The sequence below is a fragment of the Pelobates fuscus genome, chromosome 5 (assembly GCF_036172605.1).
Source record: "Pelobates fuscus isolate aPelFus1 chromosome 5, aPelFus1.pri, whole genome shotgun sequence".
Lineage (NCBI taxonomy): Eukaryota > Metazoa > Chordata > Amphibia > Anura > Pelobatidae > Pelobates > Pelobates fuscus.
In genome coordinates, this window is record NC_086321.1 from 235,993,750 (window position 1) to 236,065,838 (window position 72,089).

The following is a 72,089-nucleotide window of genomic DNA, read 5'->3' on the forward strand; positions in this document are numbered from 1 at the left end:
TCCTGTGCTTGGGCAACCTTGTAAACCGAGAACTGAGTTATCGACCCCATTTAGAGCAACTGTAGAAAGGTCTTCACACTAAAAGGAAACAGAAATCCATGAGAGTATAGGTTCTCTTACCAGAGAAAAACAAGTTTATTAAAACACATAGTGAACAGCAATCTTTGGCATAGTTCATATTAAATATTAGTGAAAGAATTACAAATTCTTGAACATAATACTATAGTGTAAACCTATGGCAGATGGTGTGTAGATTTACGTTGGAACGGATAAACACTTTTGACTTATCTAATAACTTACCTTAAAGGGGAAATATTTGCCTCCTGTCTTTAATGAAATTTAGATTATTTGTTCACTAGAGCTAGAATAATCCCTAATTTTATGGCAAGACAGAAGGCTTCATATTTTTTTCTTAAATTCTTTATTTATGTTGTGCAGGTAGGTACAGTTTAGCATCAAACGCCACAACAGTGTGCATATATGGTGATGGGATTGATCACTGCATGATGTGCGTGTAGGGTCGGCTCCGCTGTAAGTGAGCTGTGCTCGGCGGCAAAGTAAATGGTTGCTGGCGGGGGTGCTAGCTGTGCGGCCTCCCATTCCTCCATAACTTCTGCCATAATCAGTCTGGCTAGGACTCCGTCGCTGTTCGCCGTCGGCATGGCTCGTGTGTTAGGCAGGTATGAAATCACCGGTTGGGCTGCGGTATGGGTTGGGTAGGCAACGGTCCTGGGCTCTTGGCTATACACCTCGCTGGTTGCTGATTTTTTTTGGCTGCTTTATTCACCTGCTCCAGCGCACATGGCTACCGCCATTTTGTGTGCTGCGTCCGGGCACTCGGGTGGGATGGTAGTGTCTCTGGGCTTTGGATGCAGAGCCTCTGGGTGAGGACCGGGATCACCCCCGGGGCCGTATCCCCCTGGGTCCAGGCCCCCGGCCATGTACCGTTAGGCAGAATAGTGGGGCAGCGGTCGTCCGCCCCTCTCACCACCGGAGTAGGCCCCAACCGGGTCGTCAAAGGCTTCCCCCCCAGGGGACTGAAACTCGAGGAGCCAGCCTCGCCCTGGATCTGGTGTCCCCACAACACTGAGGCCCTTCGCTGTCGGTCAGTATTTAGGTCGATTTTCTTAGTTTCCATGCTTATTAGTTTGTATACAGCAGGAGCTAGTCAAGCTTGCGACAGCTCAGCTCGGCGGTCCGGCCCCACCCCCATTGCTCTGTTATTTTGTACAGGCCCTAGATTTGCTTTTCATTCGTATACCATGGTATGTGTGATGTACATTAAAATTCTTGCCTGTATATAAAGTATACTGGTTGTGCGAACCATTATTTTTGCGAAATAATACTTTCATTAAAATCTCATTGTTTAAGGTCAGGGTTTGCCATTTTTTTCATTATCACATGCTCAGACTCACATGTCTTCATCTTGCGTTCAGGCCCTCATGTCATCTTTTTGTGCGGATACTCTCGCCTTTGGGAATGCTGGGGGGGTGTCTATTCCTCCCTGGTGGTCCAGAGGCTGCTGGGCGAGCGGCACTAGCTGGCGGGCGGCTGGCGAGGGAGCACTTCCTCTGAGCCGTCTGCTCAGCTCCCTCGCGCGCCTCAGAGTCAGAAGGCTTCATATTTGCGGTTTTAATGCTCCTATATGATAGAAGATACAGCATGTGGCATAGGTTTAAAATAGAAAGTACTTCATGTCGATTCCCTGGACAAATCCACAGATGACAGGATGTCTGAGAGGGAATTGCCTGCACGAAAGGCTGAGGATGCGGCTGCTCCTCTGACTGAATGTGCTCCAAAGGAGGGATCAATCCCCTCTTGGACAAGTATCCATCTGATCTGTGTGAGAGTGGAGACCAGCTTGTGAGGTCTGACGTAAGAAACCAGAAGGGGTCCCGTAGTGGAACGCAGTGTGGCCGATGGAATCTGTATAGCGGCAAACACAACGCGCCACGCAGAGTGACGATCTGTTTGGAAATTAAGGGTAGAAGACTGAGGAGAAATTAGTCTTCGTACGTCTGGTGATATTAAATTTAACTCCCACAGGCGTGAAAACTACAGCAAGGTAGTCAAATGCTTGAATATCGGAAACCCTACGGAAGGATACCAAATATAGCAGGAATGCTTGGCAGAAAGTTGGCGTAACGTCAAAGCCTTGTTAGAAGGCCAAGATTCCAAAAAGGAAAAAACCTGGGTGACATCCCAGAAGTTGGAATATCTTGGATGGGGGGGTCCGGCCAAGCAAATCACCTGTAAAAGTCTACAAACGGAAGTTCGTTTCCCTATTGATGCAGAAATAGCGGATTGAAAGACATTAATTGACCTATAGGATTTGCCTTGATCAAAAAGGAAAGATAAAAATGTTATAATGGGAGGTGCTGAAAAGGGATCGGTATCCCTTTCCAAGCACCAGTTGACCCATGTCCGCCATGCAGAGATAAATGCATTTAGTGCCTGGGACCCAGGAGTCCCATAGGAGAGCCTGAGCGTTTTTTGAAAGTTCTGAGATATGCCAAGATCCACTGAAATGGTCCAAACTACAAGCTGGAGCCGTTCCTGAGGAGCGAACGAGTGACAGTCCCCTGCGGTGTTCCTGAGGATGAAGCAATATAATTGGGTAATTTACTGATAGTTCTAGAACCAAATCTGGGCCCTCCACAAAGGGGTGACAAGGACTATCATTAGTTCACTGCATGATTGTGGATCTGGGAGCCAGCTGAAAAAGGCCTCCATCTGGTGGTTCAACAAAGACGTGAAAAGGTCCAGCGTGAGGGGTCCACGAAGACAGTGAATTTGATTAAACAAAAGGGGATCTAACTGCCAGTCGCTGATGTCCCTCCAATGGCGAGAGAACCAATCTGTGACTAGATTGTCCGTGCCCAGAAGATATTCCGCTCGGATGGATAGATTTCTCTAGACAGAATTGGTAGAGGTCCTTCATAAGGTCGGACAGTAATTTGGATCGGGAACCTCCCAACCGATTCACATAACGCATTGCAGAGGTCCATGCGTAGTACCAGGCAACAATTAGAGTTAAGCGGACACCTGGATGTTCGGGTCCGGCAGGTTTGGCCGAACTTTGAAAAAAGTCCGGCTTCGGGCTCGAACTTGACGTCAATGGGGACCCGACCTTTTGGGCACAAAAATGCCTAAAAAAAAAAAAAAACTCCTGGAAAGAGCTGCAAAAGCAAGTAAAATGGGGTAAGAGTATGACAAGTGCCCTGCAAACAAACGTGGATAGGGAAATCACTTACGATAACATAAAAATTTAAAATACAGCAGAGCCATAAAAAAGCACTAGATGGAATCTTTGATTTTAGCTTTGGAAGAAGATAAATCAAAATCTAAAGCATGGCTGTCAGGAGGATCAACAGAATTATACATTTGAGAGAGGGTTGGAGTGCAGGGTATTCTCTTTCATTGTTCAAACTGAGCTCAACTCCTGATGCATGGAGAAAAGGCCTTCACAAGCCTCTGCTATTGTGTACATAGTTTATACTAAGTGACTGTGGCAGTGTAGGTGGAAGCGGCGGTGGAGGAGGTAGCTGTAACGGATCGACGGGCACCCCGACTGGGTACCTTGTTGAAGGATGCTCCTAGCGCTTCCTGAGGGCTCCAAGCACTCTACCAGACAACCACCGAACCGGAGAAGCATACGAATGCTCTCAAACATATGAATGCTGTTAACTGCTGAACAGGAAAAGCATACAATCAGCTTACACTCCTGGCAATCAGCATACAATCCAATTCCCCCAATAACGAGACAACACTTTGTTTTGAGGGTCAAGCAGAACTGACTGTACTGGCACATACATTCCCAATCCACAAACTTAGTACTGCCCACAGGGTTTTACAGAGCAACCAATAACACACGTTTATTACAGAAAACACTACCAGCAATTCCACACAAAACCCTCCCCTTTGCCTGTGATCTAATTATGGTACACAATGGGTTAACATAATTATCACAGACAGTAAAAATACAGTTTTTATATATGTACTATAACTTTAAAAATATACATCCAATCTTCATAAATTACATATTATTAATCAGCATACTAGAAATATAAACACACTCAAAAATCATGCAAATCCTTCCATTAGTTCAAAAGTTAGCTGGAAGTCCTTTATGACCGACCGCAAGCACATTTTCCTGCCCAAAACAGTTCCATAGATTTGGGCTGTGCAGTCGGTCAATTTCACACTGAAAAAATGACTAAGTCCCATTTGAATCCTCGAACGGGGCAGTTTGTGCATTTAGCTTAGTATAGCAGTGAGTTCAAACTGCCGAACGGGGCTTAGTCTCTGCAGCTGAAAGTTCAGTGTAGGAGAAGGTAAGGGTCAGCGGTGTTCGTTGAAATGTGTAGCCGATTTCAGTTCCATGGATTTGGCTACACATACCGCTGACAAAGATGGCCGCCGCCACGTGTTCGTTTGTCGAATGGCGGCCACTTCGACTACTTCGGCACTTCGTCTGCATCCGTAGTGCCAATTTAAGGCTGCAGAACTGCTCCAATCCAATTTAAAGGGGCAGCAAGAGTCTTATAAAATCCAATCTGCTAAAATAGTCTTTAACAGGCAATATCTTCCAAGGGCCCTAGTCTTAAAGGGGCATTGTTCCCAAAAGTCACAGTATGTCCCCAGATGGTTCTTAAAGGACCATCAGCAGCATAATAAAATACAATATGCCCAAATACTGTATTTAAAGGGTCAAATCTCCCAGGGGCCATAGTCAGCAGGCAGGCAAACGGCTTCTCCAATGCCCAGTGGCAAGGTTGGTTTTGCCACAGTAGCCAACACTGTTTTTTATTGATCTATTTTTTATTTTAATTGTGGTAGCCCCCAAAATATTAGGACATAAAAAAAAAAAAAAACATTTGCGGCATGCGGTGCCTTTCTTGCAGTCCTGATGCATAGAGAAATGCTCAACTCCTGATGCATGGAGAAAAGGCCTTCACAATCCGCTGCTATTGTGTACATAGTTTATACTACGTGACCCATAGGTTGAGAAGGCTGTGACCGTGGTGGTGTAGGTGAAGCAGCGGTGGAGGAGGTAATAGCCACCACTGATGGAGATAGATATAGATATATATCTATATATTTTTTATTTATTTATTTATTTTTTAATTGGAGTAGCCCCCAAAATATTGGGACATATAAAAAAAAACAACAAAAAAAACAGACAACTCTGTTCTGCAGAGTAGCTGTTGACATTATACTTGCGCAGGCACTTTGTTGACTCTCGAGAACCTCGGGTCAATCGCACATCCCCGTGATGGCGACTTTGCATTCAGATGTCATCCATAGCAACTTTCTATGCCAGTTTCTGTGCCTACCATGGTGATCAAGGGTAATGGGGAATCAGGGTTCCATTCCGTACAGGGACCCTGATAAACGGCTACCACATGCAAGGAAGGCAGCAGGCGCGCAAATGACCCACTCCCGACGCTGGAAGGTAGAGACGACAAATAATACAGGACTCTTTAGAGGCCCTGTAATTGTAATGAGTCCACTTGAAATTCTTTAACTCTGATCAATTGGAGGGAAGTCTGGTGCAGAGCCCGTGCATGCTGCAGCTGAAACTCCCCTATCGCCTGCTGCTGCTCGCACAGTCTCATGAGGTGTTGAGCAAGAAGGCCGAAGTTACGCTGCAGCGCAGACAAGCGAGCAGCAGCAGGGTGAGAACACCAAAAGCGCGCACAGATGGCCCGCACTTTCTGCAGCAGCTCTGATATATCTGGGTATACACCGTGGCATCACAAGGACCACCCAGAACTGTCTCAACTCCCATCAAGCCAAGTTCTCGGAGGAGATCACCCAGCTCGTCATGCTAGAGCACTTTTTCAATGTGCTCCCCAACGACAAGGCAACAACGCATTCGTATGTCAATCCATATCAACTTTCGATGCCATTGACAGCTCCTACCATGGTGACCACGGGTAATGGGGAATCAGGGTTCCATTCCGTACAGGGACCCTGAGAAACGGCTACCACATGCAAGGAAGGCAGTAGGTGCGCAAATGACCCACTCCCGATGCAGAAAGGTGGTGAAGACAAATAACAATACAGGACTCTTTAGAGGCCATGTAATTGTAATGAGTCCACTTGAAATCCTTTAACTCTGATGATGGCTTCTGGTATCCAGTACTCTTTACTGAAGCTGCATCAGGGTCCTGGTATGTGGCCGCACAAACACTGGTGCTCAACGCCAGGGGGCGTGCCGTTACCCTGCACCAGACCTTGCTTATCCATTCCACACTGACTCCTAACTTCAACATCAGGCATAATGAGTACCAGTCATCCCACCGCAGCCCAGACAGTGTCTGGATCCTGGTCACCGGACTGCCCAACTGACTGAAACTATGAATGGATCGTTAAATCTGTTACGAACTTGAACTTTGCAGTTTGGGTTCGCTCAACCCCATTATGGATCCTTTGATCGCTACATGTATTACTTGGATAACTGGTAATTCTCGAGCGAATAAATGCCGACGAGTACTAGGGGACGGCTGTTCCGCTTTTGCACCCTGCTCCTTCTTATGCTGTGCTGGTGCCTCTGTGCGACAAGCGCCTCTTCCTCCAAACTGCACATGTCACTCGCATGACCTTGATTCCATGTGGGGTCTAGGGCCTCATCCTCCACCCACTCCTCCTCAACCCTGCCCTCCTTGCCGGTATGCACACTGCAGAAAGCCACAGCAGTTGGCACCTGTGTTTTTCCAGCATATAAAGTCTGCAAAGGACATATGGAAACTGTTTTAGAAATGTATCCAGGCAACAGTTTTCCCTATAAACTGACCTCTCAGTTTGACTTGTGAGGGTATTGCCCCAGAATTACAATATTGTTTACGTACCTCTTAGCTATTGATCACTGGTTTAAATATAGCAGCTTGTTATCTGGTAGTTTCTAGTGTAGAAAATATCAATCTGTTCTCTATCACTTAGATCTGTGTAACAAGTGTTGTAGGTGTGAAACAATATTACAAGTGACCGATGTAGTAAATTCAAATCAAAGTTACGCTTCGATTTGACTCTCAGATATGAAGAGCAGGCCCCAAAATGTATTATTTAGCAGATTAGCACCCAGAAAGTAGTAAATTGTAAAACTGCAATATTTGACGCTTCTATTTGTCTCTCAGATATGAAGTGTGTACTAGTTTGCAAAATTCTTTCCTAAGCTGTCCCTCACAGCAGCAGTATCCTCTCCCTACACTAATAAGACCTCGTGTGTGTGTGTGTGTATATATATATATATATATATATATATGGTAAGGCCGTTTGGCCTGTATTTGTGGGAGGGGCTTAACTTAATTCACTCCCATATATATGGGACACCCCTTACCTGACTCATTTTGCTTGAGGTCAGCATCAGAATGATTTCCGCTTCCGGGTCATCCAGACGCCATTTTACCTGATTACTCCATAAGGTTTTCTAAGCTGAGCTGTATCAGGAATCCAGCCACAGGCTTTTCTGGCCTACCACCTTCTTTCATCAATCCATCGCCCATGATGATGTCCAAGTGATTCACAAACCGTAAGTCGACCTACCCGTTATGCCATGCATCAGTCCCACGTCACCATGCATGGGTCAGGTCCTCACTTAATGGCTGCATTTTGTCCAAGTCTGTTCTAAAACCATTGCATGTTCATGCATATCATTCACAGGCTTCTTAGACATTATTGCATTTCATGTACAAACCAACGAACCACGGCATTTCCGCCTACATGCTGACCCCTACCGGTCAATCGGTATACTACAGGCTTCTCAGACTTTATTTCACTTCATAAGCAAACAAACTAACTACAGCATTTTCACTTTTATACTGACTCCTATCTGTCAAACGGTAGGATTAACCCCTTAAGGACACATGACATGTGTGACATGTCATGATTCCCTTTTATTCCAGAAGTTTGGTCCTTAAGGGGTTAAAGGGTATTTTTACCATACAATCAGCATTTCTGACCCCTACTGGTCAACAGCAAAACTGTCTTCACATGTCATACAATTTACCAGCCAATATAAATTACACATAAGATTTTTTAAACATAACCATAAACCATAAATTAAACTCCAGCACAGGCTCAACTTTAGGTTTAATTTACAATAATTTACACTTCACATCAAGACCAACAGTGGTTCTATCAACACTGCCACCTACAGGTATGTCAAGTACATTGACAATTTTCATGGGGTTTTACAAACACCAAAACACTGACACCTATAGGTCAATAGACAAACAACATTTCACATACCAATCAGTATCCAACTACACTGCCACCTACAGGGCACTCGGCAGATCTCCAGTGCACTTGCATTTTGCAACACCATGTTCACTGACCCCTACCATTCAATAAGACATACAACAATTCACATAGCAAGTACTATATCAAACATCTGGTATAAATACATATATTACACATTAGCAGACGCATCTGTATATACGCAACTGGTAATATAGTTCACATACATTTTTCACAGCACGCTGCTCACACAACAGACTTTCCCCTAGCAAGGGGACATGCAACATACAAGGTGGGGACAGACCACTTTTTCACTTGTACATATGGCACTTAATGGGTTAAGATTGATACATATTTAACCACTATGGCTATGATGTTTAGTATTTACACATCACAGCACTTTACTTTTCACATATACTGTACGTATTAACATAAGCTAGGTCTATGCCTTATTTCCTTATGCCATACGGTTTTATCCATTCAGGTTACAGTTAATATTAAAAACCTATATGGATTGTCAGGTTCAATACCATACTACCAGGTACATACACCTGCTCACGTAGTTATCCATCTTTTACCTTCCCTGGAATAGTAATAGCGTACTGGCAATTAGGATTATAGGGCCCATAGGTATTACCCCCTTTTTTTCCTCTGCATTATGCTTCGGTTAGTGGTCCCGAGAGGCCAACACCCCGCCTCACACTTGGAGGTATACACCCCTCGGGCCACTCGTGAGCTAGCCGCCTCGCATTATATCATAGAGAGGGCCTCACCTGTCACTCCCCTTCCTATTTTCTGGTTACTGTCACCGAGAGGCCAACATCCTGCCACAACGTTCGGTGGCCACACAAAATCCCCTTGCGCCAAGCATAGATAGAGCCTCAAGCCACTTGGCAACTAGCAGGGCCTCACCAGTCACCAAAAAAACACCAAGCCTAATCGTTTCACCTTATGGCTTAGCTAGCAAGCCAGTACAAGACCCCTTGGGTACAAATAATAATTGCAATCTTTGTTAATTAAGTATTTCTCAAAAAGATGGTGAAGAAGCACCTCTTCCTAGCACCCCGGCTAGAATTGATGCACCTTCAAGCAGAGGAGATGTTGCTAGTCCAGCAGCAATCAGATCCTGGACGATCCCACACATTACCACCGACCTAAGGAGGTGACAAATCCCCTACCTTGCCACAGCAAGGAAAGCAGAGTTATTCAAACTCCTCCATACATCAACGGACAACACGGAGGCAGGGAAAGGCCAAGCTACACCAACTCAGGTGACACCCAGGCCATGCTAGCCTCACTCATAAACTCATGAGCCAAAAAATTTTTAGGACAGACTGTCAATCTCGAGTTGGTCACCACAGCCCTCACAAGGCTGGGCCTCGCGCTACTGTACAACTAGTACCAACCGAAACTCTGTTACCTGGTACAATCAATTCTTATGACACAAGACGTTAACCCTGCACATATGATCCCAGCACATTGGGGAAGCAAGGCATATATATGTATGATGAGGTATCTGTGATGGTCAGATCCAGGGATTCCAGGTAAATCGGGAACTGACCATCCCTTGGTTGGGTTGGCATTTGGAATATGTAGAGATGTTTATTTGTGCAGGTACCCATACAGAAGGGATTTTGTCCCAAACAAACAGATGAGCACTCTCAGGCTCCAGGTACCAGCACCTCTGAACTACCAGAGACAATTGGTAAAGTAGTTGCATGGCATATAGACTGTTGCATATATGTTCAAATGGTTCAGGGCACATGACAAACCATGTGTACGAATACAACTTACAAAAACGTACTCACCATCTGTACACACCAATGCATTTTAAACACTACTGACTCATCACCCTTCCAGACTTGTAGTAGATTTACTAAAGCTCTGGAGCTTCAAAGGGCTCCCATAAATACACCTTCATAAATACACCTTCAAGGAATATAGCATGCCCTCACTTACAGTCAGCACAACAGAACCATTGTCTGTAAACACACTCATAGCCAAGATTTGCAGAGGGGTCTTCCAATCTCCACCATTTACAGCATGGCACCAAACACAAACACATTGGTATTGTCACAAGGAAATCTTCCCTTAAAGGACCACTCTAGGCACCCAGACCACTTCAGCTTAATGAGGTGGTCTGGGTGCCAGGTCCCTCTAGGATTATCCCTTTTTTTTATAAACATAGCAGTTTCAGAGAAACTGCTATGTTTATACTGAGGGTTAATCCAGCCTCCAAAACCTCTAGTGGCTGTCTCATTGACAGCCGCTAGAGGCGCTTGCGTGCTTCTCACTGTGAAAATCACAGTGAGAGCACGCAAGCGTCCATAGGAAAGCATTGTAAATGCTTTCCTATGCGACCGGCTGAATGCGAGCGCGGCTCCTGCCGCGCATGCGCATTCAGCCGATGACGTCGCAAGGAAGAAGGAGAGGAGGAGTAGAGCTTCCGCCCGGCGCTGGAGAAAGAGGCAAGTTTAACCCCTTCCTCCCCCCAGAGCCCGGCGGGAGTGGGTCCCTGAGGGTGGGGGCACCCTCAGGGCACTCTAGTGCCAGGAAAACGAGTATGTTTTCCTGGCACTAGAGTGGTCCTTTAAACAAAGATTAACCATATACTTATTGGCTCCACACACCTCCGCTACCCCAAGTCTCAACTCCCTTATTCCCTCCGAGGAGTTTCCTTACTATACAACATTGATCTACCTTTACAGCTATCACTCAAGCATGGGTTGAAGCTTGGTTAAGTAAGACCAATATTATCAACGCAGTAAACGGCTACCATCTACCCTACACACTGGCACTTACATGGCATAAAATGGGCAATCCCCGCTCAACTTTCGGGCTACAGATTAGCCTACTATCGATATTCGCAGATACTCTGTGCTGGTTATGATAACATATCCAGGGGCCTTACAGTCATACACTATCTAGAAGACTTCTTGTTGATCAAAGATAACATATTTTTCACTAGAAGCCTCACGGCAGCTTAGTCTGGTTGACCACTTGGGCGTCCCAGTACCCCATAAGAAACAGAAGGCCCAGACACTATCATCACATTACTGGGCATACGACTTGAGTCGGCATCCATACACGCAAGTTACCACAAGACAAATAGGGAACATTCTCAACTACAAGTGCTTAGTACTTACTAAGTGCTTAGTACTTACAACTGCAAGGTTCTACAATCCCTACCAGGTTCCTTAATTTTGCTATGCCAATCATACCACAAGACAACGCTTTCACATCCAGAGTACTTTCCCCTTTTTTCCACACTTCCAACATGACGAATCAAGGATGTCCCTAGACACCCCAGCAACAGCAAACCTGCACATGGGGGGGGGGGATTTCTTAACCACTTGGCATGGTAAAAGCATGTTCCTTCTTGGATTGTGTGACACTTCTCCAACCAGATGGTCAGACGCGGCGTCTACCACGGGTTTGGCAGCGATCTACCGGGAACGATTGCTTTGGAGCTGTTGGACATGGCATCCAGGTTTGGAAAATTTTTCCACCACCTCAGCCCCTTTGGGGGATCTACCCCATTGTAGCAGCTGCTGTGGCATGGGGTAAATCATGGTCAGGGTCATCAATCCGTTGTTACTCAGACAACTAAGCACATGTCATATCATCAACAAATGCCACTACTCATCTGACTGAATAATCTAAATTTTATTAACGACAGGAGGCGAAAATTTTCCCCTCTTTGTTTTTCATTATCATTTCTACCCGCCCTAAGGCAAGTTACTATATATTTTTTCTAGTCGATCTGTTTTAGACACATTCACACATTATCTGTCATAGATTTACACTACAACACTCTAACCAGGAGTTTGATATACTTAACATAATTTTACATGAAATGTATTGAAATTGTTTTTCCTAGTATGCATGCAACTAGTATGAGAACCTATACTCATGGTTTTTCTCTACTTCCCTTTAGTGTGAAGAACCCCAACGCTTGTGATACATGGATTCCTCAATCCCGTTGAAAGTTTACATGGTTGACTACATCAGGACCTCGGATTAGTCCACAGTTTATAGTTATGGTTTACATGGTTGATACTCCGATATAGTCGGCTACAGCAAGAAAGAGGATTTGGGAGGAGCTTGATGACATCATATAATACTGTTAAACACTCTGATTGGTTGAATTGTTTTACAGTATTTTTAACTATTTCTTTGCTGCTGGGAGGTTCAGTTAAGAAAGATAAGCCAATATTCACCTCCTGTCGTTTAGTCAGTCACTAGGGCTAGAATAAGCCCTAATTGGTATGACACAATAGGGTTGAAAGCAACAGCAAATGTTAGTATAACGTAGAGTAACATTCATTCGTGGGAGGCTAGTGACAATAGAATCGAATGACAGTACCATGTGTTAGAGGCCCTGTAGGGCTTGTTAAGACACTTGTAAATATAATCTCAAAAAAATAAATAAATGCATATTTTCATTTGGGGTATATCTACTAAGCAGTTGTGTTTTTTTGTTTTTGTGGCAAACCTGGTTCGTGGCATGTCTTGATTAAAGTGCGGCTATAACATATTTAGCGGAGGGCCTTGTAGCCATAGGACGTAATTATGACTGACAATTTTAAAGTACGAGTGACCATGCCTGTGAGGAGAAAGGGTAAACAATGTAAGTATTGACAGACAGTGAAATAGGATAGATTATTAACAGGCAGTGCCATACATGATGAACAAATGTATAGGCCCAAGTTTGGGACTGACATGAATTTAGACAGTCAGTAACAACACTTAGCCACATAATTAACATTGTAGGCCAAATGCGTGCATGAATAACAAGAGGGCAACCATAAAAATATACATATAGGTACAGGGGCCTGGTAAAAAACAAAAGCTGCAAATATGAAGAATGACTATGACATAGCATTTATTATACAAAATAACATAGGGTAACTAAATTGTATATTATAAAATACGAATACAATGAGCAGAATGCATGACCCAAATTGAGGTATCACTGTGATGTGTGATAGTGATGTACCGAACTGTTCGCTGGCGAATAGTTCCTGGCGAACATAGCGTGTTCGCGTTCGCCGCCGCGGGCGAACACATGGGCGGTTCAATTCGCCCCCTATTCATCATCATTAAGCAAACTTTGACCCTGTGCCTCATGGTCAGCAGACACATTCCAGCAAATCAGCAGCAGACCCTCCCTTCCACACCCTCCCACCTCCCTCCCAGCATCCATTTTAGATTCATTCTGAAGCTGCATGCTTAGTGAGAGGAGGGAAAGTGTAGCTGCTGCTGATTAGATAGGGAAATTGATAGCTAGGCTAGGGTATTCAGTGTCCACTACAATCCTGCAGAACTCACCTGATCTCTGCTGTAAGAACAGCACCCCAAAAAGCCCTTTTTAGGGCTAGAACATCAGTCTGCTTTTTTTTTTGTGTGTGTAATGTAATTGCAGTTGCCTGCCTGCCAGTTTCTGTGTCAGGCTCACAGTGCATACTGTGCCCATTTGCCCAGTGCCACCACTCACTCACTGCTGGTGTCACAATAGCTTAAGCTTGCATTTAAAACCAAAACATTTTTTTTCACTGTAATAGATTGAAGAAGAGCAGTTAGTTGTCTACCAGGTTCTGTGTCAGGCTCAGTGGATACTGTGCCCATTTGCCCAGTGCCACCACTCATATCTGGTGTCTCTGTAGCGTGCTTTTACAAAGAAAAAAAGTTTTCCAGTGTAAGCTAATAGCAGTCAGTGTCCTTAACCCCTTAACCCCTTAAGGACACACGACATGTGTGACATGTCATGATTCCCTTTTATTCCAGAAGTTTGGTCCTTAAGGGGTTAAGGACACATGACATGTGTGACATGTCATGATTCCCTTTTATTCCAGAAGTTTGGTCCTTAAGGGGTTAAAGCAGGTGGGTCAGGCCTTCCTTCAGCGTGTGCCCTGCAGAGCCCTGCCAGCGTACTTTGACAGTTGCCACTCATTTCTGGTGTCTCTGTAGCGTGCTTTTACAAAGAAAAACAGTTTTCCAGTGTAAGATAATTGCAGTCAGTGTCCTTAAAGCATGAGTGTCAGGCCTTCAGCGTGTGCCCTGCAGAACCCTGCCAGTGCACATTGCCACTCATATCTGGTGTCACAATTTTGTGCATTTAAAACCAAAAAACTTTCTTCACTGTAATAGATTGAATAGCAGTTAGTTGTCTTCAAGCGCGTGTGTCAGGCCTACAGGGTGTACTCTGGAGACCTCTGCCATTGCACATTGCCACTCATATCTGGTCTCACAGTAGCTTTCACGCATAGTACCACTAATGCCCAAAAAAATTACAGGCAGAGGCAGGCCACCCCGCAGGGGCCATCGTGGTCGTGGTGCTGTGATTCCCTTTGGCCCTTTGGCCAGAATAATGCCCAGTTTTCAGAGGCCACGTACCCTGAACTTGAAATGTTCTGAGGACATAGTTGACAGGCTAACACAGGACACCCAGTCTTCTACAGCCTCCGCTCGGAACGTTGACGCACCATCCTCCTCCAGCTTAGCTTCAGGCACCTCTCAAGATACCACTCACCCGCCTGTCGCCACCACCAAAACTAGCACCACAGCCGCTTTACTTGGTATGTCAGAGGAGTTATTCACACATCCGTTTGAAGAAATGAGTGATGCGCAACCATTATTGCCAGAGGATGTAGATAACAGGGATATGTCTCAGGCAGGCAGCATTACACACATGGACGTACGGTGTGATGATGATGATGTTGTACCCGCTGCTGCTTCCTTTGCTAAGTTGTCAGATACAAGTGAAGCGGTTGATGATGACGATGCGTCCATGGATGTCACGTGGGTGCCCGCTCGGCAAGAAGAAGAACAGGGCGAACGTTCCGATGGGGAGACAGAGAGGAGGAGGAGGAGAAGAGTTGGAAGCAGGGGGAGGTCGTAGCAAGGAGCTAGTGGCACAGTCAGAGAGCATGCATCGGCACCCAGGGTCAGCCCGACAGTACGCCAATAAACGCATGCTCTGTCCACCACCAGAATGCCGTCATTGCAGAGCTCAGCAGTGTGGAATTTTTTTGTGTGTGTCTGCCTCTGACAACAGAGATGCCATTTGCAACCTGTGCCAAAAGAAACTGAGTCGTGGGAAGTCCAACACCCACCTAGGTACAACTGCTTTGCGAAGGCACATGATCGCACATCACAAACGCCTATGGGATCAACATTTGAGTACAAGCATCACGCAAACTCTAAGCCGCCATCCTGGTCCAGCATCTTCAGCCATGTCAACCACTGCTGTCCTCCTTGCCCCCTCTCAACCATCCGCCACTCCGTGTCCCACCTTGAGCAGTTCCCGCTCATCTGCCCACAGTCATGCGTCTGTCAAGGACATGTTTGAGCGTAAGAAGCCAATGTCACCAAGTCACCCCCTTGCCCAGCGTCTGCCAGCTGGCTTGTCCGAACCATTAGCCCGCCAGCTTTTACCATACAAGCTGGTGGAGTCTGAGGCGTTCAAAAAAAATGTAGCTATTGGGACACCGCAGTAGAAGGTACCCGGCCGAAATTTCTTTTCACAAAAGACAATCCCCAACCTGTACTCGATTGTGCAAAAGGAAGTAATGGCATGCCTGGCACACAGTGTTGGGGCAAGGGTCCATCTGACCACTGATACCTGGTCTGCAAAAGCATGGTCAGGGCAGGTATATCACCTACATTGCGCATTGGGTAAACCTGCTGACTGCTGCCAAGCATGGAATGCATGGCTCTGCAGAGGAGTTGGTGACACCGCCACGACTTGCAGGCAGTCCTGCTGCCACCTCCTCTACTCCTCCTACTCCATCCTCTTCCATAACCTCCTCGGCTGAGTCCTCTTCTGCTGCTGCATCTTGTTCCACATCAACGGCACCCCCCCAGCTCCCCAGGTACTATTCCACATCCCGGATATGGCAGTGTCACGCCGTCTTGGGTTTGACTTGCTTGAAAGCAGAGAGTCACACCGGACAAGCACTCCTGTCCGCCCTGAATGCACTGGTGGAAAAGTGGCTGACTCCGCAGCAACTGGATATTGGCAAAGTGGTTTGTGACAACTGAAAAAAATTTTTAGCGCCATTGAAGTTGGGCAAGTTGACACATGTGCCGTGCATGGCACATGTGTGTAATCTGATCGTACAACGCTTGGTGCATAAGTACACAGGCTTACAGGACGTCCTAAAGCAGGCCAGGAAGGTGTGTGGCCATTTCAGGCGTTCCTACATGGCCATGGCTCACTTTGCCGATATCCAGCGGCGAAACAACATGCCAGTGAGGCGCTTGATTTGCGACAGCCCGACACGTTGGAATTCAACACTCCTAATGTTCGACCGCCTGCTCCAACAACAAAAAGCTGTTAATGAATATTTGTATGACCGGGGTGCTAGGACAGCCTCTGGGGAGCTGGGAATTTTTTTGCCACGTTACTGGACGCTCATGCACAATGCCTGTAGGCTCGTGCGTCCTTTTGAGGAGGTGACAAACCTAGTCAGTCGCACCGAAGGCACCATCAGCGACATCATACCATTTGTTTTCTTCCTTGAGCGTGCCCTGCAAAGAGTGCTGGATCAGGCCGTAGATGAGCGTGAAGAGGAAGAGGAAGAGTTGTGGTCACCATCACCACCAGAAACAGCCTTATCAGCATCGCTTGCTGGACCTGCGGCAACACTGGAAGAGGATTGTGAGGAAGAGGAGTCAGAGGAGGAATGTGGCTTTGAGGAGGAGGAGGAAGACCAACCACAACAGGCATCCCAGGGTGCTCGTTGTCACCTATCTGGTACCCGTGGTGTTGTACGTGGCTGGGGGGAAGAACATATCTTTATTGACATCAGTGAGGAGGAGGAACGGGAAATGAGTAGCTCGGCATCCAACCTTGTGCAAATGGGGTCTTTCATGCTGTCGTGCCTGTTGAGGGACCCTCGTATAAAAAGGCTGAAGGAGAACGACCTGTGCTGGGTGTCCACGCTACTAGACCCCCGGTCTCTATTCTGCTCTGTGTCAGTGTGTATCATGGTCTCTGAGGACGGCTAACAGTCTCTATTCTGCTCTGTGTCAGTGTGTATCAGGGGCTTTGAGGACGGGGAACAGTCTCTATTCTGCTCTGTGTCAGTGTGTATCAGGGGCTTTGAGGAGAGGTGTCAATCCATACCTGCCAAATGACCCTATGTAGGGGGAACAGTCTCTATTCTGCTCTGTGTCAGTGTGTATCAGGGGCTTTGAGGACGGGGAACAGTCTCTATTCTGCTCTGTGTCAGTGTGTATAAGGGGCTTTGAGGACGGGGAACAGTCTCTATTCTGCTCTGTGTCAGTGTGTATCATAGTCTCTGAGGACGGGGAACAGTCTCTATTCTGCTCTGTGTCAGTGTGTATCATGGTCTCTGAGGACAGGGAACAGTCTCTATTCTGCTCTGTGTCAGTGTGTATCATGGTCTCTGAGGACGGGGAACAGTCTCTATTCTGCTCTGTGTCAGTGTGTATCAGGGGCTTTGAGGACAGGTGTCAATCCATACCTGCCAAGTGACCCTATGTAGGGGGAACAGTCTCTATTCTGCTCTGTGTCAGTGTGTATCAGGGGCTTTGAGGACGGGGAACAGTCTCCATTCTGCTCTGTGTCAGTGTGTATCATGGTCTGAGGATGGGGAACAGTCTCTATTCTGCTCTGTGTCAGTGTGCATCAGGGGCTTTGAGGACAGGTGTCAATCCATACCTGCCAAGTGACCCTATGTAGGGGGAACTGTCTCTATTCTGCTCTGTGTCAGTGTGTATCAGGGTCTCTGAGGACAGTTGTCAATCCATATGTCAAGGTGTCAATCCATATCCATTGCGATTTAGGAATGTTAGGTGATTTCTGCCCTTTATGGATTAAAACCAGACTCTGCATCAACTGTGTAATTTTCCATGGGAGTTTTGCCATGGATCCCCCTCCGGCATGCCACAGTCAAGGTGTTAGTCCCCTTCAAACAACTTTTCCATCACTTTTGTGGCCAGAAACAGTCCCTGTGGGTTTTAAAATTCGCCTGCCCATTGAAGTCAATGGTGGTTCGCCTGGTTCGCCGGTTCGCGAACGTTTGTGGAAGTTCCCGTTCGCCGTTCACGAACCGAAAATGTTGTGCTCGCGACATCACTAATGTGTGATTGAAATAAGCCGTATTTGCGTTAGTAGTGAAATCCGCCATATCCGAATGAGGAACAAATATGGACTGGAATGCTAATGCCACCTTCGTTAGTGAAAGGCCAAATATGGGCTGAACACATGTGGAATGTCAATGATAGCATTGCCCAACGCGGACCAAAATAAACAAACTTACAGTTTTGCTGAAAAACACGTGAACAGCAACAGGAATAGCCGCAGTTGGGCCGGATGTGGTAGTGTCCCATGAGCTTCGAGGGAGGGCTGTTTTTTTTTTTACTAGAGTGAGGTAAAATGAATACTTCAATTGGCCTCACTAGGCCAAGGCCAGCTTGTTTGGAGTTCAGGTAGTTTGAGTTGATGACCTTTGAACCAGAAGTAGATGGTTCTGTAGTGAACAAGGAAGTCTCGGCCTGGAGGAAGGGGAGGCCTGTGAATTTATAGGATGGATAAACCCCTCCCACAACTGCAAGCTCTGCCTTGCCATATATCATACTTGTGTGACTGCACACTCAAACTCTGCACTATCGACCGAGCTACCTCACACTTTCATATTACTATGGTAGCCCAACATTATTGCAATGCCTGCCGCAATAAGCAGTGCGTAATGAAGAGGATAGATAGATAGAGAGATAGATGTCATGGTGCATGGACTGTTTCTTTAAGTCTTTCATTTGAGGCACTCAATTCATTAATGCTGTGCTTCACCTAACCTTGGTTATTTTTTTTATATCCAGGAGATGGCAAATATCTCAAGATTGAACTAAGATGAAGCAAACCACTTGGAAAGCATGTCACTCAAGCTTTTCTCAAAACTTGAATAATGAAATAAAAAAATAGATGAAAATTAAAGACAAATTACAACTTAAAGCTATGTCAATTTTTTTCCCCTCAAACCACATTATAATTAATACTGAACTAAAAGACATTGTATCACACTTGATTATCCTAGCTAATTTGAAAAATGAAACATAAGCTATTTTCATACCAAAACATTCTGTACAGCCTGTTTATTTTATCTGTGAAATAAATATATTATTTGTTTGAATCATTCTATATCAAGGTAAACAGTGCCTGTTTTCTGTTTAGTCTTACTCATCAACTACAATCATTTCCACTTATACAATTACTAGTTTAATTTATAACATTCATGCAAACTGGAAAATTCACATTAGTACAAAGTTTGATTTGAATTTGCACAACATTTTAGTTGTAATTTGATTTATTTTAATTGACCTAGAATTTATATAGAGGATTTAATCAGTCATCCTTCTCTTTAGCAATGTAGCTAAGGTCTGCAGGGTCCCTTCAGGCTATAATGCCTAAGCAGCGCAGAACACATTTTAGACTGCATCATCAGAACTGCATGTTCACTAAGAGAAAATGCACTCCTCTCCTGTCCTATTTCTGTCAAGCACAATAGAGCAAATGGGATGGTACTTTGTTGACCTATTTGTCTTCCCTTGTGATTACTTTCTGCTTCTCAGCCATTCTAGAAATATAAAGCCATTGTTACAATTCCTGCAAAAGAATATAATTTCGATCCATACAGTTATTTGAAGCTTTACATTTTGTGAAGGATAAACTAAATTGAATGCATTACGTCCAATATTCATCAACGACATGAATCTTTCTCCAGTGTATAGTACCCTGTCATTTAATTCTGTCACTACCCTGACTTTTAATAAGGAAAAACATGATTTTTTTAGACAGGCAGTGGATGGGTGATGTTTAATAATAGTGTATATGTTTTGTGTTTGTGTTGTACACATAATGAAAATATGTGAATCAATACAATGCATAAATGATAGCGTCACGGCTTACCTTAGTGGGAGTCCGGTATGCAGAGATATGCTCACCCTTGCAATTAAACACAGGCCAAGGTGGTCAGGTAAGAACTCACATGGCCTGTGAGTCTGTGCACAGGGGCTGTGCAGGATGATGCTCCAAGCCACAGTACAGATATGGACATAAACAGGAGCCAAAGGTCAGTGGTTGCCAGAAATCAGGATAAACGAGTAGAGAGCCGAGGTCAGAGCATGCCAGAAGTCAGGATACAAGAAATAACAATCTAAGGTCAGGAATTAACAGGAGAACACGAAACAGCAATACAAGAACCAGAGTCGATGAACTGACACTGCCCTTAGGGAGAGGTAGTGTCTTATACCTGGCTAATTGGTGATAAGCCACAGTTGTGCTGAGAATGTTGGAGCAGCCACAGAATAACGTCCAGCCGCCAGTGCTGGATACAAGGCAAGAATATACTTCAGGGAATTCATAGAGCTGTATAGTGGTTCAGAGACAAAACAGCAGGTCCAGGATTGCAAAGTACCAAGATTCAAATCCCTCATTAGGCCCTTCTGGGGTGACCTCATCTGGTTGTTGTTGTGAAAAAAAAAAAAAAAAAACTTTTAATCTCAATGAACAAATTCATAGTTTTAGTAGAAAATACTGCAAAACCAATTCTACATAAAACCAATACATATTGAATAAAGGGACATTTTCTAATGTCACCACTAAAATGGTAATTTCTAATATTACCATTAATGCAATTGATGTGATATGTAATGTCATCTGTTTGGCATTAAACATAGCATCTGGGTCGGACCTTAACTCCGTAACATTAGTACTTACATGGCATCCTCAACAGTGTTGGCTTTAATGAAGTTAGGGCAACATGGAATGTCCTTAAGATTTGTTATGGGCAATGTTGAATCCCTGCTCACGCCAGGGTGAGCCAGGTATCAATAGATACCTTAATTGTACTGTCAGTTGGAACCATAAATTGGTGACTGGAAATTAAGAGCACTAAATACTGCATTTTAAATGTCTTTAAATCAACACAACTGAGTAATCACTCTCAGCCATGCGGATTCTCAGGCTTTCAGCACTCAGAGGAAGTCTGAAAAAACCCCTGCTGGTTGTGACCAGTGCTGCACTTTGCCTTCTGCCCAGCATGGATAACAGTGTGATCAGTAGACAGAGCATGCTGGCTGCAATGTTTTGATGGTTAAATCCCCTTAGTCATTTGGGGCCATTTTTAGTCGAACCAGACTGACAGATAAGCTTTATGTCTTTCTCAAATTAAGAGCTACATACAGCTCTTTAAATCTATTTAAATTCTCAGAGGCTGGGTGATCACACTCACATGTGGCGATTTTGAGCCTGTCCCATGTGTAGGGGCCCCAGACTGACACATGAACTGTATGTAGTGCTTAAAGTGAGCTCTGTATAGAGTCCACTGAATGTATTTAAATTCTCAAGGCTGACAACACACAGCTGTGGTAATTCTGTGCCTGCCCCCAATTTTGGAAAACACTGACAGGGTCTCTATGAATGTCACACTTGAATCAATTACACAATAGCAACCTCCTATATCACATCCAAAGTTGTTTCAAGTGTCACTGGCCAACACTAGCTATATTGCAGCAATACCTTAAACCTAGTCTCACACCAGGCTCAATACCACAATGGCAAACTCCCATCTCCCACTTAAAGTTTTATGTTCCACTAGCAGTAGCAAACTATGTAGATAAAACAGTAAGCTAAATCTAGTCTTGCACTAGAGTCAATGACGCAGGCTTGACCCGACTCCCACACATGCACAGTATCTATGCTTATGTCTTAATTGCTGCAGTTAATGTATCCTGCTTGGAAGTATAGATTGCTTTACTGTGCCTTATCTTTTTCCCCTCTTTTGATCAGTTATCACTTGATCTTTGAATAAGGTCAAAATGTTTCGGCTGTCCCCTATCATCATCATTTTGTTTTTCACCACTTGATTGGGCAATTTTAAAATTACTCATCAACTACAATCATTTCCACTTATACAATTACTAGTTTAATTTATAACATTCATGCAAACTGGAAAATTCACATTAGTACAAAGTTTGATTTGAATTTGCACAACATTTTAGCTTAATAAAACAGTTTTAGTGCATCGATTATGCCCCTGAAGTCTCACTGCTCAATTATCGGCCATTTTGGAGTTAGATCGCTTTTGTTTCTGTCCATGCAGCCCTAGACACACCTCCCCTCATTGTGATTTACACAGCATGTATGAAAAAAAAATGGTTTCATTTTCAATAAGATGTTAACTTATTTGTTCTTAATTTTATCTCCTGCTCTGTAAAGAAGTTCTAAATTAAACAGAATTTCAAGAAAGGTAGTGTAAAATGTAGGTCTTACTTTACAGGATGTGTTTAGGAAGTCTGTGCAGGTTACATGCAGGGAGGTGTGGCTGCAGCTGCATAAATAAAGAGGTTTAACTCCTAAATTTCACAATTAAGCAGTGAGACATGGTCTATACACCAAAACTGCTTTAGGGTAATTTCGTTTTGATCCTTAGTTGTGGGTCCTTCTTTTGTGTTTTGCTCTTCTTTGCATGGTAAAAAAAAAACAGTGAATGTAAAAGGCTTATTTCAAAATATTTAAGGAACAGTACATTTGACCAGCATATAAATGAGGATTTATGCATATTTCAAGTGATTACACAATATGAGTAATAACATTCCACCGTTCAAAATCTGGCATTAATGGTTACTCAGTCAATGCTAATAGCTTTCTTGTGCAATAATTGGTCCCCTAGAAAGCAATAATTTAGAATAGGTAATCTATTCTTTTACATGCAATATTGTTCTTCTGTTAAGCAATGCAGATTCCAGTTTAAATATGGTTTATTAAAGCTCTATCGAACTGTTATTCTATGAAAAAGTTATGACTTTCAGGAATAGACATCAAAAATACTAACTCAAAGACATGACAAAAGTTTTCATAAAATTAGAACTTAAAGGACTACTCAAGGCATCATAATAACTTGTAATTAAATTGTTATGGTGCAAGGATTTCCCAAAACACCATATGTTATATATTAACACACATATATATATATATATATATATATATTAATAATAACACAACCCTCCCCATCCCCATCATTGAACTATCACTCCCTAAAATGCAGAAAAAAGAAAAAAAGAAGAAAAAGAAAACGCAGTTATTCATTGTTACCCGTGTCCTCTCAAAGAAAATCTAAACTACTGTATAGACCCACAAACAAGACCACCCCTTCACCCCCTCTTCCATATCAATGCCTGACAGAAGGTACAGATCTAGTATGCTGGTCCCAAATGCCAACATTCACCCCAGCCCATATCCACACGGATTAGAACCCAGCCAATTAATGGCAATTGAAGTGAGATAATCTCCCTCTCACCAATATCTCACAAATCAACCCTGATAACAAGCTTATCCTGACCTTGGATCCTGGACCAATACTACGGTGTCACACAGGATCCCTGGAGGAAACTACACCCCACCTCGGGACAGACACCATAAGATGCCCAATAATTGGATATAAATTATGTATACACCTGATGTTGCTATATGCCAATACCTGCTATGTAAATATTTATGTGTATGTTTTTTATGTTTATTTCTGTTTTCCTTTGCACTTGTGTCTTTATGCATTTTTCTATCTTTGATGTTCGGTCGCTGCTAGGGGGTCACGGAGGGGAGAACCCACACAACAACTCACCACCATCGCTACCATACGTGTGGTCACCCTGAATGTCCGGGTCCTCAATTCCCCAGAGAAACGTGCACTCACACTGGTGGATCTCTACAAACTTAGAGCTGACCTTCCTGCAAGAAACCCACTTCAAAAAAGATAGAGCCCCTACCCTCAAAAACCATAAGTACACAGCATGTACTCAGCCCACAAATCTGATAATGCAGTCAGTCCGCTAATGGTCAAGGGTCACATAGGTTCCACCATGGTTACCCTAGCAAACCTATACCTACCAAACAGATATCAAGGTAGAGCTCTTAGAAAAAGTCTACAGACCATAGAAGCATTTATGGAAGGCATACTGATTCTGGGTGGAGATCTTAATGTCTCCCTCAACTCTACCCTTGACACCACATCAGAATCTTCACTTTATCAGGCATCCACACGCATACATTTCTTAGACCAAGCTTGCTACTTTGACTGCTGGAAAACTACACACCAACACACTAAAGATTACTCTTTCTTCTCAGCCACAACATACACGTATTCCAGAATTAACATGCTTTTCCTCCCTCATAAGTTCCTCCACTTAGTTGAATCCTGCACATTTGGGCCAGTTGTCAGAACTCTTCCACTTACCTTATCGGTCCGCCGATCTGCCAATGCTGGGATCGGTCAGACCGCCACTCACATGCTAGGAGAGGCTCCACTCAGCCACAAGGACACCGACTGCTATGCACCCGCCTCTTTTAACTACGCAGCACATGCGTACCAGCTTCATGGAGTCAGGAGAGCTCTATACAGCAGAGCTCAGTGCACACGTACCTTTTGAGGGCATGGCTATGCTAACCATGCCCCAAATCAAATAAATAGTTTGCCCTAAACACAGTGCCCTATTGTGGCTCCTAGTGTGCCTTGTGTCACTAGTGTCCCTTTAGTGCGTTCTTGTAACCCTTTTGTGATAGTTCTTTGGCTTTGACCCGGCTTCCTCTCGACTATTCTGATTTCTGGTTTCCCTGACTCCACTTCGTTTCTCATTATTGTGTATTTCTGGTTTCCTTTGACCTTGGCTTGTTTCTGATGTTTCTTATAGTTATCTCTTTTATCCGGCCATTCTAAGGACCGGTTTAGGGACTTTCTTTCTGTCTCTATTTCTACTGGTGATTTTCACTCTGTGTGTTGGGTTAAGTATTACATCGATCACATGGTCTGACCACACACCTCTGTTTCTTGCCATTCAGTTCCTTAAATCATTTCATTGGAAACTGAATGATCTTTAACTGAATGACCCAAAAATGGCTTTCTTCAAAATTACTTCCAAGAAAACACGTCCCCTTCCATTTTGCCCACCTCCACCTGGGAAGCTCAAATATTGTGTTGTTCAAGGGGAAATTATTTCCCTGGCATCTAAACTTAAAAAGGCTAGAAAGTGTTGAATAACCACACTTACCACAAACACAATCACTCTATGCCTATTTATAAAGCCTTAGTCTCCAAACATTCTAAATTACAACAAATACTAAATGCAGAAGTCAAACGTAAATTGTTACGCAACATAAACTCCTTCTACTCTCAAGGGGGCAACTGTGGGCACTTACTGATCAATGCATTGAAACATTACAAACAAACCACCTTCATATCCAAAATATCCCACAAACTCCCAGACATCTTGGAGGCATTACAGGATTTCTATACCAAACTATACAATCTACGGGAAACATCACCATCAGATACTTAAATTGAACAATTTCTCTCCACTAGGGTACAAAATACCATCCCTACCAACACTATACAAGCCTTTGATGCCCCCATTACACAAGATGAACTATACCTGGCAGTTAAGAATACACCTCTAGGCAAAAGCCCTGGTCCCGATGGCTTCACAGCCAAATACTACAAAACATTCCTACCAACACTCTCTGAACCCTTCCTAAATGCCAAATAGCCAAATACTACAAAACATTCCTACCAACACTCTCTGAACCCTTCCTCTGAACCCTATTTGACCCCGAGGCTTCATTAGAAGCCCACATTGCCCTAATTTCTAAACTGGAAAAAGATCCAACCATATGCGGCAATTACCATCCGATATCACTAATCAATATCGATCTGAAAATATTCTCAAAAATACTAGCCAATCGATTGAGTCTCCTACTGCAAACCCAAATATCAATCAGGCTTTGTACCAGGTAGGGAGGCCAAACATAACATCACCAAAATACTAAACGTAATGTACATTTCACAGACATGTTCGAAGCAAAGCCTACTCACTGTCGGCACCAAAAAGTCACTCAACAGGGTTAATTGGAAAATGTTGACTTTGTCTCTCCGGACATTCGGATTTGATCCCAACTGGTTGAAATGGATGCATGCTATATACTCCTCACCTACTGCTAAAGATAAATGGACAACTGTCCAATGCAGTACAAATTAGAAATGGCATGAGACAGGGGTGCCCTCTCTCACCCTTCCTATTCATCTTAATTCTTGAACCGTTCCTGCAGGGTACCAGTGTATCAGGGTTCATTTTCAGTTTCCAAGCACAACATCACAAATTTCTGCCTTTGTGGACGACCTCCTCTTCACTATCACAAACCCAATGACTTCCCTGTCCCCTCCAAGAGTGACAGTAGGATTTCCAACTTTCAAGTGAACTTCAAAAAAAGTGAAATACTGACATTGTCTCGGTGGCACTACCCAATCTCAAACTGCAATTCCTATACTCATTCTCCTGGGCTGAATAAGCAATCACCTAGGAGTCTGCCTACTCTGTAGGCTGGTGCAAATGTATGACTTTAACTTTATCCCACTTCTTAGTGACATCTCCAAAGACTTTCAAAGTGGAATAAGCCTCACTTCAGCTGGCTATGTAGAATTAACATCCTTAAGATGAACACCCTTCCCAAAATTCCTATTTCAAACCCTTCCAATAGCAATCCCCAAAACATTCTTCTCTAAACTCAAACAACTGTTCACCACCTTCATTTGGGCTCGCAAGCACCTGAGAACACCTGAGAATCTCCTATAACATATTAGTCAGACACAAAGAACAAGGGGGGCTGGCTCTCCCTCATATAGAACAATACTATCAGGCAACCATGCTGACTAGAATCTATCATTGGACTGCAATGCCCTCTCTTAAACAATGGACAGTCCTAGAAGGAACCATGTTCAAATCCCCAACACACACCATACCATGGCACCACTCTGGACACACATTACTTCTCCCTTCAGTCTCCCACCACCCCACTACAACCCCAATGCTATGCATATGGTTCCAATTGAGGGAATTACAGGAACTCTCCCCACACCTGTCACCCTTGTACCCCTACAATTTAACCCCTTCTTCCCTCCGGGGCTACACAATGATTCCTTCAGCTCTTTTCATTTCATCCAGGTCAAAAGATATATTAAACTCAGCTCAGTCCTAGACATTAATGCCCTAGCTCCACTTGCCAAGCTCACGCAAGCAGAACGACCTACCTGCCTACAGCACTTCAGATATGCTCAGTCATTACACTTTCTAAAAGCTGAACCACACCTATTGAAAGGATCTCACCCCTTACAACATTTGAAGCAAACTGAGACACACACAAACTCTCAACTAAACATCTATCCACCTTTTATAGACTACTGCAACATGACCGCAAAGACAAGACACCTGCCTTTACATCCTCATGGGCTCAAGAGGGGACTGGCAGAAGGTCTTCACATACACATACAAATACTCTATCAGCAATAACATACAAAAGAGTAACTATAAGATAATTTCTAGATGGCGCTATTCCATAACTAAACTACTACATATTCCCTTCCTCCCTCGACAAGTGTTGGAGATGCACTCAGTCAGGAGGCACATCAGCCCACTTGTGATGGACCTGCCCGACCAGCCAACAATACTTGAAGAAAATAGTGACATTTATCACTGCAATAATGGGCTTCCACATATCCCATACTCTAGAGACACTGTTATTCCTACTACACCCTCATGTACTTCCCAAACCTCAACACATTCTTATGAACCACTTGATAACTGATGCACACTTGCTAATATCAGTTACATGGAAAAATGCAGTTGCACCATCTATCAGGAAATAGATAACAAGGGTAGACTCAAACAGAACGATGGAAAAATTACACACATCACTATCTAACAAATACCCCCTCTATAGGGCAATTTGGGAACCCTGGCTACACTTTCTTGACAGACAGCAGAACACACACTGAAAATTGACAAAAACCACATCACATCTACATTACGACAATTCTCTTCCTTCGTGCCTCCTCCCCACAGAGCAAATGCAGAGACCAACCCCTCCCACACACTCCTGGACCTGTTTGGTCCTACAAACATGATTGGTTTATACCAACTTATCACTCGTTTCTACGGAGGACTCAACCACATATAGCTCTTCACAACTTGGATACTATTATTCCATCTAAACGCCACTGAACCGTTATTTACAAAATAATAAATAAAAAAGTGTTCTCCTTTTAATACAAGCCAGAGTATCGGCAACTGGTACTCCTAGAGAATAGACAACTGGATAAAGCCAACACACCAGAGAACTGAGAAACTGATGCACCCATGATCCTTGCCTGCAAAATATTTGAAGTTTCTGTACCCTTGCTACATCTCCAGATTCTGTAACTGTAATCCATAATACTGTACCAATAAACCACATACTTCTTGATTGACACTATGATGCTTGTTATTGTATCAACTTGATGAACACAATAAAACAGCACATAAAAAAAGAAAAAATCAAAGAAAAGATACCTGAAATTATAAATTCCAGCACTTAAATCACTCCAGAAGCTATGCTCTTTCACATTTTCCCTATGTCAAAAGGTAATTACAAAAAAGCATATCTCCCATATCTCCCTGACAAATATCCGATCTGCCTAGCGGTTAGATCGGCTATTATCTAGCAACACTGTATAGGGTAGACTCAAACCTGTTACAACAGGCTACAGTGAATGGTCCTATTTTAACTTCTTTACGTTTGTCCTTTATTCTCTTTTTTTTGCACTTTGTAAATCACACCATTTTTTTTTTTTTGTATATGTATACCCAATTAGGGATTTAATAAAGCTGTTATACATATATTTTTTTCTTTGGGTTTTATAAAATCAGGCAATCTTTTTCCTTACACTAAAGCCTCTATCTGGGTATTGGGACTGTTGTCAGGCTTGCCTCTTCTGTGTAAGTCCTCTTCAGCCCTTCTCATTAACCTGTATGATAATTCACATCTGAACAGAATCTGGACCTGTCAACAAACATAGGTTCATCAGATTAATTTGCTTCTATTCTGAAAAGAGAGAGAATTATCTTCACATTCTGATAAACATTCATGTGGTTTACCTTTACATTGCATCAGTGGAAGTACATACTTTCATAAAGTTCTACCTAAATTGGCTTTGGTAATAGAGCTATCAACCATTGTGAAAATGTCTGATGTGAAAAACCTGGAATTCCCTTTTAAATGAGTAATTTTAAAAGTGTGTGGTGTTTGCAGTATAATGTCCTTGAATACCACTATGTGTTAAATTGCCATTACAACAAAATGAACTCCTACCAAATCTCTGACATAAACTTCTTACCCTCTTTCAATTGGGGAAAGAATCTTAGAGAAATATACAAATAGTCTCCATATTCCTTGCTGCAATTGTAAAAGTACTGCTGAGACAACTGTCTCAGAAGTATGTACAGTGGGACCTCGGTTTACAAACATCTTGGTTAACATAATTTTTGGTTTAGAAATAAAAATCCATTGAAAATAATGCCTCGGTTTATAATTTTGTTTCGCAATACAAAGCAAGTTTCCCCAGGATGCATTGCACATGGGAGGTTATAGCACCGCCCCCTGCATGCTGGAGCCTGTGGTTAGCATGTGGCGTCGAGTGTGGAGGTTTTGGAGGTGTTGGAATGGCTTTTGCATCGAATTTTGGAGACATTCTGGAAATTGTTTGCAGTTGTTTTGGGACTTTTTGGTGCATTTCTCAAGCTGGGGAAAGGTAGGGAGCTGAGCTTTGTCATTTGCATGTCTTTTAAGTGTGTTCTGCATTGTGGGTTAGTTTCCATGCCAGTTAATTTTGACTTTTTTCTGACCTCCAGAACGGATTAATTGGTTTGCGCAATAAGAAACATCCTGGAGAACGCATTAAATTCGTACTTGGATTGTGAATGGTGTAGTTGGATGTGTTGTCGCTAGAGCAGGGGCAACTTGTAAGTCTCTTTTAAGTACTTTCTAGTTCATCCATCCATGGTCACATGTTTATCCATCCATGGTCTAAAATTATTTTTTTATTACTATAGGTTGAAGTAGGGTGTCTATATTTTCTAAATTTCTCGCTGACACTGAACATATCTCTGATATGATCAGCCTACTGTGTGGGTCATGAATGTCCTTAAGCACTCTTGGTAAGTGATAAAATACTGGAATCCCATAGTTAGGAGTGAACAAATATTTAGCTCCCAATTCTGTTAAAATTGCCTTATTGAGGCCTTTTTGTATACAAATGTTTCCCTTGATTTGTTCTGTGGCATTTGTGGGTAGTTTCTTGTATGTAGTAGAGTCGGAGAATATTCTTTCTGCTTCTTTAGTGTATTGGTCTCTGGTGAAAACAACTTTTTAATTTTTTTAAACATAGTTGCCTAATAAACTGTCTCGTATGATAAAAACAAAAATACATTTATTCAGTTCTGATGCAGGTGCAAATATGGGGCTTGGAGGTTGGAGAATTTCTATTTGTCTCATAAAGATCCCATCCATGTTTAGTTATTCCCTCTCTTCTCTCTGCTTTGTGTTTCTTCTTCTTCTATTCCCCCCTCTTCTAGTTGTCTTTGGCATTTGCCTGAGCATTCCCAAGACTGTAGCCTCTGTGACCACTTCAGTCTGTTTGGTTCTTCAGAAAAAAAAAAGTATCTTGTAAATTTTGGAACTAACTTGAAATAGAGATAATAGGGGATCTTTATTTATGGTTTCCTTTGTGGGTATGGGGCACAATTCTGCTCTTCATCCCTGTGCCTTATTGGGGTCTCCTTGTTACTGCCTCACTATAATGCCTTGGTGCTGAAAAATACAAAGCTCTCCTATTGTTCAGGCAATGCTTACAACAAATGGGGTTCCTTGTTTTTTTCTGCTCTTGACATTTGTCCTTTCTTTGTCCTATGCTAAAAGTATTTCTTTGTAATGCTGTGTATTAATAATAATTGTCTTTGTTGTTTCATTAAATTTCTAAGTTTACAACTCTGATTTAAGATCCAACTGTTCTACCAAATCACAAACACTTTATTCAAGTCTATCACAGTTAGTACCTTTCATTTTTGTTAAACATACAGATTTCTCTTTAATGTGTTTGTCTATTTTTTTTTTAAATCTTGCACATCTATTTGTTTTGGTAATTGGACATTTTGATGCGGCACTGCTGTTGTAAAAATCATCAGGTCAAATGTTTCTACCAAGAAATCTTCTGTTTCTTTTTATTTACACAAACTATTCCATATTTATTACAGCATTTGCTTCTTTACATAGTTACATAGTTACATAGTTACATAGCTGAAAAGAGACTTGCGTCCATCAAGTTCAGCTTTCCTCACATATGCTTTTGCTGTTGATCCAAAAGAAGGCAAAAAACCCAGTCTGAAGCGCTTCCAATTTTGCAACAAACTAGGAAAAAATTCCTTCTTGACCCCAAAATAGCAGTCAGATGTCTCCTTGGATCAAGCAGCTATTACCCCACTAATTAGAAATCATATCCCTGTATGTTATGTTTTTGCAAGTATTTATCCAATTGCAGTTTAAACATCTGTATAGACTCTGACAAAACCACATCTTCAGGCAAAGAATTCATATCCTTATTGCTCTTACTGTAAAAAAAACCCTTGTCTTTGCCTTAGATTAAATCTCCTTTCTTCAAGCCTAAATGTGTGACCTCATGTCCTATGTATAGCCCTGTTTATGAATAGATTTCCAGATAATGGTTTATACTGGCCCCGAATATATCTGTATAATGTTATCATATCCCATCTCAGGCACCGTTTTTCCAAACTAAAGATATTTAAATTTTTTAACCTTTCTTCATAACTAAAATGCTCCATTCCTTTTATCAATTTTGTAGCTCGTCTCTGCACTTTTTCTAGTGCCATGATATCTTTCTTTAGAACAGGTGCCCAAAATTGCAAAATCATTTAGAACAGGTGCCCAAAATCATCATCATACAAACTAGCTCAAATTTCCTGTGTGAATAGCTGCTATTAAATGCAAATTGAAATTTACTTTTCTGTGCAATATCAGTAACAAAGTCCATTATCACTCACCAGCCCAGATGCTTTAATATACTTCACAGTCTGCTTTGACTCATACAGCTGCGCAATGTGGATTTTCTTCTTGATGCTTGTCAATATCTGCCGCGTGCTAGCTTATAGAATTCACTTGGTAAGGTGTGCTTTTTACTTTATAAGAAAATTCTGTCTTGCATATACACAGTTCTTTTCACACTTCAATTCAAGCAGTTTAAAAATAGTAATTTGATCTCTCCTCGCTTTTGTGATTAGACCAAAAAAGCCTGACCAGGCATTACAAATGTAATAATATGTAAATTGAAACGGTGAATAGGCTAAGACTTTTTATGTATATCTTCTTGGGTTGATGGCCTTTATAAACTTCTATATCACCCAAAAATATTATTACACAATCTAATGTTCACTCCATTACACGTGCATCATTGAGAGCCAATAGCAGGCTCAAAAAATGGCTCAAAAAATGTGTGAGTGTACATCCACAGAGATACATTTACTTTCTATTTGGTGTTCTTAATATTCTACACTATATTGGTTTTCTTTTGTTCATGTGCTCTACCACCTGGAGTTCTCCCACTGGATCAAGATAGCAAGCAAATGTATAGGCAGGGATTGTACTGCCCAGGCGTTTTTGTTTGGAGCTAACTATTAGCTCTAAAAATTGTAAATGCATTTCTTTTATTTATTCCATCCAAACTGTAGACATGCTACACTATATTAGAAACACAAAACTGCTAACTATATATATAGTATACAGACGGAAGAGGGAGTCAGACCATATGACAAAAGCTCTAAAACTGGAAAGGTATAGGGATTCACCAAGAAACTATAAAAAAAATGTAGATAGGGTATAGATACTATAAGAAATAGTAACAATTATCCAGGAGCTTACTTAGTAGAATAAATAAAGTGCCGAAAATGAGAAGATATAGTCGAAGCTTATAAACTATAAGGCATCTATAAGTATACTTCACATAAATGTTTTAGAATTCTAACATTGGACATCTAATGCAGCTTTTAAATAATTGTGTGGCATAGGTATCCTGAACCCCAGTTAGGGGAAAAAAGAACTTGGGTAGGATGTAACCTTTCTGCCCGATATTATACTTTTATAAGGATAAAAGATACAAAAAACAATTGGTTAGAAAGTGCTCACAATGTATCCACTGCCATCAGTTAAAATATATTATATATAGAAATCAAGCAAATCCAGTACGTCAAACTGGTTGCTTTAGACAATATAAATATATCGCTGGAGACAACTGAGAGTGTTAAAGTAATTATTTATTATAAATTATTAAATGACCACTCTAGGCACCCAGACCACTTCAGTTTAATGAAGTGGTCTGGGTGCCAGGTCCCTCTAGGATTAACCCTTTTTTTTTTATAAACATAGCAGTTTCAGAGAAACTGCTATGTTTATACTGAGGGTTAATCCAGCCTCCAAAACCTCTAGTGGCTGTCTCATTGACAGCCGCTAGAGGCGCTTGCGTGATTTTCACTGTGAAAATCACAGTGAGAGCACGCAAGCGTCCATAGGAAAGCATTGATAATGCTTTCCTATGCGACTGGCTGAATGCGCGCGCAGCTCCTGCCGCGCATGCGCATTCAACCAATGACGTCGCAAGGAAGAAGGAGAGGAGGAGGAAAGCTCCCCGCCTGGCGCTGGAAAAAGAGGTAAGTTTAACCCCTTCCTCTCTCCAGAGCCCGGCGGGAGGGGTTCCCTGAGGGTGGGGGGCACCCTCAGGGCACTATAGTGCCAGGAAAACAAGTATGTTTTCCTGGCACTATAGTGGTCCTTTAAAATCAAAAAAATTAAGCTAAAATTAGATCCACAATTTTAGTACCAGTCAATTAAGGGTAAAAACGCAAAACAACCTTTTGTACACATATACAAAGAAGTGGAAACCACCCAGGATACTTTCAAATATATATATAAAATAGAATGACCTGAATTGAGGTAGACTCTCCAAGCATGTGCTCTGTATAAACAAATCAAATAGCTAACATAGCGTAAAATAGTATATTCTAGGGATGTGAATAAATGTAATATGAATACACTCACAAACAAATGAGAGAATCAGGCCTTTCACCCACTCAGGGGTACTGAGATGAATATGAGATGTAGTATACTTGAGTAGTATAAAAACAGCGTGTCTCCAAATAATTATGGACTTCTGGGTGATGTTGTTCCAAAGTATCCACAATTGGAGTCTAAGAGCAGCAATTAAGGTACAGCAGAACATTAAATAAACAATAATAAATATAAAAAAGTTCACAAGGAATAAATCCAACGCGTTTCGTCCGGTGAGATGCTGGACTTCTTCAGGGATTTCTTTGAGTTCGTCCTCGTGAGTTTATATAGCTTGTATAATCTCCAATTCATCCGGACAGCTGATGACTTCGCGTGCGTTCCAATGGTGGAACGCAAAAAGGCGTTGAATGTCCTGAATTCTTGGTTAGTAGTTCCGGGTGTGAGGACGCATGCGCGTGATACGCGCATGCGTAGACAAAGAGTACCGCAACCTGAGAGGGACACAAAACATATGGCGAAAACGCCTGAATGTCTGCTACTCGGAAAAAAGTTAAATTAGTGTGATCACACTAGAACCACCAATGTATATTTAAGGAACATATATATAAAGGATATATATATATATAAAAAATTTGATAATTATATATTGAGATGGAAAAAATCACAAATGTATTCAATTGGAACGTTTGCTAGAAAAAGAAACCCGTAAATGGTGGGAAATCACGTCTTTAGAACAGTATTTAGCTTATGATATTATTCCTCGCGGCCTAAGAGTATTGAAAGTTCCAGCCTTTGGCCTAGAGGATAAAATATTAATGCAAGAGTGGCATAGTGCCAATGATGAATGTTCTAAAAAATACATGATTGGTTTAATCAATTATCAGAAGAGATCTTTAAAATCATTAGAGGAAGAGATTAATCAATTAGAGATGGATATATCCACACATATAGAAATAAAAGCAGTGGAAAACAACTATAAAGTCTTAAAAGACAAAATAAAGGTTGTGGATGAAAAAAATTCAAACACCAAACACCAAACATCAAAAACCAAATCTACTAAATTCAAAAGAGACCAAGATGACTATCAAAAGGGAAACCAAAGAAACTGGCCTAGATCAAAAAATGACTCTAGGCAGCCAAATAACTATTCTACACGGAATCACATAAATTCTAGATTCCCGGTTTCTCGCCCAAAAAAATATTTTGGATGACGGTTTACCAATTCCTATTCTAATTTTTATTCCAACTCTTCTGATCGAACACAAACAAATCACTCCAATCCTGTACACTATTCAAAATCTCACCCACAAACATCTAAGGGTTATCTATCTAGACACTCTCCCAACCAACCTAGATACTCTAAAGGATATAATCTTTCAATGTAGGGTAATAACTGCTTGATCCAAGGATAAATCTGACTGCCATTCTGGGGTCAAGACGGATTTTTTTTTTCCTAGTTTGTTGCAAAATTGTGCTTCAAACTGTTTTTTTTTTTTTCCTTCTTTTGGATCAACGGCAAAAAACAAAAGTGAGGAAGGCTGAACCTGATGGACGCAAGTCTCTTTTCAGCTATGTAACTATGTAACTATGTAACTATGAGGTTTTTTTAGACAAGGAGCGAGACCAAAGAGTAGACCAAACTCAACACACAAAACAGGTTTCAAAATCTAAAATCTCCTATAAAAAAGAGACCGCACCTAGAGATGGAGGAGGAGGATTCTCCACTACATCTCTCATACAGACAAAATGAAATCATTTAGAGGGCATTTTTAATTTATCAGATACAGTTCTCTCTCCACAGGAATTGTCATTGTTAAAGAAAGGTTTAAATTTTGCCCCTGCTTCCAACTGCAATCCTTTCAACCTTTATTTAGACAATCAAAAATTCTTGAGGAAACTAACACTAAAAAGATTTTTTAAAGGAAAAGATCTAAATACAACTAATGATGAATAGTGATGTACCGAACTGTCCGCCGGCGAACAGTTCCCGGCGAACTTAGCGTGTTCGCATTCGCCACGGCGGGCGGACACATGCGCAGTTCAATCCGCCCCCTATTCGTCATCATTGGGCAAACTTTGACCCTGTGCCTCTCGGTCAGCAGACACATTCCAGCCAATCAGCAGCACTCCCTCCCTTCCACACCCTCCAACCTCCCTCCCAGCATCCATTTTCGATTCATTCTGAAGCTGCATGCTTAGTGAGAGGAGGGAAAGTTTAGCTGCTGCTGATTAGATAGGGAAATTGATAGCTAGGCTAGGGTATTCAGTGTCCACTACAATCCTGAAGGACTCATCTGATCTCTGCTGTAAGGACAGCACCCCAAAAAGCCCTTTTTAGGGCTATAACATCAGGCTGCTTTTTTTTTTTTTTTCCTGTGTAATGTAATTGCAGGTGCCTGCCTGCCAGCTTCTGTGTGAGGTTCACATTGGATACTGTGCCTACTTGCCCAGTGCCACCACTCATATCTGTTTTAACAATAGGTTAAGCTTTACATTTAAAATAAATATTTTTTTTTCACTGTAATAGAAGAGCAGTTGCCTGCCGCCAGCTTCTGTGTCAGGTTGGATGCCTTGCCAATTTGCACAGTCAGTGCCACCACTCATATCTGTTTTAACAATAGGTTAAGCTTTACATTTAAAAGAAATAATTTTTTTTCACTGTAATAGAAGAGCAGTTGCCTGCCTGCCAGCTTCTGTGTCAGGTTGGATGCCTTGCCCATTTGCACAGTCAGTGCCACCACTCATATCTGTTTTAACAATAGGTTAAGCTTTACATTTAAAAGAAATATTTTTTTTTCACTGTAATAGAAGAGCAGTTAGTTGTCTGCAAGCGTCTGGGTGTCAGGCCTACTTCAGCGTGTGCTCTGCAGACCTGTGCCAGCGTGCTTTGACAGTTGCCAATCATATCTGGTGTCTCTTTAGCGTGCTTTTACAAAGAAAAAAGGTTTCTAGTGTAAGCTAATAGCAGCCAGTCAGTGTCCTTCAAGCAGCTCTGTCAGTCCTTCCTTCAGCGTGTGCTCTGCAGAACTGTTCCAGTGCACATTGCCAATCATATCTGGTGTCTCTATAGCGTGCTTTTAAAACCAAAATTTATTTTTCACTGTTATAGATTGAATAGCAGTTACTTGTCTTCAAGCGGGTGTGTCAGGCCTACAGTGTGTGCTCTGCAGAACTATTCAAGTGCACATTGCCAATCATATCTGGTGTCTCTATAGCGTGCTTTTACAAAGAAAAAAGGTTTCTAGTGTAAGCTAATAGCAGCCAGTCAGTGTCCTTCAAGCGGCTCTGTCAGTCCTTCCTTCAGCGTGTGCTCTGCAGAACTGTTCCAGTGCACATTGCCAATCATATCTGGTGTCTCTATAGCGTGCTTTTAAAACCAAAATTTATTTTTCACTGTTATAGATTGAATAGCAGTTACTTGTCTTCAAGCGGGTGTGTCAGGCCTACAGTGTGTGCTCTGCAGAACTGTTCAAGTGCACATTGCCAATCATATCTGGTGTCTCTATAGCGTGCTTTTACAATGAAAAAAGGTTTCTAGTGTAAGATAATAGCAGCCAGTCAGTGTCCTTCAAGCGGCTCTGTCAGTCCTTCCTTCAGCGTGTGCTCTGCAGACCTGTGCCAGCGTGCTTTGACAGTTGCCAATCATATCTGGTGTCTCTATAGCGTGCTTTTACAATGAAAAAAGGTTTCTAGTGTAAGATAATAGCAGCCAGTCAGTGTCCTTCAAGCGGCTCTGTCAGTCCTTCCTTCAGCGTGTGCTCTCCAGAACTGTTCCAGTGCACATTGCCAATCATATCTGGTGTCTCTATAGCGTGCTTTTATAAACAAAATTTGTTTTTCACTGTTATAGATTGAATAGCAGTTACTTGTCTTCAAGCGGGTGTGTCAGGCCTACAGTGTGTGCTCTGCAGAACTGTTCAAGTGCACATTGCCAATCATATCTGGTGTCTCTATAGCGTGCTTTTACAAAGAAAAAAGGTTTCTAGTGTAAGCTAATAGCAGCCAGTCAGTGTCCTTCAAGCGGCTCTGTCAGTCCTTCCTTCAGCGTGTGCTCTGCAGACCTGTGCCAGCGTGCTTTGACAGTTGGCAATCATATCTGGTGTCTCTATAGCGTGCTTTTACAAAGAAAAAAGGTTTCTAGTTTAAGCTAATAGCAGCCAGTCAGTGTCCTTCAAGCGGCTCTGTCAGTCCTTCCTTCAGCGTGTGCTCTCCAGAACTGTTCCAGTGCACATTGCCAATCATATCTGGTGTCTCTATAGCGTGCTTTTATAAACAAAATTGTTTTAACAATAGGTTAAGCTTTACATTTAAAATAAATATTTTTTTTTCACTGTAATAGAAGAGCAGTTGCCTGCCGCCAGCTTCTGTGTCAGGTTGGATGCCTTGCCAATTTGCACAGTCAGTGCCACCACTCATATCTGTTTTAACAATAGGTTAAGCTTTACATTTAAAAGAAATAATTTTTTTTCACTGTAATAGAAGAGCAGTTGCCTGCCTGCCAGCTTCTGTGTCAGGTTGGATGCCTTGCCCATTTGCACAGTCAGTGCCACCACTCATATCTGTTTTAACAATAGGTTAAGCTTTACATTTAAAAGAAATATTTTTTTTTCACTGTAATAGAAGAGCAGTTAGTTGTCTGCAAGCGTCTGGGTGTCAGGCCTACTTCAGCGTGTGCTCTGCAGACCTGTGCCAGCGTGCTTTGACAGTTGCCAATCATATCTGGTGTCTCTTTAGCGTGCTTTTACAAAGAAAAAAGGTTTCTAGTGTAAGCTAATAGCAGCCAGTCAGTGTCCTTCAAGCGGCTCTGTCAGTCCTTCCTTCAGCGTGTGCTCTGCAGAACTGTTCCAGTGCACATTGCCAATCATATCTGGTGTCTCTATAGCGTGCTTTTAAAACCAAAATTTATTTTTCACTGTTATAGATTGAATAGCAGTTACTTGTCTTCAAGCGGGTGTGTCAGGCCTACAGTGTGTGCTCTGCAGAACTATTCAAGTGCACATTGCCAATCATATCTGGTGTCTCTATAGCGTGCTTTTACAAAGAAAAAAGGTTTCTAGTGTAAGCTAATAGCAGCCAGTCAGTGTCCTTCAAGCGGCTCTGTCAGTCCTTCCTTCAGCGTGTGCTCTGCAGAACTGTTCCAGTGCACATTGCCAATCATATCTGGTGTCTCTATAGCGTGCTTTTAAAACCAAAATTTATTTTTCACTGTTATAGATTGAATAGCAGTTACTTGTCTTCAAGCGGGTGTGTCAGGCCTACAGTGTGTGCTCTGCAGAACTGTTCAAGTGCACATTGCCAATCATATCTGGTGTCTCTATAGCGTGCTTTTACAATGAAAAAAGGTTTCTAGTGTAAGATAATAGCAGCCAGTCAGTGTCCTTCAAGCGGCTCTGTCAGTCCTTCCTTCAGCGTGTGCTCTGCAGACCTGTGCCAGCGTGCTTTGACAGTTGCCAATCATATCTGGTGTCTCTATAGCGTGCTTTTACAATGAAAAAAGGTTTCTAGTGTAAGATAATAGCAGCCAGTCAGTGTCCTTCAAGCGGCTCTGTCAGTCCTTCCTTCAGCGTGTGCTCTCCAGAACTGTTCCAGTGCACATTGCCAATCATATCTGGTGTCTCTATAGCGTGCTTTTATAAACAAAATTTGTTTTTCACTGTTATAGATTGAATAGCAGTTACTTGTCTTCAAGCGGGTGTGTCAGGCCTACAGTGTGTGCTCTGCAGAACTGTTCAAGTGCACATTGCCAATCATATCTGGTGTCTCTATAGCGTGCTTTTACAAAGAAAAAAGGTTTCTAGTGTAAGCTAATAGCAGCCAGTCAGTGTCCTTCAAGCGGCTCTGTCAGTCCTTCCTTCAGCGTGTGCTCTGCAGACCTGTGCCAGCGTGCTTTGACAGTTGGCAATCATATCTGGTGTCTCTATAGCGTGCTTTTACAAAGAAAAAAGGTTTCTAGTGTAAGCTAATAGCAGCCAGTCAGTGTCCTTCAAGCGGCTCTGTCAGTCCTTCCTTCAGCGTGTGCTCTCCAGAACTGTTCCAGTGCACATTGCCAATCATATCTGGTGTCTCTATAGCGTGCTTTTATAAACAAAATTTGTTTTTCACTGTTATAGATTGAATAGCAGTTACTTGTCTTCAAGCGGGTGTGTCAGGCCTACAGTGTGTGCTCTGCAGAACTGTTCAAGTGCACATTGCCAATCATATCTGGTGTCTCTATAGCGTGCTTTTACAAAGAAAAAAGGTTTCTAGTGTAAGCTCATAGCAGCCAGTCAGTGTCCTTCAAGCGGCTCTGTCAGTCCTTCCTTCAGCGTGTGCTCTGCAGACCTGTGCCAGCGTGCTTTGACAGTTGCCAATCATATCTGTTGTCTCTATAGCGTGCTTTTACAAAGAAAAAAGGTTTCTAGTGTAAGCTAATAGCAGCCAGTCAGTGTCCTTCAAGCGGCTCTGTCAGTCCTTCCTTCAGCGTGTGCTCTGCAGACCTGTGCCAGCATGCTTTGACAGTTGCCAATCATATCTGGCGTCTCTATAGCGTGCTTTTAAAACCAAAATTTTTTTTTCACTGTTATAGATTGAATAGCAGTTACTTGTCTTCAAGCGGGTGTGTCAGGCCTACAGTGTGTGCTCTGCAGAACTGTTCAAGTGCACATTGCCAATCATATCTGGTGTCTATAGCGTGCTTTTACAAAGAAAATTTGTTTTTCACTGTTATAGATTGAATAGCAGTTACTTGTCTTCAAGCGGGTGTGTCAGGCCTACAGTGTGTGCTCTGCAGAACTGTTACAGTTCACATTGACAATCATATCTGGTCTCACAGTAGCTTGCACGCATAGTACCACTAATCCCCCAAAAAATGACAGGCAGAGGCAGGCCACCCCGCAGGGGCCGTCGTGGTCGTGGTGCTGTGATTCCCTTTTGCCCTAGAATAATGCCCAGTTTTCAGAAGCCACGTACCCTGAACTTGAAAAGTTCTGAGGACATAGTTGACTGGCTAACACAGGACACCCAATCTTGTACAGCCTCCGCTCGGAACCTTGACGCACCATCCTCCTCCAGCTTAGCTTCAGGCACCTCTCAAGATACCACTCACGCGCCTGCCGCCACCACCAAAACTAGCACCACAGCCGCTTTACTTGGTATGTCAGAGGAGTTATTCACACACCCGTTTGAAGAAATGAGTGATGCGCAACCATTATTGCTAGAGGATGTAGATAACAGGGATATGTCTCAGGCAGGCAGCATTAAACACATGGAGGTACGGTGTGATGATGATGATGTTGTACCCGCTGCTGCTTCCTTTTCTGAGTTGTCAGATACAAGCGAAGCGGTTGATGATGACGATGCGTCCATGGATGTCACGTGGGTGCCCGCTCGGCAAGAAGAAGAACAGGGCGAAAGTTCAGATGGGGAGACAGAGAGGAGGAGGAGACGAGTTGGAAGCAGGGGGGGGTCGTCGCAAGGAGCTAGTGGCACAGTCAGACAGCATGCATTGGCACCCGGGGTCAGCCTGACAGCACGCCAATCAACGCATGCTGTGTCCACCACCAGAATGCCGTCCTTGCAGAGCTCAGCAGTGTGGCATTTTTTTTGTGTGTCTGCCTCGGACAACAGCGATGCCATTTGCAACCTGTGCCAAAGGAAACTGAGTCGTGGGAGGTCCAACACCCACCTAGGTACAACTGCTTTGCGTAGGCACATGATCTCACATCACAAACGCCTATGGGATCAACACATGAGTACAAGCAGCACGCCTACTCTAAGTCGCCATCCTCCTCCTGGTCTAGCATCTTCAGCCACGTCAACCACTGCTGTCCTTCTTGCCCCCTCTCAACCATCCGCCACTCCGTCTCCCGCCTTGAGCAGTTCCCGCTCATCTGCCCACAGTCATGTGTCTGTCAAGGACATGTTTGAGCGTAAGAAGCCAATGTCACCAAGTCACCCCCTTGCCCAGCGTCTGACAGCTGGCTTGTCCGAACTATTAGCCTGCCAGCTTTTACCATACAATCTGGTTGAGTCTGAGGCGTTCAAAAAATTTGTAGCTATTGGGACACCGCAGTGGAAGGTACCCGGCCGGAATTTCTTTTCACAAAAGGCAATCCCCAACTTGTACTCGATTGTGCAAAAGGAAGTCATGGCATGTCTGGCACACAGTGTTGGGGCAAGGGTCCATCTGACCACTGATACCTGGTCTGCAAAGCATGGTCAGGGCAGGTATATCACCTACACTGCGCATTGGATAAACCTGCTGACGGCTGACAAGCAAGGAATGCGTGGCATTGCAGAGGAGTTGGTGACACCGCCACGAATTGCAGGCAGTCCTGCTGCCACCTCCTCTACTCCTCCTACTCCATCCTCTTCCATAACCTCCTCGGCTGAGTCCTCTTGTGCTGCTGCGTCTTGCTCCACATCAACGGCACCCCCCCAGCTCCCCAGGTACTATTCCACATCCCGGATACGGCAGTGTCACGCCGTCTTGGGTTTGACTTGCTTGAAAGCAGAGTCACACCGGACAAGCACTCCTGTCCGCCCTGAACGCACAGGTGGAAAAGTGTCTGACTCTGCAGCAACTGGATATCGGCAAAGTGGTGTGTGACAATGGAAAAAATTTGATAGCGGCATTGAAGTTGGGCAAGTTGACACATGTGCCGTGCATGGCACATGTGTGTAATCTGATCGTACAACGCTTTGTGCATAAGTACACAGGCTTACAGGACGTCCTGAAGCAGGCCAGGAAGGTGTGTGGCCATTTCAGGCGTTCCTACACGGCCATGGCTCACTTTGCCGATATCCAGCGGTGAAACAACATGCCAGTGAGGCGCTTGATTTGCGACAGCCCTACACGTTGGAATTCAACACTCCTAATGTTCGACCGCCTGCTCCAACAAGAAAAAGCTGTTAATGAATATTTGTATGACCGGGGTGCTAGGACAGCCTCTGGGGAGCTGGGAATTTTTTTGCCATGTTACTGGACGCTCATGCGCAATGCCTGTAGGCTCATGCGTCCTTTTGAGGAGGTGACAAACCTAGTCAGTCGCAACAAAGGCACCATCAGCGACATCATACCATTTGTTTTCTTCCTGGAGTGTGCCCTGCGAAGAGTGCTGGATCAGGCTGTAGATGAGCGTGAAGAGGAAGAGGAAGAGTTGTGGTCACCATCACCACCAGAAACAGCCTTATCAGCATCGCTTGCTGGACCTGTGGCAACGCTGGAAGAGGATTGTGAGGAAGAGGAATCAGAGGAGGATTGTAGCTTTGAGGAGGAGGAGCAAGACCAAACACAACAGGCATCCCAGGGTGCTCGTTGTCACCTATCTGGTACCCGTGGTGTTGTACGTGACTGGGGGGAAGAACATACCTTCAATGACATCAGTGAGGAGGAGGAACGGGAAATGAGTAGCTCGGCATCCAATCTTGTGCAAATGGGGTCTTTCATGCTGTCCTGCCTGTTGAGGGACCCTCGTATAAAAAGGCTGAAGGAGAACGACCTGTACTGGGTGTCCACGCTACTAGACCCCCGGTATAAGCAGAAAGTGGCGGAAATGTTACCGAATTACAACAAGTCGGAAAGGATGCAGCATTTGCAAAATAAATTAAAAAGTATGCTTTACACAGCGTATAAGGGTAATGTCACAGCACAACAGGAATCTAACAGGGGGAGCGGTGGAAGTCATCCTCCTCCTCCCACGACCACGCCGGCAAGGACAGGACGCTTTAAAGACGTGTTGTTGATGGAGGTCATGCGGACCTTTTTAAGTCCTATGCATCGCCACAGCCCTTCGGGATCCACCCTCAGAGAGCGACTCGACCGACAGGTAGCAGACTACCTCGCCTTAACTGCAGATATCGACACTCTGAGGAGCGATGAACCCCTTCACTACTGGGTGTGCAGGCTTGACCTGTGGCCTGAGCTATCCCAATTTGCGATAGAACTTCTGGCCTGCCCCGCTTCAAGTGTCCTGTCAGAAAGGACCTTCAGTGCAGCAGGAGGTATTGTCACTGAGAAGAGAAGTCGCCTAGGTCAAAAAAGTCTAGATTACCTCACCTTTATTAAGATGAATGAGGGATGGATCCCGAAGGGACTGACACTGGGCGATACATTCGATTAAAAAAGGCCTGATGAGATGAGCTGCCTTGGGCTAAAAATGGTCCACACGCTGCTGTATTTTAGCTCTGAATGACGTTTGACTTGCGTGACTTATCCGCCACCAACTAGGGTTCAAGCCGCCATGTTTTAGGGCACTTTCTGCCTGTGAAACAAACATCAATTTTTCTGGCCTCTGCTACAGCAGCGGCTGCAACAATACCAAATTTTTCAGGCATGTGTACATGCCTAATTTTTAGGCCCACTGGTGCAGCACTGTGGCTTCAAAAACCAAACCAAAAAAAAATCCTCCAAGATGGCACCAATATACCAGTGGTCTAAGCATCTTCCCACCTTTGCCTAAAAATGGGAGGTGATTCAACAATTAAAAATCTCTGCCATTTACACGTCCACTGATAGGAGACGCGGAAGGTATTAAACTGATATGAACAATACTAAACTCACCACTCCTATCTGGTGGCACATTAGCTTGCCCGCGCAGTGCCCCAAATTTCAAGTAAGAGGACCGACCAAGCATCTTCTTCCATCTCCCTGTTACATAAATCAATGCCATATCCATAGAAATTGTAGAGAATATCCAGGATAGTTTTACAGGGCCAAATCATGTCGCCTGTTGAAAGAGGTGACCTTGCTCGGGTCCCAGGTGTGCGGTTCCTAAAATGGCTGCCATATACATGTCCTCTGATAGGAGACGCGGAAGGTATTAAACTGATATGAACAATACTAAACTCACCACTCCTATCTGGTGGCACATTAGCTTGCCCGCGCAGTGCCCCAAATTTCAAGTAAGAGGACCGACCAAGCATCTTCTTCCATCTCCCTGTTACATAAATCAATGCCATATCCATAGAAATTGTAGAGAATATCCAGGATAGTTTTACAGGGCCAAATCATGTCGCCTGTTGAAAGAGGTGACCTTGCTCGGGTCCCAGGTGTGCGGTTCCTAAAATGGCTGCCATATACACGTCCACTGATAGGAGACGCGGAAGGTATTAAACTGATATGAACATTTACTAAACTCACCACTCCGAGTGCTGTTATTTATTTAATTTTTTTGTGGTGAGGATTTACAGGACAGAGTGCTTCTCCACGGGACATGTTAACTCACAGGCAGCTGGCTCATCAAGGAACCAGAGCAGCTTGAACGAGGTGACCTTGCTCGGGTCCCAGGTGTGCGGTTCCTAAAATGGCTGCCATATACACGTCCACTGATAGGAGACGCGGAAGGTATTAAACTGATATGAACAATACTCCACTCCTATCAGTAGGTCCGTCCCATTGTGATTTATGCCCCCCACCCACCGCGCAGGGATAGGGGCCGGGGGGGAGGAAAGTAGGCCCCCCATTGTGATTTATGGCCCCCACCCACCGCGCAGGGGTGGGGGCCGAGGGCGGAGGACAGTAGGTCCCCCCATTGTGATTTATGGCCCCCACCCACCGCGCAGGGGTTGGGGAGGACAGTAGCTCCCCCCAGTGTGTATCATGGGCTTTGAGGACAGGTGTCAATCCATACCTGCCAAGTGACCCTATGTAGGGGTAACAGTCCCTATTCTGCTCTGTGTCAGTGTGTATCATGGTCTCTGTGGACGGTGAACAGTCTCTATTCTGCTCTGTGTCAGTGTGTATCATGGTCTCTGTGGACAGGGAACAGTCTCTATTCTGCTCTGTGTCAGTGTGTATCAGGGGTTTTGAGGACAGGTGTCAATCCATATCTGCCAAGTGACCCTATGTAGGGGGAACAGTCCCTATTCTGCTCTGTGTCAGTGTGTATCAGGGGTTTTGAGGACAGGTGTCAATCCATATCTGCCAAGTGACCCTATGTAGGGGGAACAGTCCCTATTCTGCTCTGTGTCAGTGTGTATCAGGGGTTTTGAGGACAGGTATCAATCCATATCTGCCAAGTGACCCTATGTAGGAGGAACAGTCCCTATTCTGCTCTGTGTCAGTGTGTATCAGGGGTTTTGAGGACAGGTGTCAATCCATATCTGCCAAGTGACCCTATGTAGGGGGAACAGTCCCTATTCTGCTCTGTGTCATTGTGTATCAGGGGTTTTGAGGACAGGTGTCAATCCATATCTGCCAAGTGACCCTATGTAGGGGGAACAGTCTCTATTCTGCTCTGTGTCAGTGTGTATCAGGGATCATTAGGATAGGTGTCAATCCATATCTGCCAAGTGACCCTATGTAGGGGGAACAGTCCCTATTCTGCTCTGTGTCAGTGTTTATCAGGGATTTGACTATCTTTATTCAGATTGAAAAATTACAATTCCAGGAAAAATGTAACAAACATTTACAAGAACATGTTATGCACATCATAGAAACAACGTAAACCTCTTTAAAGCCACAAACTTAAGACAAAAAATACGTACACACAATGTGTAAGGGTTTGAAAGAATATTCTGAATCCTTACACGTTTACTTTATCGTTTGTTTGATTTTTGTGAACCATATATAAACTACAAGCAGCGTGAAAACTATAAAAACTCAAGTGGCCATGCTGATCAAATTAAATAGTATGCTTTACACAGCGTATAAGGGTGATGTCACAGCACAACGGGAATGTAACAGGGGAAGAGGTGAAAGTCATCCTCCCCCTCCCACGACCCCGCCATATCTGCCAAGTGACCCTATGTAGGGGTAACAGTCTCTATTCTGCTCTGTGTCAGTGTGTATCATGGTCTCTGAGGACGGGGAACAGTCTCTATTCTGCTCTGTGTCAGTGTGTATCAGGGCAGGGCTTTGAGGACAGGTGTCAATGTTAGGTGATTTCTGCCCTTTATGGATTAAAAGCAGACTCTGCATCAACTGTGCAATTTTCCATGGTAGTTTTGCCATGGATCCTCCTCCGGCATGCCACAGTCCAGGTGTTAGTCCCCTTGAAACAACTTTTCCATCACTTTTGTGGCCAGAAAGAGTCCCTGTTGGTTTTAAAATTCGCCTGCCCATTGAAGTCAATGGCGGTTCGCGCGGTTCGCCGGTTCGCGAACATTTGCGGAAGTTCGCGTTCGCCGTTCGCGAACCGAAAATTTCGGGTTTGCGACAACACTAATGATGAACCAAATGATATCAGTCCTATTGACATAGCTAATAATGATAACGAGACCATAAGCGCAAAACCAACATTCATACATACTTCTTTAAAACCTAAATCCAACTTTTTTCCCTGGGCAGCTAAAAGTAAATTCCTAGAAGTATTTAACGATTTAGTCCAAGAGGACCTTAATGAAATCGCTGATAAATTCAAACCAAATCTCACACGTAAAGAAAAAGCAGCATTAAAATCTTTAACAGAAAATCACAATCTACCATATTTATTCGAGTATAACGCGCACACGTGTATAACTCGCACCCCTAATTTTCGATTAAAAATCGGTATAAAATTTTGTACCATTTTTAATCGAAAATTAGGGGTGCGCGTTATACTCGAATAAATATTAGCCCAGCAGAAGAGGGAGGGAGTGGGTGCTCCGATAATACGTCCCAGGACCGCCGGGCTCATTACAAGCCCGGCGGTCCTGGGGGGGCGGGCAGCAAGCATTTACTCACCTCCCAGCAGCTCCTCCAGCTCCCCAGTGTAAATCTCGCGAGACCCGCAGCCGTCAGAGCTGGCCGCGGGTCTCGCGAGATTTACACTGGGGAGCTGGAGGAGCTGCAGGGAGGTTTCGCCATATGTTTTGTGTCCCTCTCAGGTTGCAGTACTCTTTGTCTACGCATGCGCGTATCACGCGCATGAGTCCTCACACCTGGAACTACTAACCAAGAATTCAGGACATTCGGCGCCTTTTTGCGTTCCACCATTGGAACGCACGCGAAGTCATCAGCTGTCCGGATGAATTGGAGATTACACAAGCTATATAAACTCACGAGGACGAACTCAAAGAAATCCCTGAAGAAGTCCAGCATCTCACCGGATGAAATGTGTTGGATTTATTCCTTGTGAACTTTTTTATATTTATTATTGTTTATTTTATGTTCTGCTGTACCATAATTGCTGCTCTTAGACTCCAATTGTGGATACTTTGGAACAACATCACCCAGAAGTCCATAATTATTTGGAGACACGCAGTTTTTATACTACTCAAGTATACTACATCTCATATTCATCTCAGTACCCCTGAGTGGGTGAAAGGCCTGATTCTCTCATTCCTTTGTGAGTGTATTCATATTACATTTATTCACATCCCTAGAATATACTATTTTACGCTATGTTAGCTATTTGATTTGTTTATACAGAGCACATGCTTGGAGAGTCTACCTCAATTCAGGTCATTCTATTTTATATATATATTTGAAAGTATCCTGGGTGGTTTCCACTTCTTTGTATATGTGTATATTATCTTAGGTGGCTGTGAAGTACACCTGGGATCACTTCCAGTTATATGTTTTTTCCACCTTTAGTGTATATACTTTTTTCTTGTTCCTAAACCTTTTGTACAGGCTTGGATGGATGCAGATGTTGTTCGTGATCCTGTCACCCAGATTCTGATCGCTGGTGAGGACGGCATGCGTTCCACAGTGTGTTCCACCTCGACCCTCACTGCTTGTACAATAGTGTTGGTGATGCGTCTGGGATCCGAGGTGAGTATGCCTTCTGCAAAGATAACCTGACTGGCTGGGAGCTGTGTGGATACTGCTTCAAACTGTCTGACGCGTTTCGTAGGGAATAGCCCTACTTCCTCAGAGACGTATAGAGTACCTTCTACATGAGAATGTTTAAATACCCCTCAGTTGCTTAATTGATTGATTAATTAATATCAAAATCAAAACATAGTTCATCATATTCATTGAAGAATCCCCTATTCATTGAAGAATCCCCTTGAAGAATCCCTTAATAATCATTCATCATGAACGATTATTAAGGGGATTTTTTATCCTCCTCTCTTTTGCATATTTGCCCATCCGGGTTTGGACTGGAGAACATTCTTAAGATTCTGCTTCCCTCCCCCTCTTTTTACCAATACCAGAAAAGAGAGACTCTGGCTTGTGTTGTTCAAGCTGCCTACCTTAAACTTTAACCCCTTAAGTACTGAGGACGGTTCAGGACCATCATCGGCATTTTTGCATTGCCGACCGCTGACAGTCCTGAACCGTCCTAACGGTCGTATGTACTTACCCGATCGCCGTTGTTCCCCCGGCGGCGATCGGCAGTGCTCCCGGTGTGGGGAGACTGCCTGCAGCCCAGACAGTCTCCCAATGGTGGATTAGGACCCCTGGGGCCATGTGATCGCTCAACAGAATGATCACATGGTCACAATAGGTGTCCATGTGTCTGCCTGCAGGGGGACTGTCTGTGCTGACAGGCAGTCTCCCTGCAACTGTAAAATCATAAAAAAAAATAAAGTTAATGTTAATTAAAAAAATAATAATAAATATATAATGTCATACTAAGTGTGTTTTTATATTAATATGTACATATATTAATATAAAAATACACTTATAATTAAATTACACACATATATATAATATATATAATAACTATATGTATTATATATATATATATATATATATATATATATATATATATTATCAAATACAAATAATAAGTAAATTAAATTAAATTAAAAAAAATAAAAATAATAATATATTTTTTTAAATACATATCTATATGAAATTTTATTCTAACTGTATTTTGATATTAAAATATATATATTTATATCAAAATCCACTTAGAATGAAATTGTATATATATATATATATATATATATATATATATATATATATATATATATGTATATATAAATAAATAAAAATAATACGAAACATACATATGTCCATAGACAAAATTACATAAATAATTATATAAATATACACGTAGACTTCAAATATATAAATATGCATATATATTTAAATTCTACGTGCGTATTTATGTAATATTTTTTACATAATTAAGTAATTTTATTAATTTTAATTTGAGGGACCTTCCTGCCAACCCAGGCCGAAAGTCCAGAGAATTTAATTTGCTAGCCCTGTATTTTACCCTGTAACTTTCTATGACACCCTTAAACCAGTACATGGGGGGTACCGTTTTACTCGGGAGACTTCACTGAACACAAATATTAGTGATTCAAAACAGTAAAACCTATCACAGCGATGATATTATCAGTGAAAGTGACTTTTTTGCATTTTTCACACACAAACAACACTTTTACTGATGATATAATTGTTGTGATACATTTTCCAGTTTTGAAACACTAATATTTGTGTTCATCAATGTCTCCTGAGTATAACAGTACCCCCCCCCCCCCCCCCCCCCCATGTACAGGTTTTAAAGCATTTTTGAAAGTTACAGGGTCAAATATATGGGTCAAATATTTTTACATTGAAAATGGCCAGTTTGGTTACGTTGCCTTTGAGAACGTATGGTAGCCCAGGAATGAGAATGACCCCCATGATGGCATACCATTTGCAAAAGAAGACAACCCAAGGTATTGCAAATGGGGTATGTCCAGGCTTTTTTAGTAACCACTTAGTCACAAACACTGGCCAAAATTAGCGTTCAATTTAGTTTTTTACTTTTTTCACACACGAACAAATATGAACACTAACTTTGGCCAGTGTTTGCGACTAAGTGGCTACTACAAGAGTCTGGACATACCCCATATTGTATACCCTGGGTTGTCTACATTAAAAAAAAATATGTACATGTGGGGTGTTATTCAGAGATTTATGACAGATAATAGTGTTACAATGTCACTATTGATACATTTTAAAAATGTATGTTTTGAAACCGCAATATCCTACTTGTACTTATAGCCCTATAACATGCAAAAAATTAGCAAAAAGCATGTAAACACTGGGTATTTTTAAACTCAGGACAAAATATTGAATCTATTTAGCAGGTTTTTTTATTCGCTTTTGTAGATGAGTAAAATATTTTTTACATAAAAGTCAAAAAACATGTATTTTTTTCAATTTTTCATCCTATTTTTTCTAAATTAAATTACTTGAGATTATATAAATAATGGTATATAAAGAAAGCCCCCTTTGTCCTGAAAAAAACAATATATCATTTGTATGGGAACAGTAAATGAGAGAGTGGAAAATTACAGCTAAACACAAACACCACAAAAGTGTAAAACGATGCCTGGTCGCAAATGTACAACATCGCAAAATAGTCCGGTCCTTAAGGGGTTAAATAACAACTATAAACCTTACCCTGTGAACTATTAGATTGATATAAATTAGGGATGTCATTTTTCAATTTATCTTAATTTTTGTCCAGACATTCACTGACAAATCAATAATGCACAAATCACTATATATCTGAATTAAATGAAAACAGGATTGCGTGATCAATGAAATTTGCTCATACAGTTCATTATTTGTCAATTCAAAGATTAAAGTGCATGGGCTTGGAACTTCCTCCTTTAATCTTATACCATTAATTGTTGAGTGGGGAACGTATTCCCCATCCCCAAAGTTCACAGTAGCAGTGATCTTTACACCAAAGTAAAGTGTGACAGGTTAAAATTCAGAGAATTGGGCAGTAGGATGAGAGACACATAAATGTAAATATAGAGGGACCACCATGATGATCTCCTCTAATCCCCTTACTTTTGTATGAAATAAGTAGATATATTGTGCACTTTGTTCTATACTTGCCTACTCATTCCCATACTGCCATAGGACCATTCAAGGGTAGCCCCATTCCTTTGGAATTAACTACCTTGTGTCATCAGACTCACCTCTTACCTCACTGTTACTTCAGTTATTTATTGCCTTTTTGCGTCTATTTTAACAGAAAAAAGAGGAGTATTTGAAGTTGTATACAAGTAGATATAATATTCTACACCAGTCTATTTCAAACTATTGACAGGGTACACTGAGGGTTAATTACCTATATGCCGGTCAGAGTGAGTACTTGCAAAATTAATAATATTTAAAATTAAAACTACCGGTACTAAAGAAAAATATTTATATTTTAGACTGTTCACATTTATGATCAGGTTTGCACAGACAATTGGCATTTTGTGGTGGGGAAGACTTGCCTTGTGGTTTTGGCCTTACTCAGATCTTCTGCAACTTGGTAGTAAAACCCAGAAGCTCTATGATTCTTGAGCTAATGTCCCAGAGATGTACTTTAACTTTTTGATAAATCTTTTGGTTAGTTTTCCACAAGTCTCATTCTAATTTATTTGTGCTGTTTATAAAATTTGTGCCTATTAAATATTCTTAACTATGCCCTCCATACTCCATAAATAAGAAGTAGTATTTGGACCGTGACCCTAGGCTTTTTTTAGTAAAACAGTAATATGAACAGGTTAGTTAATAGTTGACGCACATTAAAATAATACCCTTACCTAACCAAGGATCACTAATGTACTTAAATAAATTATGTAGTGTTCCAAAGAGCTTACTTTTATGTTTATATTGTTAGTCCTGATATACAGACTGAATGGTCACAACATAATCTTAAAATAAAGGTTTGCACAAAAGAAACTGTTTGCAATGGTGTTAGCACATTTGCAAAAAATATATATAAATTTGGAAGTGTTTAAAAATAATTATATAAACTGCACATTTATACAGACAATTATGAGATAACAAGGCACACTTATGGGAGGGAAGAAAAGAAGGCAACGTCAGTTTTGATGAGTCGACATGTTCAAGTTAAAAAACAAAATCAATTAATTTTCTTTTTTAATTATATCATAAATATGTTGTTTTTCTCAACAGTATAAATATGTTCTCAGAAGGCGTATAATGGTGCTATATAAATTACAAACTACACAGTGAGGTAAATTGATTGCTTATCCCTTTACACTTAATGAATGTAAAAGCTTGTCAAATGTTCTAACAATTTCATTTGCTTGAAATTATCTATCTAATATAGCTTTTCAGCTTCTTTCCATTTAAACATTAACACTTGGTTTACCATTAAGAGTATGAATAAATATTAAATGGGCACAGGGCCGGACTGGCCCACCGGGATACCGGGAAATTTCCCGGTGGGCTTGAGCTTCAAGCTTGAGCTTCAAAGCGGCAGCGGCCGCTGGCCGCATGCAAGTGTTGCCGGGTGCCAGGGCCGGACTGGCCCACTGGGATACCGGGAAATTTCCCGGTGGGCTGCGGCACCTGGGGGCTGCACAGCTCTAATTCTTCCCTCTATAATAGAGGGAGCTATGCAAGTGTTGCCGGGTGCCCGTCCGTGGCACACTCTGAGGGGGCCGGCCGCGTTCAATAGTTACCTTGCGGCCGGCCCTTTAGTGTATGATGGTGCCGCCGGGTAGTGAGTGTGCCGGTATGGTTGCATTGGAGGACTGAGGATGGGGGCAGAACTAATTATCATGCTCCCATGCGGTTCCCACAATTCCCAGCACAGTCACACCATAGAGTAGTGATTGCTCTATGATGTGTCCATGCAGGGAATTGTGGGAACTGCATGGGAGCATGATGGAGAGAGAGAGAGACAACAGCACATTGCTGTCTCTGCCGTTCCAGATCCGATTTCAGACAAGGTCAGTGTCAGTGGGTGAGGAGGGGAAATAGTGGAAGGGGGAGAAGAGAGACAGAGGGAGAAGATAGACAGAGGGAGGAGAGGGAGACAGAGGGAGGAGAGGGAGACAGAGGGGTAGTAGGGGAGAAAGAGGGGGAAGAGAGAGAAAGAGGGGGAAGAAAGAAAGAGGAGGGAAGAAAGAGACAGAGGAGGGAGAGTGAGACAGAGGAGGGAGAGTGAGACAGAGGAGGGAGGGTGAGACAGAGGAGGGAGGGTGAGACAGAGGAGGGAGGGGCAGAAAGAGGGGTAGTAGGGGAGAAAGAGGGGGAAGAGAGAGAACGAGGGGGAAGAGAGAGACACAGGGGAGGGGAAGAAAGAGACAGATGAGGAAGAAAGAAAGAGGAGGGAGAGAGACAGAGGAGGGAGAGAGAGACAGAGGAGAGAGAGAGACAGAGAATGGAGAGTGAGACAGAGGAGGGAGAGTGAGACAGAGGGGTAGTGGGGAAGAAAGAGGGGGAAGAGAGAGAGACGGGGAGGGGTGAAAAAGAGAGAGGGGGAGAAAGACAGAGGAGGAAACGAGAGAGACAGGTGGAGGAAGAGAGAGAGACAGGTGCAGGGGGAGAAAGAGACAGACAGGTGGAGGGGGAGAAAGAGACAGACAGGTGGAGGGGGAGAAAGACAGAGGAGGAAGAGAGACACAGGAGGAGGGGGAGAAAGAGACAGAGGGGGAAGAGAGACACACAGAGAAGAAGTGAGGGGGAGAAAGAGGCAAACAGAGGGTCTGCGGGAAGAAAGAGGCACACAAAGGGACTGGGGGAGGCAAAGAGACACACAGAAGGTTTGCTAGGGGACAAAGACATACAAAAGGTTTGTGGGGGACAAAAATTACACACAAAAGGTTTGTGGGGGACAAAGCTGGTCGAAAAAGATGCATACAGAGGTACTGGGGGAGAAAACGAGACACACAGAAGGTTTGCTGGGGGGACATAGACACACACACAAGGCGATGGGGGAAGAGACATACAGAGGGCTGGAGAAGGGTAAAAAGAGACACATGGGCTGGGATGAAGTAAAAGATACAAAAGTTGAAAGACACAAAGGAGAAAAATTGGAGGCAAGATACACTAAACGAGTTAAAAAAAAATCAAGCAGGAATAAGAAACAAAAGTAAACAGCAACAAATTCAAAAGGGGGTTAAGATAAACACAAGAGAAGATGCATTTTGTTTGTGTGTGTTTGGGGGTGATGCATTTTCGCCTGTGCTGGCGTGGCGCATTGTTGGGCTGGTATAGACTTTTTTCCAGGGCTGCTTTTAGTTCCCAGTCCGGCCCTGAATGGGCATAAATGATAAAGTCAGTTTCAGCCTGTTCTTTAAATTTTGTTGAATGCAAAAATATTTGGTGAGGTATTCAAAACAATTTAAAATTTCACTTTGTATAGGTAATTTAATGTGCAAAAAACTGCAAAGTATAAAAATTAAGAAAATAATTACATTCACAATTTTGGGAATTACAGTCCTGGTGTCACGGGATTCAGAACCCAACATGCTCGAAAGAGGAAACCACAAAAGGTGGATCCGAAAGACATATTACCTAGCCTTAGAATGGCCAGACTTAACATAATTAAACAACAATAATCAGGGTCAAGAATAAATCAAGGACAGGAATAACAGGAATACTCAGATTGAAGACAAAGCCAAGTTGGACTAGGGTTTAGAGGGTATGGGTAAATGTTGGAGCAATTCACATGGCACCCGGTGAATGGTCTTGTTGGCTGCACAATTGTCTCAAGCATGCACATAGTCCTTTCAAGATACCAGAAATCACGAGTCAAATAAGAAGCCGAGGTAAGGATACCAGAAATCACGAGTCAAATACGAAGCCGGGGTCAAACACAGGAAATCACAAGAGAATCACTAGGAGCACTAACTTGGTTCTAACAGAAACCATGATAGGGCAATGAATGGGGGCTAAAACAAGCCTTAAATAGGCATACCTATGTTCTGATAGGTCCACATCATCACTGCGATCCAAAACAGATTAGGATCGCAATGATGACATGGTCACTTTAAGAGGTGGCGTGACGTCACACGTGGCCTAGTAGTTCAGTGAGACCATGCTGCAGGAGGAGGTTGGCTAAGATCAAGCGAGTTTCCCTCTGTGTGCTGAGCGGAAGCGTGGAACTGTCGGATCACGCGGCAGGAGGGGGTCTGTGTGGCTCAGCAGAGGTAAGTAATGCAACATTAGCCCCCCAAGCGGATACACCCACTGGGCGTGAAGGACCAGGCATGTCCGGGTGATGGCGATGAAAGGAACGGACCAACCTTGGAGCATGAATATTAACCCGAGGGACCCAAGAACGTTCCTCAGGACCATACCCCTTCTAATGGACCAGATACTGGAGACTACCCCTCAGGAACCAGGAGTCAAGGACAGAAGCAATCTCATATTCCTCCACCCCCTCAATCGATACAGGAGGTGGAGAAGTGCAAGGTCCTGTAAACCGATTACAGATCAGAGTATTCAACAAGGAGGTATGGAAAACATTAGGCATACAAATTGAACAAGGCAAGTCCAGAGCATAGGATACATGATTCACTATGCGCAGGATTCGGAAAGGACCAACGGAACAAAGAGTGAACTTCATGAAGTATATACAAGTAGATAGAGACAGATATTTTGGGTAGACAGTCAAACCCAACCCCTACTACATAGGAAGGAGCTGCACGACAATGCCTATCAGACTGTACCATCTGTCTCTGAGCAGCCTTAGCCAATAATTGTTGAATCTGCTTCCAAGTACTACGCAAACCAACCATGTGTTCATCAAGAGCTGCCATTCCCTGTGAGGAGAATGCAGTCAGAAGAACAACAGGATGTTGGCCATAGACTATGTAAAAAGGTCTGAATCCAGAGGATTCGTGAGAAGCATTATTGCGAGCAACCTCAGCCCAAAGAAGCAGGTCAACTAAATCATCTTTGTGATGAAAAACTAAACTACGTATGTACTGCTCACGTTCTGCAGCTGGCACGTTCAGCAGATCCATTAGTCTGAGGATGGTAGGTGGAGGAAAAGGACAATTTAATACCCATCTCCAAGGAAAAGGCCCTCCAAAAGCGAGAGATAAACTGACTACCTCTGCCAGATACAATTTGTTCCAGTATGCCATGTAGACAGAATACCACCCTGGTGAAAATCCTTGCCAATTCTGCTGAGGAGGAGAGTTTCCTCAGGGGTATGAAATGAGCCATCTTAGAAAACCTATCTATGACCATGAGAATGACAGTATGACCACTGGAAGGGGATAGTTCTACAATAAAGTCGATAGACAAGTTGGACCAGGGTTTAGAGGGTATGGGTAAATGTTGGAGCAATCCACATGGCACCCAGTGAATGGTCTTGTTGGCTGCACAATTGTCACAAGCAAGCACATAGTCCTTTATATCCTTTTCTAGGGAAGGTCACCAGAAGTCATGAGTTTGCTGTCATGACATAAGGACATAACTTCATGTCTGATAGTAGGGGTAACAAACAGTTTATCACTAGGCTTGTCTTTAGGTGACTCAAATTGAGTAGCTATGATGTGGCTTAACAATAAAGAGGATATGGAAAATAATCCTTGTGGCCAAAGGAATGATACAAGACTCCTCTGGCTTCTCCTCTTCACTCACATTGAATTGCTTGGAAAAAGCATCAGCTTTGGCATTGCATGGTCTATAAGTGATTATAAAATTAAATCTGGACAAGAAGAGAGACCATCTCACCTACCTGAAATTTATCTGTTTAGATTCTCCAAGGTACAAGCGGTTCTTGTGATCGGTCAATACCATGATAGGATCTTGGGAACCCTCTAGGAGATGTTTTCACTCCTTTAAGGCTACAATAATGGCCAATAGTTCTCTATTGCCAATGTCATAGTTCCGTTCTGCCTGCGAGAGTTTTCTAGAAAAGAAACCACACGGGTGCAAAGGATGATCAGGGGAGAAGAGCTAGGAAAGAAAAGCTAATACTCCCACCTACTTCCAGGGCCTGACTGGGGATACAAAGCAGCCCTGGAAAAAAATCTATGCCAAATTATAATATGTATTTATATATGACTCAATCGTCTGGGGTGGCAAGACATAGCCCCTTACATATTATTGGTCAATATATATGTTTGTTTTTTCTAATATAAAATATTCCTTTCAGAGTCAAACATTTAATTATACAGTAAGCATACTCACATGCAGACACAGACAATCTCACTGACATACGCAAGCTCTTTGATACACATGCACAGACAAGCTTATTGGCATACACACACACAAATGTAGTACAGACAAACTCTGACACGCACAAGCTTACTACAGACAAGCTCTGACACACACAAGCTTACTACAGACAAGCTCACACACACGCACAAGCTTACTACAGACAAGCTCACACACACACACACACACACACACACAAGCTCACTCAGTAGAATGCACACACACACAAGCTCACTCACTAGCAGTCACACACACAAGTTCTCTCACTAGCAGACATATACACACAGACAAGCTCACTCACTAGCAGGCACACACACACACACACAAGCTCTCTCCCTAGCAGGCACACACACACACACACACACAGACAAGCTCACTCACTAGCAGACACACACACACACACAGAAACGCTCACTCACTAGCATGCACACACACACAAGCTCTCTCACTAGCAGGCACACACACACAAGCTCTCTCACCAGCAGACACACACACACAGACAAGCTCACTCACTAGCCGGCACACACATACACAGACAGGGCTGGTGCCACCGTTAGATGAACTAGGCATTCGCCTAGGGCGCTGGTCTGCTGGGGGCGCCCACCGGGAATTTCCTGGTGCGCTCACCCTGTCTTGATCACAGATGCCTGCTCTGCCATCAAATCCCGGTGACCGGAGGAGAGAGGAAAGGAGAAGGCGGCAAGGGAGGCTGTTCTTGCAGCCTCTCACTCCTCCCTCACGCGCCCTCTGTGATGCTGTGAGCCGGAATATGATGTCATTCCGGCCCCAGCCTCCTAAACGGCAGGCAGGAGGAGTGAGGAGCTGCCCCACACTGGATCCTAGGGAGGTGTCACTGAGTGTCTGCCTGTGTGTGTGTGTGTCATTGAGTGTCTGTGTCTGTCAGTGAGTGTCTGTCAGTGAGTGTCTGTCAGTGAGTGAGTGTATGTCTGTCACTGAGTGTCTGTCTGTGTGTGTGTGTGTGTCTGTCTCTCAGTGAGTGAGTATAGGTATGCCAGTGAGTGTGTGTGTGTCTGTCAGTGAGTGAGTATGTCTGTCACTGAGTGTCTGTCTGTGTGTGTGTGTATGTGTGTCTGTCTCTCAGTTAGTGAGTATATGTCTGTCAGTGAATGTGTTTGTCTGTCAGTGACTGAGTGCATATCTCTCAGTGAGTGTGTGTCTGTCAGTGAGTGTCTGTGTGAGTGTGTATGTCAATGAGTGAATGTCTGTTAATGAGTGTGTGTGTGTCTGTCAGTGAGTGATTATGTCTGCCACTTAGTGTCTGTCTGTGTGTGTGTCTGTCTCTCAGTGAGTGAGTATATGTCTGTCAGTGAGTGTGTGTGTGTGTGTGTCAGTGAGTGAGTATATGTCTGTCAGCGAATGTGTGTGTTTGTCAGTGACTGAGTGTATATCTGTCAGTGAGTGTGTGTGTCAGTGAGTGAGTGTATGTCTGTCAGTGAGTGTCTGTGTGAGTGTGTATGTCAGTGAGTGAATGTCTGTCAGTGAGTGAGTGTGTGTGTGTGTGTGTCTCTCAGTAAGTGTCTGTGTGTGTTTGTCAGTGAGTGAGTATATGCATGTCAGTGTGTGTGTGTTTGTCTGTCATTGAGTGAGTGTATGTCTGTCAGTGAGTGAGTGTGTATGTCTGTCACTGAGTCTGTGTGTATGTCTGTCAGTGAGTGTCTGTGTGTGTGTGTCTGTCAGCGATTGAGTGCATGTCTGTCAGTGAGTTTCTGTGTGTGTGTGTCAGTAAGTGAGTGTATGTGTGTCAGCGTGTGTGTGTCTGTCAGTGAGTGACATGAAGGGGCGGCAAAATGGATCTTTGCCTAGGACGGCAGAAATCCTTGCACCGGCCCTGCACACAAACAAGCTCACTCACTAGCAAGCATACACACACACACACAAGCTCATTTACACACAAACACACAAGCAGGCACACACACACACAGACACAGACAAGCTCACTCGCTAGCAGGCACACACACACACACACACACACACAGGCAAGCTCACTCACTAGCAGACACACACACACACACACAATCACTGTCATGGCTGAAGCTTACCTGGTAGGTGAAGTTTCCATTTTGTAGCCTCTTCCTTCCGGCGAGCCACGTGTCTGGGGGCGGGGCTTACGTGAGGGAGGTGGAGCTATGTTCAGGAGGCGTGGCTTGTGTGCGGAGGTGGGGCATGCGGCCGAAATTAAGGTAAATGCTGCAGAGAGACTGACAGGGCTGTCAGACAGGCCCAGGTGCCGCGGCCCACCAGGGATTGTCCCGGTATCCCGGTGGGCCAGTTCGGCCCTGTCTACTTCCAATACAAAATGAAGCGAAGGGTCAGGATGTCTAAAGATAGGAAAGAAAAGCTTTTTTTAGGCTGGGAAAGGCTTCCCTTGCCTCAAGGAGACAAACATAATGGTCCGCAGCCTTCTTAGTGAGATTCGTGATAGGGGCGATAATGGTAGAGAAATTCTTTATAAACCTCCTATAATAATTGGCGACACTTATGAACCTTTGGATAGGTTTTAATCCCTGAAGCAAAGGCCACTCAACAACGGCTGACAACTTCTTGGGATCCATACTGAATCCACAGGCCGAGATGACATAACATGAAAAATGTACTTCTTCATGATTAACCAAACACTTCTTTAGTTTAAAATATAAATGTCAGGATTATATTGACCCAGAACGCAGAATAGTATCACACCCTAGAACTAAGGGTAACCTCTTACCGGCACAGAAAATAGGTGAAATGGCGCTATACAAATATGTACATAAAATCCCAGTGCGTCAAACGAACCAACCCGTGTTTTTGTCACCAAAAAACACTTACATGTAAAGAATTGGAAAAAAGAAAGGAGGTTTTGCGCACACAATGGATGTATAGTGAATTCTGAAAGATAAACAACTTTCATAGGGCAATATATAAAATCCCAATAATCATAAAAAGAGTAATATGAAGCACTCACACTTTAGAGAGCCATATAAGTCGGCTCTCTACTTTGAAGACACATAGGGTATTCCCAGTAAAGTGCTCTTGTGCAGATTGGTCCCACCATCAAATTTCGTCTGGATATAATCAGGAACCAGGATAAGTAGAAAGTAAAATACTTTATTCACAATAAAAGATAAAAAAAACACAAAAAAAACAAAAGATAAAAAAACACAAAAAAACTATTTTATTGTGAATAAAGTATTTTACTTTCTACTTATCCTGGTTCCTGATTATATCCAGACGAAATTTGATGGTGGGACCAATCTGCACAAGAGCCCTTTACTGGGAATACCCTATGTGTCTTCAAAGTAGAGAGCCGACTTATATAACTTCTTACCGGGCCCGAATGGCCGGACTTAGCGTGCCTGAGAATAGTCAGAAAACTAGCCGAGGTCAGGGACACAGAATGAGACACAGCGATAAGGAAAAGCCAAAAATCAAGGGTACCAGAAGTCAGGAAAATCAAAACAAAGCCAAAGTAAAAAAACAGAAAAACATGATTAGCAACACACTCTCGGATAAACATCTAAGGGAAACCACGAAAGGGCAATGAGCTAAGGAATAAGTGAGTTTAAATAACCCTCTTGCAGATCCGATGGCTGTACCTAGCCCTTGACCCCAAAACGTGCGTGTGTGTCTTTTGCGTTACATCATCGCATGTCGACGTCGTCTTTACCGTGGAAAGACGTGGGGCTATATAATTGCATGGGTCCGCAGTGGCTGGTGTGCACCGGCATGCCGCACAAGTCAGGCATCATGGCAGAAGACCACCGAGTCTTACTCCCCTCGATCTTCGGAAGGTAATTATCTCCATTTTTGCCACATGGATACGAAGGATATGTGATAATAAACCATTGTCAAGAAGTGTTCATAAGACCTTAGCGATGTGTACGTGATGTGTACTTAGGTCAGGGGAATATATCAGAATATCGTCCAAGTACACTATCACAAATGAATGTATGAAGTCTCTAAGGACATCATTGATACAATTTTGGAAAACTGCCGGTGCAGTACATAGGCCAAAAGGCATGACTGCATATTCATAATGCCCACTTCTGGTGTTAAAGGTGGTTTCCTGGCTAATCATGGCAGCATCACTTATGGGGTAGCTCCTCCCTTAGCAGTCACAGGACAGGAATTAATTAGATAAATTAATTAGACTGATGGGTATAAAGAGTCCCTCCTCCCCTTACACCTCAGTCTTTTTTCCTGCCCTTAGCAAGTTCTACAGGACTTTTGAAAAGTTGTTGTTTTTTTATGGCCACCTTCCTGCATTTGTAGTGGGTTTGTTCCAAATGAAGTTCAGCCTCTCTTCATTTGAAGGACCCAGTAAACAGCCTCCATAAGCAGGACTAACTCGGTTAGGTTCAGTGTATGTACTGGACTGCTGCGTGGGATTTAAATTGGTGTTCTGAGGGAAACACGGCTACAGGTAATTAACAAAGATGGGGTTGGTCATCCTTAAAAATTCCCCTGGTTCTTTGGCTTTCCTCTAGTAATTGGGGTCTAAAATCCCCCCCCCCCTTACCTTGGTGGCAGATCTTTGGGATCCATTCTGGAGTGGTGTCCTCCTGTGGGGGGACCCAGTGCAGGGTATGTCTTCCTTTTGTTCATTGGTGGTTTCCTGGGGACTTGCAGTATTACTGCTGTGGCTGTTTTGCTCGTTAATTTCCCCTATGGTTCCCTGGTTGCCTCTGCATTGTTGGCTGGAATGCATTGTGCATTCCAGCAGGCGGAAGTGACATCGCGGCCAGGCCGGCGAAACCGGAAGTGATGTGTATTTCTGCCGCGAGCGCTTGGAACGCATGGCGTGCGTTCCAGCGGTCTGCGCATGCGTGGATCGGTGGTTTCCCCGGCGCTATTTAAACTGAGGCATCCTGGTTTTCTGCCTGCTCGCTGGGTCAGCTGTTGGTTGGAAAAAACTGATCCTGTGTGCTCAGATTCTGCTCCTTTGCTCTGTGCTTGGCTGCCTGGAGTGGTTTGGTTGTTATCAGGTAGGATTCCTTGTTTCTTCTTGTGTTTCTTCTTTCTGGGCATTTGCTGGTCAGTTTGCTGCTGTCATTTTTTACTGGGACATGTGTTTTAGTTTCCTCCAATTCTCCTTTTTTAGTATGGATTCCCCCTCTGCCTCTGCAAGATCCCTCTCTAGAAAACATAGGTGAGCCATTAATTTTTTAATGGGGGGATTGTTAAAAAGAGTGAGAAACTAAGCCTGTAATATATGTCATATATGGCTTCATTTCAGCCCCAGCAAACATCTGGATTCTGCAGCAAGGAAATCAAGGGAAAAGACCAATACATGCATTAATTGTTCGTCACCTGCTCCGCATGGAAGGAGCCTTTGCAGGGAATGCTTATTGGAAGCGGCATATGTCCCCAGTAGGGGTTCCCCACAGGACGACCATAAGCTCTGGATTTCCCAAGCTATTGCTGAGGGCTTTAAGTCTATCACGGTGTCTAGTGGTCCAAGTAAGCGGAACCTCAGTCTTCCAACTCTGGAGAATGTGTGGGAGGTCTCAGATGATGGTGAGGAGGAAGTTGAATATACCTCCAGGTCCCTTGACTCGAAGTCTATTGATAGACTTATTACCCTTCTCTTAATCTCACGGAAGAAAAATCTGAATTTAGAGAGGCTGACCTACCTTCCCAGTGCATTCCTCGATCAGGGACATGATCCTTCAAGAATGGAATAAGCCAGTAAGGAAATCCACCTTGAAAAACAAATTCACAAGGATTTATCCTTTCTCTGCCATGGACTGCTGCCTATGGAATTTAGTTCCTAAGATTGACGCTGCTGTAATTCATATGGCAAAGACAACTACGCTGCCTATTGACTCCATGGCATATCTCAGGGAGCCTATGGAAAAGTGTATGGATGGAGATTTTGATTAAAGCCTACTTGGCTCTGGGCTCCGCCCTTCATCCGGAAGTGGAACTGACCACTCTCTCCAGGGCCTTAAGAGTGTGGTTCGCTAATTTGGAGGAGGACATTGATCGGGGTGTCTGTAGGGAACATCTCCTGGAAAGCCTCAAGGACTTTAGCCTTGCCACGGAATTCTGTTCATAAGTGAGGCTGCCATGATTAGCCAGGAATAGAGAAAATTTATAACAAACTTACCGTAATTTTCTTTTCCTGGCTATTTCTCATGGCAGCATCAGGGTTCCCGCCCATTCTTTTATTTTTCAGCTTTATAATTGGACTGAGGCGTAAAGGGAGGAGGGACTCTTTATACCCATCAGTCTAATTAATTAATCTAATTAATTCCTGTCCTGTGACTGCTAAGGGAGGAGCTACCCCATAAGTCATGCTGCCATTATAAATAGCCAGGAAAAGAAAATTACGGTAAGTTTGTTATAAATTGATGCCCCTCTTTTATGCATACAAAGTTGTATGCACCCCTCAGATCCAGCTTGGTTAAGACAGAGGACCCTTTTAACCTGTCAAAAAGCTCCGTAATAAAGGGAATATGATACGCATTTTTGATTGTGATCTTATTCAACCCTCTATAGGTACATTAATGAGAAGAACAGGAGTGACCTTTTTTATACACATCTCCTGACACATATCACTCAATGAGATGATCTCACCCTGTCTCCAATCAATAGTGGGGCTGTGTAGACATAACTAAGGGTAATCCAGTATAACAGACCAGAACGCATACTCACCAGTTCGGTCTCATGGGTGATTACTGAAGAATATAACCATCTATAACCTCAATATCCAAGGGTGTCTCCTTCTTTCTTAGAGGTGGTAAATGGCCCTTGAATGGCCCTTGACAAAATCCCTGCCTTTAAAATTGTCAGCTGTTCCATAATCTACAAGCGCTAAAATGTCTATAGACTTCTCACCCCAAGTAGTCTTTTATGAGGTGGTAAAGGGGTTTCTGATGTCACACCCAAGGCCGGTCCCCTGAGCGACCTTAGGTGCAACATTTTTCTGGACGCATTAGACAAGTCAATCTAAGATGCCCCTTCTGGCCACAATTTAGGCATAGCCCCTCCTTTCTCCTATACTGTTTCTCTGCCTCAGACAATTTTGTCACCCTTAGTTGCATGGGCACAGTATCTGTAGAAGGAGGAACATCAGGAACTGAGGCTTTAGGGGTTATGGTAACAGTAGGACATCTAACATAAGTCCTCTGTTGGGCTCTTTCCCTTAGTTGATTATCAATGTTGATTAGTTAATCAATAAGGTCTTCTAGATGTCTGCCACATCATCTAGGATGTTATCATTAATCCCCTCCAAGTATGCACAAGTTAAACCACTATTGGTCCAATCCACCTCAGAGGCAAAATTGTGGAAACTAAGCCCATAATCCGCAATGGATCTGTTTCCCTGCTTAATCCTCATAAGAGATTTAGCTGCACTCATCTCTCTGCCAGGTCGATCAAACACTTTATGGAAGGCTCTTACAAAAGTCTTGTAATCATAAACCAAGTCCTTGTTTGCCTCCCATAATGGATTAGCCCATTCCAAGGCTTTGTTGGTAAACTGGTGTATAAATAACCTGACCTTGGACCTTTCAGTGATAAAAGACATCAGAGACATTTCAAAATGGAACTCTATCTGGTTTATAAACCCTTGACAGGTCTTAGGATTGCCACCATATCTAGGAGGTGGTGTCAGGCTGGTGGTCATACTGTTCTGACCAGATGCTTCAATCACCATGGGCACAGGCTGAGTAGGCATAAGTGGAAGGTTCTCAGGAGAGAGGTGGGCTCACAGGGTCTGGAAGGCCTGAGCAAATTGGTCCATTCTATGGTCCATCTCCTAAAATTTAGCATGGCAAGGATTCTGTGTAACTTCCATTCCTGCAGGGTCCATTTGGCCCTATTGTAATGTCATGGGAGTCGTAACCCAACACGCAGGAAAGAGGAAACCACAAACGGTGGATCCAAAAAATGTATTTCCGAGCCTTAGAATGGCCAGACTTAACGTAACTAAACAGCAAGAATCAGGGTCAAGAAGAAATCAAGAATAAGACAAGACAAGACAAGAATAATCAGAGTCAAGACAAAGCCAGGGTAAGGATACCAGAAATCATAAGTCAAATATGTAGGAAAGGTCAAACACCGGAAATCACAATAGAATCACTTGGAGCACTAAACAAGGTTCTAACATAAACCACGACAGAGCAATAAATGGGGGCTAAAACAAGCCGTAAATAGGCTTACCTATGTTCTGTGATTCTAAACAGATTAGTATTGCAATTATGTCATGGTCACTTTAAGAGTGGGAATGCCGTCACATTCACATTTATATATAGATGTCCTGTCCGCGGTTGTGTAGTTCAGTCAGACCATGTGGCAGAAGGAGGTTGGTTAGGATCAAGGGAGGTGAGTTTCCTTCAGTGTGCCGTGCGGTCGCGTGGACCGCGCGGCAGGGAGGGATCTGCGCGGTTCGGTGGAGGTAAGTAATGCCACACCTGGTTAGCAGCTTTTATATCCATACCTGCCAAAAATGGGGTACAGAATGAACAATAGGCAACATAATATGGTCAGACCATGCCCCAGTTATGGTAACCATAGCAGATGAATATCTCTTTAGAGGCAAGGGAACATGGAGGTTGAATGATACTCTACTACAGAATAGGACCTTGGCATCACAACTCGAAAAATAATTGACTCAATGCTTCACCACTAACACAAAACCAAATTTACCACTGACGACCCTGTGGCAAGCACACAAAACAGTCATCAGAGGTGTACTCATAAGCCAAACAGCACATATCAAAAAACAAACTCAACCAAAACTTATGTCCTTACATACAAAAAACTATCTTAAGCCAACCAAAAACAGAACAAGAAATACTGGATGCTATCAAACATCTGCCCATTTGGGAAAGCCCCAGGGCCTGACAGCTTTACCAACCTATATTACAAGAGATTCTCACACAAACTCCCACCCCAACTGAAAAAAAACATTTGCGGCAATGATACACGCAAAAACAACACCAGCAGAAATGCAACTAGCACACATAATCACACTTCCAAAACCAGGGAAAATACCAAACAAAGGTCAAAATCTGCGCCCAGTATATCCCAATAATGCTAAACACAGACATTAAATTGTTAGCACAAATCTATTCCAACAGACTAGCTCCTTTATTACCAAGAATAGTGCATGAAGATCAAGTAGGATTCATCAAAAGTAGGCAAGGAACAGATGGAACACGAAAGGTGTTAAATCTAAAGCACAGTCTACATAAAGATAACAACCAAGGCCTTTTCATATCATTAGATGCAGAAAAGGCCTTTGATCGCCTTTACTGGCAATTTCTAAACGCGGTCTTACATAAATTTGATTTCCCCACTGAGTTCATTAATCTTATTCAAACTCTGTATAGGTCACCCACAGCAAGAATCACTAATGCGGGATTTACCTCTGGTGCATTTCCCATCACCAATGGCATGCGCCAGGGTTGCTCCCTATCACCTCTATTATATGTATTATCAATATACAACTTACAGCAAACTATCTTTACAAGTTTAACATATCCAAAACACAGGCCATGGCAATAAACATTCCACAAGCACAACTTAAACTCTTACTTTTAAAATACCATTACGAATGGAGGAAAGATCACTTCATGTTTGAAAGATGCAAGATGCAAGATTGGAAGAAACTTTATGATTTATGGTTGGGACTAGAGTTGAGCGAACCCAGACTGTAAAGTTCGGGTTCGTACCAAACATTACGTTTTTTGGACCCCGGACCCGAACACGGACATATCACTGTATGTTCGGGTTGGAGTTCGGTGTTCGGCGATTTAATAACGTGTTTTCAAAGGCTGCAGGGCAGCCAATCAACAAGCGTTTGACTCGTGTGCCCTTAGAAGCCATCACAGCCATGCCTACTAATGGCATGGCTGTGATTGGCCAGTACAGCATGTGACCCAGCCTCTATATGTAAGCTGGAGTCACGTAGCGCTGCACGTCACATGAGCTCTTATTAGAGTAGGGACAGGATGCTGTCGCTTTCAGGGACAGATTAGGAAAGAATTCTGCAAACTAGTACATTAGTGTTGTGCACTTCATATCTGAGAGTCAAATAGAAGCATTAAATACTGCTGTCACATTGCAGTTTTAAAACGTAACATTTTTTGGTGCTAAAAAGTACATTAGTGGGGTGCACTTCATATCTGAGAGTCAAATAGAAGCGTCAAATAGTGCGCTTATAGCGCAGTTGTAAACATTCTAATTGTTTTGCTGCTAAATTGCTAAATAGTACATTTTGGGGCCTGCTCTTCATATCTGAGAGTCAAATAGAAGCGTCAAATAGTGCGCTTACAGCGCAGTTGTAAAAATTCTTATTTTCTGGGTGCTAATCTGCTAAATAGTAAATTTTGGGCCTGCTTTTCATATCTGAGAGTCAAATAGAAGTGTTAAATAGTGCACTTACAGCGCAGTTGTAAACATTCTAATTGTTTTGCTGCTAAACTGCTAAATAGTACAATACAACTTAATTCTATAAAAATAAAATATAAAATAGTGTAGTATTGCTTAAAAAAAAATATTACTCTCACAGAATAAAGTGCTCCAACTTGGAGCTTTTTTTTTTTATTACCTTATCCTGTAAGTACAATCTTACAGTGGCGGCTCTAGACTTTGTGATTCCTTTGGCGAAACTCAAACATGAGGCCCCCACTAACACCGAAAGCAGGGTATGCATTGTCTACCTGTGTTTGTGCATGAAAGTGTGTGTCTAAACGAAAGTTTCCTTGTGTGTGAGTGTATGTATTTATGAGTAGGTGTCTGGGTGTGTGGTAGGGGGGGGGGGCTGTGTGTGTGGTAGGGGGGGGCTGTGACAGGGTGTGTGTGTGGAGGGGTGACAGGATGTGGGGGGTGGATGGGCAGTGACAGGGGATAGAGGGATAGAAACTAGGGGGTAGGGGTAAGGGTGGAGGGGCAGTGATAAGGTTAGGGGTGATGGAGAGGCAGTGACAGGGGCTAGGAGGGGTGGAGGGCTTTGAAAGGGAGCAGGGGGTGGAGGGGCAGTGACAGGGGGTAGGGGGGTGTAGGGGCTATTAAAGGGGGTAGGGGTGGAGGGACAGTAACAGGGGTAGAGGGGATGGAGTAGCAGTAACAGGGTAGGGGGTTGAGGGGCAGTGACAGGCGGTAGGGGTAGTAACAGGGCATAGGGGGCAGGAGGGGCAGTAAGGAAGGGCATTGAAAGGGGGTAGGGGGAAGGAGGGGCAGTAACAGGCGGTAGGGGGTAGTAACAGTGCGTAGGGGGTTAGGGAGGTAGTAAATAGGGTGTGGAGGGGGCAGTGACAGGGTTAGGGGGATGGAGGGGTAGTAACATGGTTAGGGGGTGGAGGGGCAGTGACAGGTGGTGGGGTGGCAGTGAAAGGGTGTTGGGGGTAGTAACTAAGGGGTAGGGGCTAGGGGTTGAGTGGCAGTGATAGGGTTAGGGGTGATGGAGGGGCAGTAACATGGGGTAGGGGGGTAGAGGAACAGTGAAAGGGGTGGAGGGGCTCTGAAAGGGGGTAGGGGTGGAGGACCAGTAACAGGGTAGGTGGTAGTAACAGTGGGTATGGGGGTGGTTGGGCAGTAACGGGTGTAAGGTGTAGTAATAGGGGGTGGGGTGGAAGGGCAGAAACAGGGGGTGGGGGGCAGTAACAGGGGGTAGGGAGGTATTAACAGGGGGTAAGGGGTGGAGGGGCAGTAACAGGAGGTAGGGGGTAGTAACTGGGGTGAGGTATGGAGGGGCAGTAACAGGGGATAGGGGGTAGTAAAAGGGGGTAGAGGGTGGATGGTGGAAGGGTTTCATAAATACCTTCCCTGGTGGTCCTGTGGGCGCCCTCTCTCTCCGGTGGTCCGGCTCTCTGGTCTGCAGCTCCACCGGGAGTGAGCTGCAGACCACATGGTAAATCTCGTAACCCGTGGCAATGCTCTGACAGGCGGGAGATCGTGAGACACTTCAGTCTGCAGCTCACTCAGAGCGAAGCTGCAGACTGAAGGCTGGCTCTCTCATGGGCAGACTGGCAGGAGGGGCCTCGAACCCAGCAGCATTATGGGCAAGCCGCCAGGTCCCCTCCTGTGTCGGGTCCTCGGTCAAGACCTGACATGGTAGTGTACCCTAAGGCGATTTAGGCAGCTGCCCTGGAGTATGACTCTTATCAGTTCCAGTCCTCATCCCGCAACGAGCAGGATCTAACGTGCATGCGTGGCACATGGCGCACACCCATTAGACCTCCCCATAGAATATCATTAAATCAATGCTTTCTTTAGGCAGCTGCCCTGGAGTATGACTCTTATCAGTTCCAGTGCTGTACAAGTCACAGTGCAGAGATTAAATAAAATGTATCCCTCTTGAAATAAGAAACAGATCAAGTTTACACATAAAATACAGTAAAGGCCAGCAACGTATGGCATGCATGCCGTGACTTTGCATGACACATGAGACTGCCAAGCTCAAATGCACTAGATAAGGAGGTGAGCCAAAAAGCCTAAAAATGCTAAAATTAAGAATACACTACATACTGCTACTGACCCACATACACACACTCACTTATCATAGACAGTCTACACACATAAAAATAAAACCACACAGTGCATTTTTCTGCCTTCTTTTGGAAGCTTAACTTGATGGACACAAATCTGTTTTCAGCCTAAGTAACTATGTAACAGATGGGCTAAGCAAGAACCAGAACATTGGGTCCTTGGCGATTGGGACAAGAAATACATGGGTTAAAGTAGTCTGCATTTATTTTGATTGGACCCAAAGAGAGGAGCACCCATAGAGCGATCCTGAAGAAGCAACGATTTTGCATCACTCACAATGTCATTAGCATGTTCTGAATATGTGCTTGCGATGCTTGCCATGCCGGAGTGGAAGAGCCCCATAACAAGTAAGCATGACAACAACACAGTCAGAGTTCCTCAACATACATAAACTTTGGATTTTTGGAGTGAAAAATAATTATTTTTACAGTATTGGTGTGCACTTCGTTATATAGCTGTAAATCATCACTATTGAGCTATTATGCCGAAGTGCTCTCAGTATGTTAATGTCAATAATGTGACTAAAGTTATTGCCTGCCTCTCATCCTGTTGAGTCTGGAGATGAGAAGCACAGTGTGTGTGTGGTGTGTTTCCACCATCATTATATATTACTGCTCGGTTATTCTACCCTTTAAATGCAGCTGCCAACAGGTTATGGGACCAAGAAGGATGCAGGAAACCAAGAAAGCACGCTTTGCTCTGAAATAGATTAAAAGAGCTACAAACTATGGGAGACCGAATTCTTGGGATGTATCTCAGAGAAACCATCCTGACTGAAACTACAGATGCTCAAGATAAGGATGAAAATAAATGTTTGATCGAGGAAGCATATGTAGAATTGATTACATTCTTAGGTAAAAGTTTGTTTTTAAAGGAATACTATAGTGCCAGGAATACAACGCTTTATTCCTGCCACTATCGCTCTCCCTGCCTCTCCCCCTCCCTTGCGATTCTCCCCTCCCTGGTAGTAAAGGATTAAAAACACTTTATTTACTTACTCCCTGTGGCGGAAACAACCTCGCCACTGGGCATTGGAGAAGCCTGTTTGCCCGCCTCCTGCCTTCTGACTATGGCCCGTGGGAGACTTTGCCCTGTGTAAGCATTATTTGGGCTTATTGGATTTTGAAACACTTTTTCTAACTCTTTGAATACATGAGAAGGTGTGCCCCTATCCCGTTTCCTGTCTATTGTCCTCCAGCAGGGCGTTGGCCCAGGGACCCTGCCAGACCAGTTGAAACTTGTTGCTAAACTTTAACCTCATGGTGATTTGACTGGGTTTGTGGGATCTGAGCGCTGTTCGGATATAGTGAGCACTCAGATCCAAGATATCTGGGGATAGGTTAAATGTGGGGGTTCTGTTCAGCATGATAGGAATTATGTATTTTTGTGTGTTTTTGCTGTTGTTGTAAATGGAAATATTTTCTGTATGCTGGAGATAGTTGGCTTACCACACCCAAGCCATGCTTGCAGTCAGTCAAATAGGTCTTCCTTCTATCTTTTGAACCACTGGACCAATTTGTATGATTTTGACACATTTTTGTATTTGGAGTATGCTGATCCTGAAAATGTGAATGTGTTGTATATTTTAAAGTTATGAATATTGTGCAAAAC